Source organism: Ostrinia furnacalis, unplaced genomic scaffold, assembly GCF_004193835.3.
Source record: "Ostrinia furnacalis isolate ACB-3 unplaced genomic scaffold, ASM419383v2 OfSCF0802, whole genome shotgun sequence".
NCBI lineage: Eukaryota > Metazoa > Arthropoda > Insecta > Lepidoptera > Crambidae > Ostrinia > Ostrinia furnacalis.
In genome coordinates, this window is record NW_021131041.1 from 626,643 (window position 1) to 698,731 (window position 72,089).

The 72,089-nt window shown below is 37.9% G+C and overlaps 1 protein-coding gene across 1 annotated transcript; it reads right to left on the reverse strand.

The window, feature by feature from the left end:
* Positions 1-23,093: 23,093 nt before the first annotated feature.
* Positions 23,094-54,646, reverse strand: LOC114350173 (ryanodine receptor-like). Its single transcript, XM_028300850.1, has 23 exons — positions 54,523-54,646; positions 53,879-54,027; positions 53,100-53,262; positions 52,516-52,708; positions 52,207-52,284; positions 51,487-51,610; positions 50,856-50,949; positions 50,251-50,388; positions 49,088-49,105; positions 47,973-48,129; positions 46,624-46,949; positions 44,977-45,131; positions 44,316-44,493; positions 43,267-43,402; positions 35,272-35,396; positions 34,805-34,925; positions 34,086-34,275; positions 30,101-30,350; positions 28,853-28,997; positions 28,012-28,124; positions 27,293-27,364; positions 25,855-26,013; positions 23,094-23,132 (listed from the first exon to the last, which is right to left on the reverse strand). Exons 1-23 carry the CDS (start codon positions 54,532-54,534, stop codon positions 23,094-23,096), a joined length of 3,135 nt encoding a protein of 1,044 aa, XP_028156651.1. The 5' UTR covers positions 54,535-54,646.
* Positions 54,647-72,089: the final 17,443 nt, after the last annotated feature.

A 72,089-nucleotide genomic window follows, 5' to 3' on the forward strand; every position in this document is an offset into this window, starting at 1 on the left:
AAGGAACCCGATCGCGTGGCAGGTCACCAATGCGCTGGACCGACCAAGTGAAAGCAGCAGTGGGAGACGGCTTATGTGACTGCACCAGACAGTCTGCCAATAGAGAGAGATGGAGGGAGATCGTGCGGAGAGTTGTATCCGCCTCTACAGCCATGTGTACAACGCCTCAACGTGACCACGACCGCTCTGCCAAGAGCGTAACGAATAAGAAGCAGAGCATAATCTGAATCATGTCTCGCTGACGTTACACCCTCCCGTCTTGACTTGACTTGACTTAAGGTCCTATGTCCCCTAGATGGGGCAGAGGGCGTCCACAACAGTCCTCCATCGCGTTCGGTCTTGAGCTTCGCGTTTGATCTCGCTCCAGGTCTTGCCGATTTTCTTCGCCTCGTCTGCTACAGTGCGTCGCCAAGTTTGCTTGGGGCGACCACGTTTGCGTTTTCCTTCCTCCAATCCAGAGCTTGCTTGGGGATGTGATCGAGGTCCCTTCGGAGAGTGTGGCCGATCCAGTTCCACTTGCGGCGCTTGATCTGCTGGTCGATCGGAATTCATCACCCTCCCGTGCCGCTCCAATACCGCAGGCAATTACTCAGTTATACCAGGCCTGTTCATCTCCGCGAGTTTACATCGAAAACAAAACACGCACGATTGCCCCCTACAAGAGTACTATTCGACATGGCCTCACATACGAGCGAACATTGACTCACGCACGCGTATTCTTGTGTATGATGGAAAAAAAATAAAGAAAATGGTGTACTAAATACTGTGCAGTATTTAACTGCCTAAATAATAATAAAAACACAGAATGTACTTTTTTAAGTTGCCTGAAGACACTGAGAGGTAAATAAGTAGTTAATATTATTCATGATAATTCATGCTAAATCATGTATTTCCTCCGCCCATTTTCTGCAGATTGGCACCTCACGTCACATCATTTTACCGAAGTCAGCCCTATAGCTTCGGCGCAGTACCGATCACTGACGTTTGTCAACAAAACTTCTGACAAACTTGCTTGACTCTTGAGACAAGCTAAATTACACCATATTGTTAATAATGACATTGAGCATACATTTTTTTAAATACCTTCGCGAAGTAAAACTTCTGTACGTAGTACTTATTATTATTCTGTGGTTATACGCTAGACTTATATTAAATGATGCTTTACTATCTCGCCAAGAACTAAAAATTTATTTATTTCTATTAGCACAGACAGGAGTAAGGTGTCAAACATAGAAACGTCACCCGCTGTCAGCAATTTGATAACAGGCGTCCTTTGTTCGCAAGACGCTTGAATTTCAAACGTCAAAGGTCGAAGCCTGAACACAGCTCAAATACATCAGCCAACACAAAAATCACGGCGAGAGAGTGAAAGTACTAGTAAAAACACACTGTCGCTATAGACGTGCACGTTTTCTTCACGTGAGTCGATGTTACCAGGTAGGTTAATATATTCTGTTTGATGTGAACAAGATATCTGTCAAATCGCTCGTTTATTTACAAAAGATCGCTGCATCCTTATCAAGAACAGTTCCTTCATTCATTGGTTTCAGCCAAATGACGTCCACTGCTGGACTAATGCCTTCTTTGTACTACGACTGGTCCTGCGCTGACCGCATCTAGGTGCTTTTGAGAGAAGTTAAGAGGCATGCCCACTCTACGCCTTCTTATCCGTTGCCGCCACTCGAGAACTCTGCTCTCTCTGTACACTCTGGCTGACCTTGCTACCCAGTGCCTTCAGACAAAAATGTCCCAAACTGTCTAAATACTTGCCCGAGTTAAGCTTTATTATTGGCCAAAAATAATCACTAGTTTTTTTCCTCTGTACTGGCTGACCTTATCACCCTGTGCCTTCAGACAACCGTCTCCAAATTGTCAGCATACTTGCTGCCCGGACTATGCAGCCGGAATGTGCTCTGTGGGCGACAACCAGTTTGCTATGATTTTCTGTCATAGCAAAGGCTCTCTCGGTATTAGTTTGGATAGAGGGACGCTAATTTTGGAAGGACGGCTATTTTTAGAAGGAACTTGGCTGACAGAAATGCTTGTGATATTTTATGCGTGGCTCAACCAAAATTGAGGCGAATACAGAACACAAACAACAGATTACAAAATGTTTCTGCTTAACCCGTAGGTAAACTGGTCGAGAATGCGTTATGGCGTTAAGTTCGTCCTATGTTCCAAATTATTTAGCACTAGCTTTCCGCACGCGGCTTCGCCCGCGTGGAATTTTGTCTGTCACAGAAAAACTATACCGCGCGCGTCCTTGTTTCAAAAACCGGGATAAAAACTATTCTATGTCCTTTCCCTGGACTCAAACTATCTCTGTGCCAAATTTAATTAAAATCGGTTCCCTGGTTTAGGCGTGAAAGCAAGACAGACTTGCATTTATAATATTAGTATAGATTTTATCTAAAAGATTTTTAAAGATTAAATTCAAAAAGCTCAGTTTAAAAGTAGCAAAAAAACTAAGCCAAGTTGTCGTAAAATCTTTTTAGAAACACACAAAGTGCATTTGCAGTGCATCCAGTGTAATTATTCTGGGTCATAAACCATACATTACACCTGAAGTGTAAGCTTCTCGTTGAGATGGATATTTTAAAACATGAGCCTCCAAAATTATATTTAAAAGGGTTTCATTGTTTGTATAAATTGTATGAAAAATATTTTTTTATAGCTTTTACACAAAACTGATTTTGGCCCGCGGTTTTGCCCGCAATTTAGGTCTGTCATAGACTGAAAATAAGGCGCACGTGTCCCTCTTAAAAAAAATATACCTATGTTTTTCCCTGGGTCTCTAAGTATACATACTTCATCGAAATCGATTCATTGGTTTAAACGTGAAAGCGTACATTCATCGATCTATCTTCACAAACATGTATAAAATATACATTTTGAATATTTAGTAGGGTAGGAGATCGGGCATCAGGAAGAGTTCTATTTTTGTAGAAATGATTTGAAAAAAGCCTGTTTTAATACAGTTTTACATGGAATTTCCAATGCCTGCCAACAAAGTCCACCCACACTGCAGTGTTTCATTAAAATTGAATCTCTGTACATTCATAAGTAAGGCCCCTGCAGCCATGTTGTTTCCTATTGCCTCAACTGACAGAATGGCCGAGTGCAGCAAAAAGTAGGACTAGACGAACTTTCAAAGAAACGAAATGGATCTACAGGTACTGGATATGACGTTATTTATTGAATTTTGACCACTGGTGGCACTTATTAACGTCAAATACAGTAAAAGAAAAGGTAGCCCTTAAGGGGCACTTTACATGTCTCCTTATCTTTTGGGCCCTATCAGCGCTTCGAAACAAACATAATATGGCAAGTGCTGAGAATAAGCGCCGGAACAGAGTCAGTCACCTAGTGGTGTAAAGTGTAAAGTGTACCTACGGCTAAGTATCATTTAAATACAAAATTCAAATGATACGTCTTAGCCGTAGGTACATTTATAAATATAATAGGTGATCTTATTATATTCTGTATGACCTTGTGAAATCTACACTGTGAAATGCAATAAAGAATTGAGTATTGTTGAGTAAATGATACTGACATAATTTAAAACTTAAAGAAAACTTATTGTCATTTACTAAGGGACTTATGAAAAGGTGCACACGCGTTGAACAGTAGATTAAGAAATTGATGTAACCGTATTAAACGCCCATACCAACGCCACCGTATCAAACCACCTTGTGGGTGGACGTCCTGTTCAAAAAGACATTAGAAATAAATTATTAGCTTGGATAACAGACTTTAGTGTCTATGAGTTAAGATAGGTTATAATGTAGAGTATGAATCTAGTTAAACTCACTGTAATATGTAAAAATCTCACATAACATACTAGAGCAAAATCTCGTGAGTATTCTAATGTAGGATGTCACACAGTATTTACCGTGATATGCCTGACTGACTGACATAGTGATCTATCAACGCACAGCCCAAACGACTGGACGAATCGGGTTGAAATTTGGCATGCAGGTAGATGTTATGACGTAGGCATCCGCTAAGAAAGGATTTTACGAAACACACCCCTAAGGGGGTAAAACGGGATCCACGCGTACGAAGTCGCGGGCGGCCGCTAGTCTGTACATAAAGGTATGAGTTTCAATTATTCCAAGTAATGTCACTTCCATAAACTCTACATCCGCAAACATCTCTTTTTCAGTCGCGTAAATAAAGTCTATATTAACTTGTCACTGTGTTTAGCCTGTCCAATATGGCGGTAGTTGCAGCCTTTTTGGCATATTCCACTCGGACTGTGCCTCTTATGAGTTAGAACAGTAGGTACGCTCTTTTTTCAATAATTATGGATCCGCGCAGCTTGCACATAGCCAGTGCCAAGTGAGTTTTTGTTAGATCAATTAAATTGATTCAATTTGCAAGTTTGATAAAGTAGTGAGGTAATGGATGATATAAGATGATAATATCCCCCCGCTTCTTGACTTTTAGTAAAAATGCACCTTTCTGAGGTCCGGTTTCCACCAAAGTGGAGCAGGGCCACGGTAATATTTACTACGTGGCGGAACGGAGAAATGTTTTGAATAATCAATCAGATTTCATTCTGTCAATTTCATCAAATCTGAATGACGTTGTACAAAATGCTCTGTTCCACTCCGCCTTGGAGAAAACCGGGTCTAACACCGCACGCGGACTTCTATGAAGTTACCTATTTCGAAGTGATGTTGCATTTTGTTTCTTTGCTCACTCATGAACATTCACGAACATTTAAGAAATGGTGAATTCCATTATTAGGTGCATCAAATTGTCAAACACAAAAGGAAATAAAACATAACTGGAAATCCTGTCTTGTCCGCAGCCAACCGTTAAAACAATTTTGCGATATGAATCAATCCGTAGTTTACGCCAAATTCAAAGTTCAGTGGCTTAGAAAACGTCACCTTTTCAATATTCTTCTCTATAATATACGGACCTTCTGTATGTCACTCTGTTTTGCCTGCATCTCTCCTGCCGTTGGTTAAAGCAGAATTGCTTGCTCTTTCCCGGCTGCCTTTGACTAATTGACCTCTCACGGTTCTGTCTGCCAGAGTTAGATCGTTTGAAGTTTTTAGTTTGCGTTTTGTATACAATACAGTTCTTAGTTTTGCGCATTACTTTTTCATTTGTCGCTGTACGCTTTCTCGATTTCAGGAAGGAAGTCTTTGTTTAGTTTTGTGCTTTAATTGTTTTGGTTGTTTTATAATGTTCTGGTTTTCACAAAGTTGAACTTGGTGTTTTTAGGGTCAGATTTAAAGACAAGGAAGGTCTACTCTATACAGTCGACAATATATCAGATGAAGACTTTTGCTTCGGGCTGGAAGACGTAGCGTGGGCAGGCCTCCTACTAGGTGAACCGACGATCTGGTAAAGGTCGCAGGAAGAACCTGGATGCGGGGAGCGCAGGACCGTACATTGTGGAAAACCTTGGAGGAGGCCTTTGTCCAGCAGTGGACGTCATTCGGCTGAAACGAACGAAGACTTTTGCTGCAAAATATTAACTTATGACTTACTTATGGTGGTTACCTTGAAGATACGTCCTCCGAAACTGCCTCTTTAGACTGCATCTACACTCTACAGCATTGGTTCCCAAAGTGGGGGGCGCAAAGAACTTTAAAGGGGGGCGAGGATCATCTGTGTACTTAAGAATAAAAACCTGCGACCGCTGAGAGAATGCATTCCAGACTGCTCGATACGACCAATAAATAATCTTGACTGGAGGAGGGGGAGCGTGGAATTTTTTATATGACCGAAAGGGGGCGCGTCTCAAATAAGTTTGGGAACCAATGCTCTACAGAGTCCAAGCTATCCAAGTATGTATAAGTCACCTTTAACGACATCCAAAGGAAGTGAAGAAGATGCAGGGAGTGACCTATTCTCTGCTGGAACCACACCTTTATAGTGTCTACCTTTATTATAATTGGAAAGTATTTCCATCATCATCATCATCATCATCATTTCAGCCATAGGACGTCCACTGCTGAACATAGGCCTCCCCTAATGCTTTCCACGTTGATCGATTGGTAGCGGCCTGCGTCCAGCGCCTCCCTGCTACTTTTACGATGTCGTTGGTCCACCTTGTAGGTGCACGTCCCACGCTGCGTTTTCCGGTACGCGGCCTCCACTCCAGAACCTTGCTGCCTCATCGGCCGTCAGTTCTGCGTACTATGTGCCCTGCCCATTGCCACTTCAGCTTGCTAATCCATCTGACTATGTCAGCGACTTTAGTTCGTTTACGGATTTCCTGATTTCTGATTCGATCTCGCAAATTCATTCCAAGTATTTCCAAATATCTCTAAAATTCATTCTTTTCAGCACTAACCGATATGTTTTCCCGAAGTAGTGGTAGGCCATAATGGGCAAGCTATATTTAGAACGTGTTTATAGTGCCCTGAACAAAGCTTACGTACTAATAAAAATTTGAATTTAACGCCCGTGTTCACAAATATTACTATGAGAACTCACAGTGCGCGTGGACGTACAAGGTGATACACGAATCAATCACAGAGCTCTATTAAACGCTGTACGTTTGATTTGCTGCTTAAGCAAGCATCGTTTGTGAATACGGGTGATAGTCGCTTACTTAAATACTTTAAGCGCAAAACTAGATAATAGCGGCTGAAAGAATATCGAAAAAAAAAACTCTAAACCAAACATTCACTCATAAAATCTATTAATGTAACTCTGCCTGTGGAACCCTAAAACCAAAGCTCATAGTTCATTAGGGCCGAATCTTATCTCGTACGTTCACCTCGGCATAAACAATGTCACGTTATCTCCACAGTTTAATGCCCTCGTCTATTAAAAACGCGTGCGCATGTTCTTTGACTATTTTGATTGGGATATAGTGGGAAGGTAAGTTTTTAACCTTTAAAGGGTTAAGTACCTACATTCAGTTTCACAATTTAAACAAATAAAATAAAAAATAAAATAAAATAAATATCCAGGGTGGCAACGAAAGGTCGTGAGTTTTATCCCCGTGTGTTACAAATAAGTATTTGTCTGTTTTCTGTTAGTTACTATGTGTATTTTTTTCTTAATAGTATACCTACTTAGTTACTAAATTTTAATAAAAGTTTGCAGAGATTGTACAATTTATATTCTTAATCAATCTGACGCGTCAACATCGTTTGCTCTAATTTTAATTTTTATTAATCTTTCGCGCTACGAAACTGTGTCACAATTATTGATGATAGGTAGTTAATTAGTTATTGAATAAAATTTATGAGTAACTTTTGCCCGTGGCTTCGCCCGCGTTAATTTCATACATAAATATTCGACTAACTAAAATAGACTTTTAGAAATCTGTCCATAACAACAATGTCAACAGCATTGTTGTGTTCCTCTCTGTGAGGATTCTTGATGAATCTCCCTTCCATCTCCGGCCTGATCATCATTTTCCATCAGGTGAGATGCAAGCATAAAACTCCTCATTGTGGATAAAAAAACATGACGCTTCAATTTCCCGCCAAGAACTAAATAATATTCCTTTCGCAGAAAAAGGCAAGGGCATACGCCATACAGCCAGAACTACAGATTATTAACTTTCCACGATTGTGTTTTATTTAACTTATTTGGCGCTAATGTTTTAGGCCAGTGATGAAATGTCTATGGTAATCTATTTTGAACGTGGTACTGCAAGCTCAGTAAAGACAATTTAATGGTTTCCACAGTCTCATTTGCATATTTCCCTTGCTAGTTTTCAGCGAGTTTTGATGACATTATCACATAATTACGTTTACCTACTTAGCTTGAAACATGTAGAGTTTTTGCTATAACAATTTATCAGGTTTTGCATCGTTTTAGACCTACGCTATTTAAAACAATAAAGTATCTATCTAGGTATATGGCACTGATATTGAAGAATATTGTTATTATTCTGCTTTAAAGTAAGTGTAATAACGAGTTCTCAACTAAATTAACAGTTTATAAAAACGAATACTTAAGTAGGTATTGGGATACGCAGCGCTATCTAGGCCCAAACTAAGTAAAGGTTGCATTAATGGGTGCCACAATTTATTGCAACTTTTTACACGCTAGAAAGAACATAAATACTCCTATAAGCACGAATGATTGTGAGGAATGAGGATGAATGGCTCTTTCATGCAAAAAGGATTTATTTTTCTAAAACTTTACTATGCAGAATAGACTTTCAATTTGCATGGCTATCTTTTTTGAGACCTTTCAGACTTTTAATTTTAACAACGATTCGATTCAAGGGTTGTTTGAAGGTTTTTCTTAAGCTAGGAGCTTTCTGCTTCCTAGCTTTAAGCTTCCAAGCTAGGTTCCTTCCAACTTCTACCTTCTGTGTTGTATCTAGTAGGAACCTATTATGTTTGTACTTAATTGAAAAACTCAACGCCAAAAAACGCTCTGCAAACGATGTCTTTACCTGTACAGACGACGGCATAACTTGAACACTGTCATATCTTATACAGTGGCAATAAGGTGTGATTTTGCGACAAAAGTGTATTGTTTGGTGTACTGTACTACATAACTAGAGTCCTCAATCCAGCCGCCAAAGGCCGTCCCGACTCTCTCATACCTCCCCCAACCGACGGGAAGGGCAGACGCGACGCGCGGGAAACGCAACGCGCGATCGTAAATTCAAATTCGAAAGAACGGATTTATTTTTAAATTGTGCTGTGTTTTGTGGCGGGAAAATAATGTAAGTTTTTTTTAATTTAGGTTTTGAAACTTTTTGGTGATTAAGAAATAAGTTTTTAATGTGTTGCTTTTTAAATTAAGGTTGTGTTAATTGATTGTGTTGCAAAATGCATCGATTTTAAAAATATGTAGAGAGTATAAACTGAATGAAATATATTTTTAAATTCGGTGAATAAATACATTATTAATTTAATGCCTCATAAATTGAAATTGGTACTTTAGGCGAACTTATTGACATAATGTGGCATTCTCTGCCATTTAACATGCGGATTAATCAAAAAAATTGTTTTTTTTTTATTTTGCAACAATTTGCAATTGCAACAATAAATTAAAAAGTAATAAACTGTACGAAACAAATTTTAAAAATATTAAATAAGCACCGAATAAAATAAAAACCCAATTAAAAATGCACACTAAATGAATGCTGAACAATAAAACACTTCACTTTCATGCGTTACACTTAAACTAAAAACGGCGCGTTGCAAAAGCCGGTAAGTGAAAAACTCAACACTTTTTCCTTAACCTTTAATTTCTTAAGTTCTTTGAATCGTATGTAGATTTCTGCAGAATTTAGCGTACATTTTCCGCTGAACAGGCCACGGGAAAAGGCCTTTTGCTGTCAAAGGCCGATTCCCGCTTGTTACCGTGTTTAGTGAGCTGTCAAGTTTCCAACCAATTATTTGCGAGTCTAAACTCCACGGTTTAGGTCCATGGCCTTTGTGTGCCAAAGGGTTGGGACAAATGACGCGTGATTTTGGACAAATGATTTTATTGGGTAGTGAATACGAGTAGGTAGTTAGGTACCTATAACATTTTAAATGATATTTCAAGTCACGAATTCTGTGCTTGTGATAAGAATTCACTTAGTACCTTAAGATTTCACAAAATGAGAATTCGAATTCGAATTTTTGGACTTGAGAACTTTACTTAAGAAAACGAAAATATGACAGACAGATGAAATCTGCCAGATTTACAGATATAGGTAAATGTCATAAGAAAGTAAGATGTTTAAGAAAGCTCCATAATATAACGATTTTTTAAGTTACTGTTTTTTTCCACTGGCTTCGCTAGTTATAAATTTCGGTCTATCACAGAAATATAGCTTACAGAATAATTCAGCTTTCTACAAGTTTTAAAACTTACTACGAATTTAAAAAAATATATAAGGTAGTTTACCTTTAAAGAATTGACCACATGAGACATTGTAAACCTTTCTGCACGAAAATATTTTGTCTTACGATCCCAAGATTTTGAGATACAAATCACACCCACTTATTCTTCCAAAGATTTCCCCGCGAAATTCGATGCTTTTCGCACTCAAAGAGCACTTTGCGCTTGTTACAGTGCTTATTGGACTGACGAGACTCGGCCAATTACTGTGCACTCTAAATTCTGTTTATAGCTCTATGGATGCTTTTGTGCGGTTTACGCGGTTTAGCCAAATGATGCGTACCTACTCTGTGGAAACGTTTTTGAATTTAGAATTGAATGATTTGAATAAAATTCCATTTTTTATTTTTTAAGTTGGCACGATTACACGACGAATCCAAACAGGATTGCAATTGGATGCCTTTTGTTTTGAAAATTCAAATTATTCTAAATTGAAAAAAGTTTAATTGTCAAACACAGTTCAGTAATAAGTAATAAGTAACAAAAAAAAAAACATTCTCCGGCCTGGTTTAAATATAGAAGAAAAAAAATTTTGTAACTCAACTTTAAGGACTAAAGACCGTTCAGCCCCCCTAGACAAAACGCACTTTTTGATCGAATCGAAAATCGAATCTGTCAAAACTCCATACAAAAAAGGGGCTTTTCGACCACTTTTCGACTGGTTTGCGATTATAATTTGCACTTTGTATAGACCCACAGGTTCAGATGAGCTTATCACAATAAAGATTTTCTTGATTGCATAGACACTGAATATTGCTAGTTTTTAATAATGTACAAAAAAGTTGTGCATATTTTAAATCAAAAAACACTAATCAATAAAAAGTGATATTAGCGAGATTATCGACATAGTAATAATGTACTCAGCCGTAAAATGAAATATTAAAAAACTGCTTTCACAATTCATTATTTGAAAGTTATCATAAAATGAAAATAAACCGCCGCTCACTTGACAAATTGGCCCAATAACTTTTCGTCAATTTCCGCACATTTTCCATAAACATAATCTGTCTATAGCACGTATATTTCCGCGATTTTCCCGCGGAATTGAACGGTCCTTCAGCTTTCAAAGGGCGGTTTTCGCTTGTTACCGTGCTTAGTGAACTGACAAGATTCCAATTACCGTAACGAGTCTAAACTCCTCGCTTAAGTAGCTCTATGGAGCCCTCTGTGATGAAAATGGGTTTTATGCAGTGAAAAGAGCCTACAATTTTACTAAAATAATTAATATTCATAGGATTTAGTAGGTTATGTAACATTTTCATGCTCTATTCTCATACATAACATTAAAATTACACATTTTAGTGCTATAATAAATATTACATGACTTATCACAGGTTATTTTCAAGAGTTTGAATTTTGACTTAAACTTTACATGGGTAAACTGAACACATTTTGATAAGACTTTTTTCATATGGAGAGTGTTGAAAGATTGTGCAGATTAAAGCAAGCCTTCATTAATTTAATTTTATGGTAGACTGTTGGTTAGATAAGCTAGAAATTCTAATTCTTTATAAACACATCATTATGTTACCATACAAAAAGCTATTACATTAAAGCTCTATTTTTCAACTTAACACCTCAAACACCAAACAATAATTTCAAATAGCCCAAACTAAAAGCTTCCCGCTTTCAACACAAAACAAATTAAAGCAAACAAACAAATAAAAACACAATACATTGGGTCTTAAAGTCATCGTGACAAACGGGTTTTTTGTTTCGGGCAATGATTTGAATACCCAGGTAACCCAAAGATGCTAGTCACCATTCAACTCGTTTGGTTGATTGGTAATCAATGGACGTAGGTATGCAAAGGCGTGAGGTGTATACAGCCAAGGCAGTGCCTAGCTGATTAACGAAGTTTTATTGATTGAAAAGACTGGTTTGAAATATTAAATTTACTTTTTTGCAAAACTTCAAAGTCTAGTAAGTTACTACAATAATTACTTATCTTCGTTTTAGCACGGCCTATTATAATTTAAATTACCTTTAAATATTCATAGAAGTTTTATACTGACTTTCTCTAAGCAATTTTAAATAGCCAATTGCATAAAACTCTTTTGTATAACAAATAAAAGTGACAAATATTGCGTCCGAATACGAAAAGACTAAATAATATTATGTTCAAACTTCACTTGCTTGCTTTTAGCTACATTACTTACTACACATCGGTCTTATCTTCGTTTGCTGCCTAATATATTGTTACAAATCTTTCACGGAATCACGTTTTGACCGCTTAAAAAGTGTGTCAACTGATTAGTATTGCCAACTACCGTATGTTCAAAGATCTTCAAAACATTACTTCTCAATCAAAACATATTCCTTATGTTATGCCTATCAGTTTAGTTCGTCGACCGCCCTCTGATAGCTCGGATTCTTTCTCTGTCGTATTTATTATCAAAATAACGTGTTCTATCTTGCTTTATTTATGGTTGTTGACCCGTGAGCGATGGCTTCCCTTCCTCGTTCCATATTTGGGATGTAGGCATAATAGTGCATAAATACGGCGCTTTTTAATCTATGACATTATTTTAAATGTGTTCTGAATTTTTTAAATTGGAGTTTCTTTTTTCGAATAATTTTCTTAGTGCACATGCATCGCTCGTCTAGGTGAAGAGTAGTACAACTGAAAATACTTTTTTTACAGGAACTGCACTTACTTAGTTTTTAACGCAAATACTGATAACCGCAATTTTGGATCATTTTGAGTACTTGAGTAGCTCTTTTCCAGGTGTGTGGAAATGTTATTTGAGCTATTCAACATCATCATTATCATTTCAGCCATAGGACGTCCACTGCTGAACATAGGCCCACGCAAATGATTTCCTTATATAATGACCCGTTGGTAGCTATTCAATAAATTGCAACTCTACAAATCTGAATGTTTTAGTATCCTGTGTCAAGAAAAAAGGGTATTATCCTACCGATCAAACAACATTTCTATATCCGCAACCGAGGTTTCACTTTCGTAGACATATTTTCAATCATTTCATTTTCTTTATGTTTACACAGCGTTATTACGGTATGGGGAATATGCTCGCGTTTTCCCATTATGTTCGTGAAAAAATAAAGGCAATGTTTCCTTACCACTCAGCTCAGACTTGAGACCCAATTTGTACTTAGGTGATAAATGATACTCTTGGGTCTAGTGACAGTTTAACTTTCATCCAGGACAAACCTTCACTGGTTAGGTTTTTACGCAGCTAAGCTGTAGATCCTGGCGCCACAAGAGTTGCATACCGGCTTCCAAGTTCTAACGTGTCATCACTATTTCAGCTACAGGACGTCCACTGCTGAACGTAGGCCTTCCCCAATAATTTCCAGATTGACCAGTTGGTAGTGGCCTGCATCCGTTGCCTTCCTGCTTAGTGTATGCGACATTTATTTATTTGTTTAAAACTTTAGGTAGTACCATATAAGGCGAACTTAATGCTATACGCATTCTCTGCCAGTTAACTTTCGGAACATTGTGGGCGGAAGTCCTGTCGCGCTGATACGTTACGTAATCTTTAAACAAAAATATACTGAAGTGTTCCTAATGGTCACCCATCCGCTTGTGAACACGGCAATGGCTTATCAGCACAATACTACTCCATTTTTACTAAAGCTCGTTAATCTTAGTAGCTACAGTCCCTCGCAGGAAGGAGCAGTAATGATTTATGTCCACGAATAATATACGGATGTGGTTTTGACATTCTTTCCTTTTGCGGAAAAGTTAAGACTTGCGGGTTAAAGGTGTATTCACAAAAGTCTTTGCCCGCGGCTTCGCCTGCGTAAAATTCAATTAATTACAGTTATATCCTTATCGCGCGCGTGTCTCAATTATTTTTATTTCAACTGATGGTAACGCACAAGCCGTGCAAAGTTTATAACCGAATTTCATCTAAGTAAATCGGTTAGTGGTTTAAGCGTGAAAGAGTAAAAAACATCCATTCATCCTTTCGTTCAATCCATCCTCACAAACTTTCGCGTTTAAAATATTAATTTTCTAAGCTAATCCGCTGAAAGTGGAACGGAGATCGCAAAAAAAGAAGTTAAAAAAAAAGAAAAAGAGCGAGAGTTAAGATTTTCGAAGTTAACTAAGCTGGGATAAGCTAATTTTTCTTTTTCAGCAGATAGCAGCTTTTGGAAGTGAAATATCATGTTATAGAAAAGTATATTAAACTCTAGCTGACCTGATTTCGTCTCACCTACATTATGGCAAAATTAAATTATTTTTTATAATATTCTTCGCAATTTTTCATAGTTTCTCTCTGTTTAAACCTTCCCTGGACTAAAGAAAACATTTCAAAACAAAATTAGCTAAATTATTAAAAACTAGCTGACCTGGCGAACTTCATTTGTTGTCCATCAGAAATAATGTAGGAATCTAATGGTGAAAGATTTTTTTAACCATTTCCTTCACGGAGCCTATTAAATACAATAGATTACTAACATACCGCCCGCGGCTTCGCCCGCGTGGAATTTTGTCTGTCACAGAAAAACTTTATCGCGCGCGTCCCTGTTTCAAAAACCGGGATAAAAACTATCCTATGTTCTTTCCTGGGACTCAAACTATCTCTATGCCAAATTTCATCAAAATCGGTTGCGAGGTTTAAGCGGGAAAGCGTAACAGACAGACAGACAGACAGACAGAGTTACTTTCGCATTTATAATATTAGTTGGGATATAGTAGAGATAACGATATACTCGTAATAACCATGTAACAGGTCAAACTAAACCTTTTATTCAATTTATTTCACAATACTTAATCTTAGGTCAGCTGCCCCTACCGGGAAGCGAAGTGATTTATGCGCGGGAAATATGCACGTTTCTTTCACTGCGCCAACCACCATTATTTACGATAAACCATTTTGGCGGGAAGTGGTTTAAAAACTGTCAAAAGTGAGTTGAGCTTGCGTGCAGAGTTCTATACATTTTTATTGCATTTTATTTTATAGGTGGTATTGTAAAGGTTAGTAAATATCAAGATTATTCGTCATCATCATTTCAGCCAAAGGACATCCACTGCTAAACATAGGCCTCCCCCAATGATTTCCACATCGCCCGGTTGGTAGCGGCCTGCATCCAGCGCCTTCTTGTTACCTTTATGAGGTCGTCGGCCCACTTTGTATGTGGGTGGACGTCATACGCTGCTTTTCCGGTACGTGGCCTCCACTCCAGAACTGTGCTGCCCCATCGGCCGTCAGTTCTGCGTACTAATACAAAGATTTAAAAAAAAATCCTTTTTAAAATATTCATTTTTTTAAGTATTAAATAAGTAATAACTTTCAAAAGAAATTATTTAAATTAGACAAAATTTCACAACGACCTTTGTCACAGATAATAATTCTTTTTCTTTTGTTCAACAAAAAAGTTTTCATAATACCAGTAAAACATTATTTTTATTAAAACCTTCGTTCATTTGGGATTTAAACTGTACCAACATTTCCACAATGCATTATCCTACTCAAATGAGGGATAAAATCGTTTTTCTGTAATGCAAACACTTTTAGCTGATAATGGCGACTCCCCCAAACACATTATTGGTAATCCAGTGCAAATATAAGGCAGAGTTCACACTATAAATAGGATAAAATGTGTTTGCCAGCAAAATAGCCCGAAAACTTGACAAAGGTCTAAAAGGACACAAAGTTTTTATAACGTTTCGATTTAAAGAATATTTTATCATTGTTAGGTATTACTTATCAAAAATATTTTCATAGCCTCTATGTTTTCCCTCTGTTTACATACCCCCTGTTTTCCCTTATTTCCCTTCTTCAAATAGGTAGGTATTTTGATCACCCAAGTGATTTTTCTTTTACTGAATTAAATCAGAAATGTTTAGATCGGATCATTTTTAGTGATACAGCAGCACTCAATAAAACAAAATATATTTTGTAGGATCTACTAAATGTAAGAACTGGACAAGTTCTCTTGTACGCATCTCTCTATGCTGTTGCAACATCCTATAGATTTTTACAAAGCAATGTAGATGATGTCATCTAGATGACAAATTGACAACTAAGTAAGTACCATGCTTTTGCAGCGCAAAAATTACTTTAAAATTCCTGTGAGTTGGCGTTAATTAAGTAGAACTTACTTCTCAAGTGCGCTGTTATTATTTCCCGAGACGTAATTTTTGTGCTGACCCGATATCTAAGTACCTATTTGGTATTGCTGATCGAAAACTCCATAAGATAGGAGAGACCTAGGAGAGTTGTGACAATTTTTACTTTAGTGGCCATATCTCGCTCAAAAAACATTCCACAGCTATGAATCATACAAATTAATGTAGCGTCGTACCTTCTGTTTTGAAAACAATCACCAAAGTTAACTAAAGTATTAAGGTTTCTAAGAAAATTACCAAAATCTTAGACCACTCCCTCTGTCACAACTCTCCTAACACCGAGGTAAGTTGTGTTGTGACAGGTACCGAGGTGAGTTGTGACAGCATTGTATTTCATCTATTAGATATACAAAATACCATAATACTCAATCAAATATGTTTTTTTTAGCAAAAAAAGCACTTTTATCGTCCTATAGTACCAATTAAATCAAATAGTTATATGATATTATCGTTACACAGATTGAGCCACATTTCTCCAGCTTTCATTTTTCTCCCACGACACTAGATTTTTTTTAAATATATTTTTAGCTAATATTCTAGATATATTTTCTTCCTCTTCTGTAAAAATAAAATAGTCGCGGTGGTAAAATCCATAGATGGAGCTTCGCCTTCTGGGTTTACTTGATAAGCCTCTTTCTTTTTAAATCTTGACAAGTATAGATTGTAAGAGATCACAGCATATCTTAATTAACTCTGCAGTACACGCGCCCCTTATTTTACACCAATACACGCGCGGCCTACTCTGGTAAGCCAATTTAAAATCACTGTAAATCAGTTTGTAAACAATTTATGAATAAAATTATTATGTAAATGATAAAAGTGTTCATTACAGTTCTTTTATAATGAAAGTTTCTTTGTATAACTATTTGGGATAAAACATTATAAAAAGATTAAAATGTTGTAAATTTTTTGGACCAAAATTGCACTCTGAGATCCATGTTAGCAAAAAGAAAAATACTGAAATAATATGATATGTTTTTTATCTGTCATAGTATTCAAGACTTTCTACTGCCTGGTACATGGGGTAAATCCATTTTTTGCAAGTCTTCCATAATTTTTTTCGTGATTGATTTCGGGCTTTTGAGTAGACCCGCAGTTTTGACGGCCAGTTTTAGAAAAGTGCGTAGACGCCTAGTGACCCAAGCTATACTGGCTTATTGACAATTTAATCAACGAGGCTTTCCTGGAATGCCAGCTCTCTGGCGCAAGTTCTTAAAAAGTTATAGCGTAAAATGTTACCCTGGTCTACTCTAGTAGGCCACGCGTGTACTCTAGTGTTAAACTTTAACCCTTTAACCTAATCACTTAATCACCAAGCCAGGTCCTAGATTTCGACACTACTCTAGCAAACAGTTCCTCTATTTATGGCTTTCATGTATAGGTAGTTATAAGGCATTCTGAATCAAAAAAGTAGCAGCATGCAATTATACAAATTATGAACCTACTAACACACGAAAAAACATCTAAAAACATCGTGGAAATAGCCCAGCAGAAAAATTCAGCAAGCTAGGAGAGTTGTGACAGACTGTCACAACTCTATATCTATAGTATTTATGGCTTTCATGTATAGGTAGTTATAAGGCATTCTGAATCAAAAAAGTAGCAGCATGCAATTATACAAATTATGAACCTACTAACACACGAAAAAACATCTAAAAACATCGTGGAAATAGCCCAGCAGAAAAATTCAGCAAGCTAGGAGAGTTGTGACAGTCTGTCACAACTCTCCTAGGTGTTTAAAATGACGACTTGGTACGAATAATATTTTTTATTTTCTAAACACGATGCGCACACACAAGATCAGTGCTACATTTTGAGACCTGAATAACCATGCAAAAATAACACAACAGTGCACATATACTAAAACATGATATAGATTGAAATAAAATTTTGAAGAAAAACTTGCTTTTAGCATTTTTTTGTACACAGACGTCATATTTACGTAACCGTGTCTCTTGCGCCGCCCGCAGGTATTTATCCAGAAGAGCGTCTTAAAAGCGACAAACAAGCGTTGTTACCAGCTTCCTAACTATATTCAGTAAGGAGAAATCGCCCTTGTCACAACTCACCTCTGTCACAACTCTCCTAGGTCTCAGTGTTTAGCTTGTCTGCACTATGCTTTATAAAGACAGTGGGCTCGCGGGTATTAAAAGGAAGCACACGAAAACCCTTACAAATCCCTTCTTCTTATGCTGCTAAATGCGGGACATAATAAGACGATTTCAAAATTCCCACTCCCATTGTAAATGTTGCTTTTGACTAATATTTTAAGTAATTTTTTTTTATGTTGCAAAATCGTACTTTTTTTTTATCTTAACACTAATTATTATAAAGCTGAAGAGTTTGAACATGCTAATCGCAGGAACTGTACCGATTTGAAAAAATATTTTTTGTTGGATAGCTCATTTTTATTTTTGTCTTGGATAGCCCATTCATCGAGGAAGGCTTTAGGCTATTTAACATCACCTTACAGTCCATAGGAGCGGAGCAGTAAAGAAAAATGTTGCAAAAACATGAAATATTATTCAAACTATTTTTACGCGTACGAAGTCGCGGGCACAGCTATAACAAATGTAATAAATAAGGTGCAGTATTTACCTTGATGTTTTATTCTTACTTACCAGAGAATTACAAATTCAGCCACTTTACCAAAATAATTTCGATGTTCTAAATTATTATAAAGTCCATTGTAAATTTAAGCCAACACCAATGTATTCTAAAGGAGATTATTTGTGTTCAAATCCAAAGTACGAGTAATTCTCCTTTGAATAATAATTAAAAATTAAAAATGTCTGTATGTTTGTTCTTAGTAAGTTAAGTAAAGGTAAATTACAGTTTCGATGCTATAGCTTTTGACCTGAATTTCAGACTGTCACAGACTTATCGCACGAATTTATAACTTTAACTTTATGTTTGGGAAATTGGTCAACAACTTTTTATATTAGGTATGCTATAATTATTCTTGACTTACTTGACTTAAGGTCCTATGTCCCCTAGATGGGGCAGAGGGCGTCCTCCATCGCAGTTGGTCTTGAGCTTCGCGTTTGATCTCGCTCCAGGTCTTGGCTAATTCTGCAATGTAAAAAACTAATGATTAGAAAAGGCTTTTAAAAAATGCTTCCACATTATATTTTAGGCAGAATTGCAGAACGGGACTATTCCCACCTCGCGTTTTCATCACTGCAACTCCTGTGTTACTAGCCAGGATCTACAGTTTGACCGCCAACAAAAAACCCAAGCAGTAGGTCGAATTTGGCCGAATAATAAAATAATGAATTTTCGACACGGACAAAGTCGCGGGAAAAGCTGGGCTTAATCAACCGAGGATTTCTGTTTTGGCCGAAATGGCAATATTTTATGATAATGTGTTTTGGGTCGTTTAAATCGAGTTTATGTTGTAATCGAGTTATTTTGGCGGGATAGCGACTCATTATGCGTAGTGATGCGCCACATCGATACCGGCAAATATCGATGAAACATTAATTCACTAGCCGTTTTGTGAAAGAACTACCTGAGAAATATAAGAATCCACTTGCTTGGATTTTTTTGGTAATTATCTGTGACAAAAAACATTTCATTACATAAGTAATTAAAAGGAGTTTAAATACTCGTGCCTGGCTAAACTTGGCTTCTCCTAGCGGAGATGTTTACGGTAAGAGTGGCAGTTCGATGCTCAAACCGCCGTTACCGCGTCGCGTTGGGCTTTTCTTGTAAAATCCATGTGCTTTTTTTTATCGTAATAACTGAGACTAAGATAGTTCAATCGGACCCACCTTGACTTGTCCTCCGAAAAACTGATTTCCTTTTTAAACATCTAAGTGTGTGTGTGTGTAGAAGTGCTTTTTAAAAGCCTATTTGCAAAAATAAATGAGTTTTACGAGGGCGGGGGTCGAACTCAACCATTGGACCTACTTATTTCCATTGAAGTTATCGATAACCATTTTATCGATAAATAGGCGCCCCTTCAACTGTATTGACTTTGGAATAAAGGGCTGACCGCGTTTTATAATCACTGGTTTATTGGATTTTTGGGGTAGTTTCGAATAACGTCCGGCTTAATTTAACTGAATCGTGGAACAAGGCTTAAGATATTGATTTTAACGGCGCACTGATTACATTTACTTGATATTGTCAATTTTCCGTTTAATAAATTGCTATCAGCCTTTTTTTTGGTTAACGATGTTCGCCCCAAAGATTTCAATTCAAAAAATCTTGATTGGATTTGTTGAAGTCACTTACAGGGCTGTAGATTTCATTTCACTTAACATCATGTACATAAGCTCAAGTATCAGCTCATAAGTGAGTATATTAAAAGATTTTAAACTTTCGCATTCCATTTCAACTAAAATAGTAAGACACGGGTCTTAACGCGACTTCTATTAATGAGTTACATTATGTACTCACGGCTTGACGTTTTGGCTGCGATGCTGCAGCCGTGGTCACAAGCAGACTGGCGGCTCGCGGCGTCGTCCGGTCTTCATAAGTGAGTACTACTCAACTATCACCTTCATGTAGGTAGCCTAACATCCTGGGGTGGGCAGTAGACCATTCTTCTAGATGAGCATGATCTTGACTGATAACTATGATTTTCAAGACTGTTCTTAAATGCTTCAATCATCTCAAAATAAACAATCACAGTTCTATCGGTAAAATAATACTGTAAGTACACATTTTCCGTATATACATACTAGCTTTCCGCCCGCGGCTTCGCCCGCGTGGAATTTTGTCTGTCACAGAAAAACTTTATCGCGCGCGTCCCTGTTTCAAAAATCGGGATAAAAACTATCCTATGTTCTTTCCCGGGACTCAAACTATCTCTGTGCCAAATTTCATCAAAATCGGTTGCGAGGTTTAAGCGGGAAAGCGTAACAGACAGACAGACAGACAGACAGACAGAGTTACTTTCGCATTTATAATATTAGTTTGGATTAGTTGGGATGTCAACGTGAAATTGTGAACTCTGTCAGTTTTTAATATAACGCGTTAAACTAACAGTGGGTTAGGTTAGGTTGTAATTTAACTACGTCAGATTATAATCTGACGGAATTCACAATTTTACGGTGACATATACAAGCCAACTTAAAAGAAATTCAACGAAAACCGGTTACCAATTTTCCAACCGGTATTTCACAATTAACTCTGAAACTACGTTCAGGATTACGCTAAACTAATTGCTGCCTTACCGGTTTTACCCAGTTTTACCGGTAAAAACTGCAGTTTTAGAAGAAAATCTTTGAGAAAAGGTGCCGTAAATGAAATGGCGTTTTTGGTAGCTTTCCTTTTTGATTTAGCACAAAATGGTGACGAAACTTTTTGCTTAAATCTTTAACTATTTGTTGTATATCTTGACTGATTTTTACGGGATTCAGGAATAAAATTAAAACTCGTAGACCAGTTACAATCAGTACGTGTGTAATANGGAGTGTTAGGATTATATTATCTTTGGAAGTGTATTAAATATTAAAAAGTTAACTGTTTCCGGTAGAACGTTCTTCCCTCTTCCGGCTATGTACGAATAAGATGTGTCTGTGTAAGAACCCGAATAATAAATGCTTATCTCGCTAACTATCGGTCTTTTCATTAAAGAAACACAAGTTCTGATAGGGTGTTTCTTTAATGAATTCTATCAGTTTTTGAGTTGCTTCAAATTTGTTTCTCAGTAAGTAAGTTTGAGTAAAATGAGAGTAGTCGTCAACAATTACTTGAAAATATCTGTAGCCTTCTTTTGTAGGCACTCTGGCTGGTCCAGATATATCAGTGTGTATCAAGTCACCCACTTTGCTTGATCTTGTTCTATCTAGGGTTTTGAAAGGTAATCTTGTGGCTTTATTTTTCATACAAGTTTCACATGTTTCTTTGCTGTATGGTAATCTCAATATTGCTAGATTTTTCCTGCACATATGTCCCATTCTCTTGTGCCATAAATTGTCATCTTTCTCTTGTACTAGGTTAGCACAATTGTTCTCTGGTAATTGCAATATAAATGTATACAGTAGACCTGTCTTGTTGCCTTCATAAACTTTTCTGTTGTTTGCTATGATCAGTACCTTCTTGTTTCTGAATATTACTTCCTTTCTATTTTCAATGAGTTTACCGACTGACAGTAGGTACGTCGGGGTCACCAATGTACGTTATTTTTATATACCCGATGTACGTAATTATATTGATATACGTTATGTTCAGGTATATTACTGTTGAGTCCACAAAACGTACGTCAGAAGGTTGGAACAGTAAAACATGTGATTTCTTTAAAGGTGTAATTGCGACTAAAATAAAACTGGCGGGCTCAGCCGCCGACACATACAAGGAACAGTATAACTATTGTTTCCTATTGTTAATTGTATTGGGCAATGATGTGGGAACGCAGGACGCTACTCAATACGCTCTGTTCATTCATGGAGTTAATTTATTACTCTGATTAATGTGTACCTACAATTTTTTAGCAATTAGGCTTTTAAAAAGTGCTTTTACATGTATTTTAGGCCCAACTGCAGAACGGAACTATTCGCACCTCTCGTTCCCACCACTGCAACTCCTGTGTAGCCAGGATCTACAGCTCGACCACCAACCAAATATCTACCCAAATAGTAGGTACCCAAGGTTAAATTTTGCCGAATTGCAGAAGTAACTTAATTAATAAAAATAAATTTTCGACACGGACAAAGTCGCGGGAAAAGCTAGGCTTAGTCAACCAAGGATTTCTGTTTTGGCCGAAATGGCAATATTTTATGATAATGTGTTTTGGGTCGTTTAAATCGAGTTTATGTTGTAATCGAGTTATTTTGGCGGGATAGCGGCGACTCATTATGCGTAGTGATGCGCCACATCGATACCGGAAAATATCGATAAAACGTCAATTCACTAGCCGATTTGTGAATGAACTTCCTGAAAAATTAGAAAGAATAGAAATAAACATTTATTACGATGAACATCACTTAGTTAAGGACAAAGAAGGTATACGGAAAAAAAGACAGAAATAACACATACAATAAACATAATATTAAAAGGAAATAAAAAGTGAACTGAGTAGTGCTATCCTGTCGCAACAGTGATGCCCATGTCAATGGGATTCCACTCAGCATATGCCGTGGCCCACGGTAGGGAAGGCCATGACGCTAGTTTTCAGTGTGCCCCATCCATGCCGAATTAAGAATCGTTACGCTGGTTTTACTTGTTTGGATTTTCCGATATTTATCTGTGACAACAAACATTTAATTACGTTTGTAATAAAAAGGATTTTTTAAAATGCTCGTGGATTTTTTAAAAAGGGCGGGGGTCGAACTCAAGCATTGGACCAATTTCCATTGGAGTTATCGATAACCATTTTATCGATAAATAGGCGTCCCTTCAACTGTATTGACTTTGGAATAAAGGGCTGACCGCGTTTTATAATCACTGGTTTATTGGATTTTTGGGGTAGTTTCGAATAACGTCCGGCTTAATTTAACTGAATCGTGGAACGAAGCTTAAGTTATTGATTTTAACGGCGCACTGATTACATTTACTTGATATTGTCAATTTTCCGTTTAATAAATTGCTATGAGCATTTTTTGGTTAACGATGTTCGCGCCAAAGATTTCAATTCAAAAAATCTTGATTGGATTTGTTGAAGTCACTTACAGGGCCGTAAATTCATCAAACAAAAAATGACATTAAATGTATGACGGATTGAACAGCGTTCAAAAACTAAAATTTTCATACATTTCTCAGCCCACAGCAGGTGTGATTGCAGGCAAATAGCAGCGGGTATCAGCTCATAAGTGAGTACTAGTCCTACTCAACTTGTGAATGTATTTTCTGTTTTGAGAAATATCATCTTCGTATCAGTAGCCTAACATCCTGAGTGAGCAGTAGACCATTCTTCTAGACAATTAAATAGGTACGAGCATGATCTTGACTGATAACTATGATTTTCAAGACTGTTCGAATTAAATGCTTCAATCATCTCAAAATAAACAATCACATCTCTAAGTATCGGTAAAACAATAAGTACCTACTGTACACATTTTCCGTATACAGGGTGTTAGGTAAATGACTATATGAGCCGACACTAGCCCATGTTAACATGGTCATATAAATGGTATGGTGAAGTCAGGATATCATCATTTATTTTTTTTTAATTTTCATACAAAATTAATTTTATAAAATCCGATTTGTATGAAAAATAAAATAATTAAAATGAAGATATCAATTTTCTGACTTCACCATACCATTTATATGACCATGTTAACATGGGCTAGTGTCGGCTCATATACTCATTTACCTAACACCCTGTATACAAGCCAACTTCAATGAAATTCAACGAAAACCGGTTATCGATTTTCCAACCGGTATTTCACAATTAACTCTGAAACTACGTTCAGGATTACGCTAAACTAATTGCTGCCTTACCGGTTTTACCCAGTTTTACCGGTAAAAACTGCAGGTTTAGAGGAAAATCTTTGAGAAAAGGTGCCGTAAATGAAATGGCGTTTTTGGTAGCTTTCCTTTTTGATTTAGCACAAAATGGTGACGTAACTTTTTGCTTAAATCTTTAACTATTGAATGAAAATGGACACAATAGAAAATGTATTATTTAATGGTCGCTGGTGACATAGGACGTGTTTTGTGAGACGTTTAAGCGCAGTGATTGAAAACTTAGTTGTGTATAGGTTCGAGGCATTTCTCGAAGCGCACTCATTTTGAGGCGCACTAATAAAGCGCACCTAAACTATTCCTCCAATCGTTTTGAGGCGCACCTAAAATGAATAGTTTAAAGCGCATAAACTTTACATATTATACATTTTTATAGCAGCATCTATTTACTTACCACAACGTGTAGCTTATGTGGTCGACTGTGGCTAAATTATCCGATTGAAGTCCCAGATATTCCTAGAATGCCTTCAAATTAGTTAATTGCCCTCAGGAATCCTGTGTTGTCTACTGTTACAGCCTAATCAAATAAGTAAATAGAACAAACAACCTATGAAAAATCTCTGAACTTAAGGTTAGACCAGACCAACGCGTGCAGCCGGCGTGCACGATGACGATGGCGATGGCGACCAGACAGCGTGTATGAATTTGTAGCGATGTATCATTGAGTTATAATGTACTACGTACTAGAGAAGACATGTCAACTAGNTATAGTGAACAGGATTCTCAATCTTTACAAAAAAATATTTTGTGCAGCAGACCCTTTCATTGGAAGTAAGGAACACTTCAAAAAACAAATAAAAATTCAAATTATCAATAACGAAACACCGTAAAAAGGTATTATTTCCTCTGTTTATTAATGTCTTAATAATTAACTAACGATCCGCCCGTGTTTCGCACAAGTGCAATATGTTATACTTACTTACATAAAAACCTTCCTCTTGAATATCTTAATCTAATAACTAATTAAAAAAACCGCATCAAGATCCGTTGCGTAGTTTTGAAGATATAAGCATACATATGATAGGGATAGACAGCGGAAAGCGACTTTGTTTTATACTATGTAAAGATGACTATGCAACACCATCAATTTCATGTCGCAGAAACCGTTGCTCAACCTTGTCTGTGTGATAAGGTTGATGACAGCGCTTAACCTCGCTCTTTGCTGTGCTTCCCTCCATTTGGCGTTCGAGTAAATGGTTAATAACAATGTGGAATGTAATTATAGTATAATTTAATAGGTTATGAGCACTGTTTTTTTTTGCAAATATTTTACAAGTTTAATTGTAAAATGTTTGTAATAAGACTAATAAAATTATGTGACTTATCTCAGCTTCTCTTCACAAATGTTTGTTTGTACACAGACAAAATTTAAACTAAGTTACTGCGTGGATATCTGTTATTGGCTTTCCTTAGTGTTAAGTGTCTAATGTTACATTGAAATCTGTAAGCTGTTGATGTCCCTAATTAATAAATAAATAAATAAATGCGTATTCTATTCTTACCTTCAAGAAGCGGTCCTTGCAGTGCTGCACCAACTCCTGCTCCCTGCCAGCGAAGAGATTCAGTCCGACTGGCAGCAGTCTCTTCAGACACGCCACCATGAGAGACGCTTGCACTTCCTTGTCCTTGTCCCTCTTCTTGTCACGATGTTTCTTCTTCTTCTGCAAGTTACAGAAGTTGCATTAGTTTGAGTATTGAATTAGAACTCCATCCTTTTCACACTCATGTACTTTATATCTGCATTCCGCTCAAATTTTGAGCTGTAGCAGGAAATTCCGTCAATTGATTTATTTTGGTCCCCAAAGATTTCCAGAGTGAAAATACCTCATTTCTCCCTCTTTATTTGAAATTGTTTCACAATTTACTGTGTTATAAAAAGAAGAAAAAAACACTAAGAATTTGTTCGTCATAATTATGTATGTATTCAAAAACGAAGTAGGTAGGTATATAACATGCATAAGTTTGAAAAATAGAACCGAAAAACATACTTTAGCAATATTATATCATTGATATTATATCGTAAGATATACAAAATATAAATATAGTTGATATATTATTGGAAAATTAACTATCTATTAGCAAATTAGTTTTAAAAGGTTAAGTATTGTAAAAAGTATTTAGTAATATTAAAGAAGTAAGTATTTAAGGCCATTCCGTAAAAGCGTATTCAAGATAAGCATAATTACTATTTAGTACTTTTAGCGTTAATTAAAATTATTGTGTGTATAAAAAATCGGTCCTAAGAGTTTAGAATAATATTAAAGTTAAATTACGATCATTCAGTTTAAAAAAACTGGGAAGTCGTATCGCAAAGAGTAAAATGTGTTAGAAAAGTTTGCACAAACATGTGTGTACATAGTTTGACACACGTCTGTCAAGCGTAAGCTTGAATATAAATTAAAGCCTGTCATTAATATTGATTGCAATATTTAAGTTCTCAGACCAATCATTGGCTACATTCTTTTTATTCTATTTTTCATTTTTAAATTGATTTTTATATCAAAAGACCTATGTTTAAAACTACGTATGTAGTCTTATTTCTCGTGTGCCGAAGGCTTGGCTGAAATTATGCGAAAATGACAATGCACATTTCTATGAGTAAACATGAGCGTCCAATGTCATGATCCTGTAAGAAAATTAGACTGAGTTACATCACCTTAACTTTAACCGTAACTATAACTTTAACCGGTATGGAGTTTGACAGACTTTTGACGTTCCCGAGACAATCTTGGCCTTCACTCGTTGGGTTTTTATTGGCGGTCAAGCTGTAGATCCTGGCTACACAGGAGTTGCAGCGGTGGGAACGAGAGGTGGGAATAGTCCCGTAAACTTTTGAGTTTTGTTATAGTTAGACTAAGATGGTGCAACCCAGGGTTAGTGTATTACAAAATCCAAGACCAAAAAGCGTGGGCAAATCTGTAGACATTTTGTCCAACTTACTTTACCGCCACCTTGCGGCGCGCCCTCTACAACTGTTGTCACCCGTCTAGTCGCTGTGGGCATAATCAGCACCTACGAACGCAAAGTAAATGAAAACGAAACAAATGAACACAAATAAATGAAGGTTGATTCATATTGTACAGGTGGTAGTGTCGTATTAATTTGTTCTGAGATGTGATGTTAAGTATGACACTGAGATAATTTGACAAGTGGGTGGAATATAGGGTGTATTTAAAAGTGCGTAGATGATGTGAAAATAAGTATTGAATTTAAATAATGGTATTCTTTTTAGGCAGCATATAAGTTCGATTGCCATATTTGTCACCATTTGTAAAGTTGTCCAGCACTGGACAGTCCTAGCTATGACATTGTTAGGAGGGAGCTACTTTCAATTGAATTATTAGTTTCGATTTTGACGTTTGACAGAATCGTTTGAATATAGAAGTTGGATTTGACTTTTCATACCCACTAAGAAAAGTGCACTCTATTTATTTGAAGTAAAGGCTTAACTTCTTTTTGAACTGAAAGAACATTAAAATATGAACTAATAAATGGGCGAAAATTGTAGATGAACAATATGAATCAATTCTATGGGTACAGAAAATATGAATCAATTCTATGTGGACAAATATAATGGCCGTGAAAAATATTAATACGTGTGATGTACAATATTAATACATATTATGCCAGTTGCTATAAGACCTAGTTTTGTGTCTCACCATGTTGTCGATTTCGTTGGCAGAAATGAAGTTCTGCTCCTCCTTGAGGAAGTATTGCGATTTCGACCAGATGTTAAATATTTCTGCTACGTGGTTGTATAATTCTTCAGCCTCTGTAAGAGAAAAGAAGATATTAATAAAATTACTAAATGATGATGCTTTACTTCCTCTTGGTCTAAGATGTGTTTGCAGTAATAATTGGAAACCCTAAAAAGGCTGACATTAATGACTGAGTTTCTGTGCTTCTTCAGAGCACTGGCCTATACAGGGTGAAATTTTGTAATGCCACCTGGAGGGAAAGTAGGACTCTTTATAGGTACTATAGATAGAAAAAAAATCCAAAGAAAACATTCCTTTATTTTTGAAAAGAAATAGAACTGCATTCAAAGATTTCCAAAAATTTGCTAGCCTCACCCGGGAATCGAACCAAATAAAATCTGTTAAAAACACCCTGTATTTTTATTACATCGATCGTTAGGGTTAAGTATAAGGATGAAATCCCTCTAACAAACTTGATAAATCAAATGAAAGGAAAACCATGAAATCTTAAATTATTTTAATTATGTACAGAAAATTCTTTTTAAAAATAAAGGAATGTTTTCTTTCAGTAAAATTTTCTATCTACAGTATTAAGAGTACTTTCCCTCCAGGTAGCATTACAAAATTCCACCCTGTATTGTTTTCCCGAAACAATGAAAGGGTTGGGTTGGGATGTAGGACGTGTAAAAGTGTTCTATGCGCCCTTTTCCACAGAAAAACTGGACTGTCGTGTAATCACACAAGATTTGATTGATGATTTGAGATGACTTTTTTTTTGCACCGGGTAAGATTTTTTGCTTACCTGGAACGTTATTCCTCAGCCAATGGTTTCTCTGCAGGTCAACGTACTTGATGAGCAGAGGGTAGAAGGAGTAGATATCGCGGACCAACAGCTGCCAGTCTTCCTGGATTTGGGACTCCACTTGGGATGTGTCGTCGGTTGAAGACTGTAATATATAAACAGTGTTAATACATGAGAATAGCTATTTTCTTCGGAATCCACTTATTATGACTTTTATGTAGAACAAGGCAAGTGTTTGACCGCACTCGCAATCTATGACGTTACAGTACTATCTACATGAGGGTTTCTTAACTTTTTATGTATTCACATACCTCGTCTTACGATACTTTTTTAAAGTTGAAAATTGAGTTTGCATTTGACTTAATCACATCTGTCAAACTTCTAATATTTCAAGAATCACATAGTTCCAAAGTTACTATTGGAACAAATCCTTGCCTTTTTTACCAAGACAAAGAAGTAATTTTTACCAAGACGTTGCCTGTCGACCCAGAGTACTGTCATATGCCAGTCAATTATTATATCGACTGACGGTCTATGTACAGAACTTTCTATTATTCTATCAATACGGCCCGACGATCTGGCGAATATCGGAGGAAGCACTTTGATGCGGGCAGCGCAGGACCAATCGCTATGGAAATCCTTGAGAAAGACCATTGTCCAGTAGTGGATATCTTAGATTTAAACTAACGAACCTTGATGAACCCTCGCAAGCTCTCCTCCTTATGGAACATAGTATCGGTCCTCTTCCTGACTCTTTCAGCGAGAGGCAGGAAGGAATCCCTCAGCAGCTCCTCAGAACTGTTGATGATGATCTGCTACCGTGATAAAGCCTGCATCTCACCTGATGGAAAGTGATGATCAGGCCGAAGGTGGAAGCGAGCTTCATCCGGAATACTCAAAGTAGGAAACTGGCTATTTTACCTTGTAACTGCCGGAACACAACAATGCTGTTAACATTATTGTTGTGGCGACAGACTAAGGCTGCGTTGCTTCACCTTTTGACCGTAACTATAATGATAACCGGAGTTTTTTATATGGAGTTTGACAGATTTTTGACGTTTGTTAAAGTAAGATGGTGCAACCCAGCCTTAGATAAGATGGCGGCAGCCTGGCAACTAACCAGGCGAGAACAAGCCCTACCGCCTACCAAACCGAACAGAAATTTTGCCCCTGTTAGGAATCAAACCCGGGACCTCTGGGTGTGAGAGAGGTGGTCTTACTACTAGACCATAGAGGCAGTCTTCTTACCTTGATGAACCCTCGCAAGCTCTCCTCCTTATGGAACATAGTATCGGTCCTCTTCCTGACTCTTTCAGCGAGAGGCAGGAAGGAATCCCTCAACAACTCCTCAGAACTGTTGATGATGATCTGCTGGGTATACGTCGCGATGCGAGTCATCCATGGCGCGCTCTCGTTGCCGATGTTCTTCTTGATGAGTTTCAGAACGTTCTTGAGCAGTTGGTTCATATGTTCTGCTGTCACCATTGTGACGTGGTTTCTGAAATAACGTAAAAAAGTATAAAGACTAGCTTTTGCCAGTGTCTTAGCCCGCGTGAATATAAATATCGTTCTGTCACAGAAATATACCTCTTTCTATTTGTGAAAACTACGTGAATGTAGTCAGTTGGTTTTAAGTTTATCGCAAACAGATACCTAGACCTACTTAATGCCTCTTTTTTGAATCTATCTATCTATAACAGCCTTTAGGGGGTTCGTATTTGAACATAGGCCTCCTCTTCAACCCTCCACCAACTTCTGTCCCTTGCTACATGCATCCAGTTCACTCCAAGCTGCTTTTTGCCTTTTGTTGTAAAATGTCACAGAGACAAATGCTAACATAATTACTCTAAAATCCGTTTGGCTAGGGCATGGAGAGTTAAACCAAATTCTCCATTTGCTTCTACTCAATTAGATCCCATCAAAAACAATACTTGTCAAAAAAAACCAAGTCTCGCAACTCAGTTGTTCTACGGTAAAAAGTTGTGAGATCCATGTAATACCAAGAAAAAGCTACTTTAACGGTTTCATTATATAACAGTAAATATATATATTTAAATGTTCCTGTATCGCTAGTAATAAATTAAATATCGTTTTCAGATCGAAATGAGTATCGTTTTGAAGACTGGGTTTGTGAGTGTTACAATATCATTCCAACCACAAACCGTATTTAAAGGAAAGTTGTTGCTATTGGCTGGACATGTCCGAGATGTAGAAGAATTAAGAAGAAAACAAGGGCAGAGTTCAATAATTCACGCTCTCATCATAAGGCAAACATCTGTGCACAACAACTACTGTGACTCATTTTTGTACTACCACGTTGTATAGTCTAGTTATTTCCAAATTGTAAACGGCTATTAAACCAGCCCTATCGAAATACAGTCCACTCTTTTATTTAAGTTCCCAGTAGGACCCTATTCATGCGATTAATTAATGATATTAAAACGTATTACGTAGAATCGCTTTGCCATTGACAGGTACATCTGATGACAGAGCTTACATTATTTCTACTTTTGACCACCATGAGCGCTGCGATAGATTATGTTACCCCCACCTAGTACTTCGCACCCAGCGAATATTCTCGAAAACAGTGATAGGGTTGGGATTTAGGACGTGTAAAAGTGTTCTATGCGCCCTTTTCCACAGAAAAACTGGACTGTGATTACACAAGATTTGGTTGATGATTTGAGATGATTTTTTTTGCACTGAGTAAGATTTTTTGCTTACCTGGAACGTTATTCCTCAGCCAATGGTTTCTCTGCAGGTCGACGTACTTGATGAGCAGAGGGTAGAAGGAGTAGATATCACGGACCAACAGCTGCCAGTCTTCCTGGATTTGGGACTCCACTTGGGATGTGTCGTCGGTCGAGGACTGGAAGGTAATAAACAATGTACAGGAAGGCATAAAATTACATTGCAATATAGCACTTATTGTGACTGCTTAAGATAGTATTTAGCTACTTGATTTGCCGATGATACTCTACCATCTATGTTAGGGAGTCAAATTTAAACTAAGTTCGCACTTTTAAAATTTCAACAATCACACAGTTTCAAAGTTACTATTGGAACAAAGCCTTGCCTTTTTTTACCAAGACAAAGTAGTAATTTTTACCAAGACGTTGCCTGTCGACCCAGAGTACTGTCATATGCCAGTCAATTATTATATCGACTGACGGTCTATGTACAGAACTTTCTATTATTCTATCAATACGGCCCGACGATCAGGCGAATATCGGAGGAAGCACTTTGATGCGGGCAGCGCAGGACCAATCGCTATGGAAATCCTTGAGAAAGACCATTGTCCAGCAGTGGATATCTTAGATTTTAAGTAACGAACCTTGATGAACCCTCGCAAGCTCTCCTCCTTATGGAACATAGTATCGGTCCTCTTCCTGACTCTTTCAGCGAGAGGTAGGAAGGAATCCCTCAACAACTCCTCAGAACTGTTGATGATGATCTGCTACCGTGATAAAGCCTGCATCTCACCTGATGGAAAGTGATGATCAGGCCGAAGGTGGAAGCGAGCTTCATCCGGAATACTCAAAGTAGAAAACTGGCTATCTTACCTTGTAACTGCCGGAACACAACAATGCTGTTAACATTATTGTTGTGGCGACAGACTAAGGCTGCGTTGCTTCACCTTTTGACCGTAACTATAATGATAACCGGAGTTTTTTATATGGAGTTTGACAGATTTTTGACGTTTGTTAAAGTAAGATGGTGCAACCCAGCCTTAGATAAGATGGCGGCAGCCTGGCAACTCACCAGGCGAGAACAAGCCCTACCGCCTACCAAACCGAACAGAAATTAGGCCCCTGTTAGGAATCAAACCCGGGACCTCTGGGTGTGAGAGAGGTGGTCTTACTACTAGACCATAGAGGCAGTCTTCTTACCTTGATGAACCCTCGCAAGCTCTCCTCCTTATGGAACATAGTATCGGTCCTCTTCCGGACTCTTTCAGCGAGAGGCAGGAAGGAATCCCTCAGCAGCTCCTCAGAACTGTTGATGATGATCTGCTACCGTGATAAAGCCTGCATCTCACCTGATGGAAAGTGATGATCAGGCCGAAGGTGGAAGCGAGCTTCACCCGGAATCCTCAACCACAGAGGAACTGGCTATCTTACCTCTAACTGCCGGAACACAACAATGCTGTTAACATTATTGTTGTGGCGACAGACTTAGATAAGATGGTGACAGCCTGGCAACAACCCAGGCGAACTTTTGGACCCACTGGGAATCAAACCCGGGACCTCTGGGTGTGAGACAGGTGATCTTACTACTAGACCATAACGGCAGTCTAAAGTAGTCAATGCAATCTTCTTACCTTGATGAACCCTCGCAAGCTCTCCTCCTTATGGAACATAGTATCGGTCCTCTTCCTGACTCTTTCAGCTAAAGGCAGGAAGGAATCCCTTAGCAGCTCCTCAGAACTGTTGATGATGATCTGCTACCGTGATAAAGTCTGCATCTCACCTGATGGAAAGTGATGATCAGGCCGAAGGTGGAAGCGAGCTTCATCCGGAATACTCAAAGTAGGAAACTGGCTATTTTACCTTGTAACTGCCGGAACACAACAATGCTGTTAACATTATTGTTGTGGCGACAGACTAAGGCTGCGTTGCTTCACCTTTTGACCGTAACTATAATGATAACCGGAGTTTTTTATATGGAGTTTGACAGATTTTTGACGTTTGTTAAAGTAAGATGGTGCAACCCAGCCTTAGATAAGATGGCGGCAGCCTGGCAACTCACCAGGCGAGAACAAGCCCTACCGCCTACCAAACCGAACAGAAATTAGTCAGTCAGTGAGTGACAAAATTAAGTAACTTTGACCCGTTATAATTCCTAAACTACTGGTTCAAATTGAATGAAATTTTAAATATACCGTGTCTTTACAATGCCTGCATAGCTAATGAAAATTCAGCCTTCTAGTTTTATCCACAACGAAGTTACAGGCGGTCGAAAATGGCCTGAATTGCTTCGAGAAAAGGATGGTACGGCCGTGCCGCTTTTTTGCTCGACTTGGTGGGGGCACTGCCGTGCCCCCAGATTATTAGATTAGAGCCTTGATCTTGGATTAAACGACCTGTAGGATAGGATGTACGACGCGATAAGCTATTTATCACACCATTTTATCGATTTCACGCGCGTTTGCGCCTAAAATCGTCGATAAGATTTTATCACAGCGCACATCCTTTCCAGGCATATCATGAAAAATAATCTTATTTAAACTTACCCGCCAGTAGGGGTGACGTTGTCCGGTCCCTGCGCCCACCAAAATGGTAGATACGAGCACAGTAATGGCAACACCACGTCTATAATGTGGGGAGCCTCGTTGTAGGTCTTGTCTGACTCCACGAACTGGTCCACCTCGCTTAGGATTGTCTCTAATGTGGGCATGGATTGCTCCATTTTGGCCATGATGTCTGTAAAGATGAAATGTTTGTTTAGCCGTTATGACCGTAGGGAAAGAGTTATTTATTTAACAACGTTATCTAAATTATGTTTCGTTTTGATGAAATAAATTATCTTAAATCTTTTATTTAATGCCCGATAATTGGATATTTTTATTTTTGAGCTTCAGAGAACAATAACTTTAGTGTAGCAATGTAATCAGATCATCCAGTGATTTACAATGATAAAAAAGCTCGCTTCCACCTTGGGCCTGATCATCACTTACCATCAGGTGAGATACAGGCCAAGAGCTTCCTCGTTGTGGATAAAAAAAAGTATTTAATTTTATTTAAAGTTTATTTTGAACGGCTTTTAAATTGATGCGCTCTGCATAGGGCACCCGCTGAAAGTCAGGTCGGGATACGCGTGTGTTCCAATTTATACTGTGCGCCTTTTATGATACGAAAGTATGTACATTACCCACTTATTTGTTGTCTGTCTACGTTTATTGACTTTTGTATTTTACTATTTCATTTCTTGTTCCTGTCGTTTGTATTTTACCTTGAGCTTCCAGCGAATGGTCAGCGATGCGGTTGAGCAGTGAGAACTGATTGTGCTTGTTGAGATGCGGCTCCAAGAATGCGACGGGGAACGTCGAGCTGAACGCTCCTAAGCAGGAGCCCTGTGGTGGACAACCAACAACAATTAAACACTGTAGACACAACTTCTTTGGAAGAACTGGATTAGGTTTTTATGTTTATGGGTACATAAGGCTGATTTACACGTATTATAAAAGTAGTTAAATAGGCAACTACATTAACTTAGGTGGGCGGAGTTTGTCACATGACACGTCACACATCCTGCAAAAATGTTCTTGCAAAAAACGGGATGTCTCTGTGCGATAGAACCCTTATTCTTTGCCCTCGCCCATTAGAGTTTGGCTCTACTTATTTTGCTATACCTAATCGTCGTCTTAACTATCCTATAGAAAAGTGTGTATGGACCCTAAAGAGAACAAAACAACATACCAGAGCAGGCTTGTTCCTCTCGATTTCAGTCTTGAGGTACTTGCGGTCGTGGGTGAGAGTAGCATCAGTTCCCAGGGCATATAACGATCCCAGCATCTTGTACGAGGCCACTTGAATCTCGTCCACTGGAACAAGATGAGGGAATAAATAAATATGACGTAAATTGGCTATCCAATTTACGTTGTTACGTTGTCAATTTAAGTTACGTTGCTCAACTATTTGAGCAATAATTCCAAAATACAAATTCCATTAAAACAACACGGAACTTTTGCCCTGAAAACACAATTATTATTTTTATTGCAAATAATATTTTTTTATTCGAGGTTTTCTGATGATTTTTTAATTAGTTAAATAAATAGATACTAATATTTTATTTATTTACAGTTAAATCTCGTCTTCAACTAAATCTTTAACCCCATTATTAATAAAACTAGCGGCCCGCAACGGCTTTGCACGGTTGCAATAGAATTTTCTCTTCGATAATATGCATGTTTTATACCTATAAACATTCCTCTTGAATCATTCCATCTATTGAAAATCAGCGATAAACCTCCCTCTTGAATCACTGTATCTATTAAAAAAACCGCAATAAAATCCGTTAAGTTGTTCTAAAGATCTAAAAGTACATAGGGAAAGCGACTTTGTTTTATATTATGTAGTGAGAGTTACACCTAGGATGAACCATGGATTAAAATGACATTTCTATACTAAATGACAATTTAAGCCAGAGTTCTACTTTTATTAATAAGGGTTAAGAGATATAAAAAGTTTATCTCTATAAAGTTTTTTCCGAGCGAGCATGATGATAGGACATTAAAGTGACGTCATAGTTTGTTTTGTATTTCATTAAATTTGGTTTACCTTTGGATGTGGTAAGCTGCAGCCATAAAAAAAGGAAATCAATTTGTTTTATCGGTAAGTTTACAAATGGTACGCGCTAGTTGAAATGTTGTTTGGGACGTGTTATTACCAGGTCGTCTTGCTGCTAGCGCATATTGGTTTGGTAAATTATTCAGTATTATGTATAATATTTATAAGCTCATAAATAGTTGTCACTTCAACCTAATCCGTCCACTGCTGGACAAAGACCTCCTCTACAGAATTTTACAACGACCGGTCCTGCACTGCTTGCATCCAGCAGGACAGCAAGTGCTTCCAGTGACCTTCAACAAATCGTCTATCCACCGAGTGAAAAAAATAGCCAATGATTGTTACACGTTGTATATGGTCACTGGAGATGTCATATTTAGTACTTAAGCAATATGCAATAATATTTTGAACTAATGAAAAATATTTTCTCTAAACACTGGTAACGGTTAGAAGCTTAGGAGCATTCTTGCCGATGAGTATAAGATAGTACATTAAATTATCTTTTTGCAGGTCGTCAACAACAAAACTAGCATTCAAAATGACAAACACAAAACAGAAGAAGGCGTCATATTCGCAGAAGTCATCAAAAACATCACCAGAGTCAACAACGTGTTGCAAGAGCTGATAAAAAACTATGAAAAACTCCAAAAAATGTCCAAAGGGAACAGTTTGGAAACTGACTATTCGACAGATAGCGAAATTGATGAGGTATTTAAAAATAATAATTATAAAGATAGCAAAAGAAGACCGAGAAGTAAAAATGAACGTATAGAAGTAACTTATCCACCCACAAAAAGAAATTTCCCTGGCACAGAAATGTTAATGTCAGAAGAAGAACCTGAGATATCTACTGAAGAACCTAATTATAATGAAGTAATTAGTAATAGAACACCACCTATACAAAGTTTGCAGGCTGCTCAACCAGTAAAAACAAAAGATGAACAAGACACTGACTCAGATAATGATTTTAAAGGTAAAGATGGTGATCATATTGATCATAAACATAGTGATGAAGTTAAAGTACCAGATAAGGTTTTTTCCGACAATGTACACCTTAATACCACTACAGAAAAGGCGAAGTCTAATCGTAGTAAGAGTAACAATAGACATAAACATAAAAGAAATGATGGAGGTAAAACGTATTTAACAACAAAAGAAAACGTTCAAGGCAATGCGAGAAATGTTCAAAAAGTTGTGTACTCAGAAAGTTTTCAGCAAGGAAAAATCTGGGATGAAATTGTTAATAAGAAACCTATACAACTTAGGGCACATAAGTACATGCCGGTTGAAACGAAACGTGATATGAGGGGACAAGATGGCTTATTAAGTGCTGCAAGACCAAAGAAAACTGCCATAGTGATTGTATCGAAAAATAAAGTAAGTTAATTGTTTATCAAAACCAAAATCAAAAATATTTTATTCAATTTAAACCAGTATTTTGGCACTTATGAACGTTAAACTATTTTACTGTCAGTTAATAATTAACCATAGAAATTATCTTTATTTAGCCAGTATCTGAAGAATCGTCATTCTCTTTGACAGAAGAAGAAAAAGAAATCAATAAAGAAGAGTTTAAAAGCAGAATTTTGAGGATGGCATATGGTGATGCGTGCCTAAAAGTTGTGGTGAAGAAATGTTACAAGGTCAGTTTGGCTCATCATCATCATCATTTCAGCCATTGGACGTCCATTCTGCTGAAGATAGGCTTCCCCCAATGATTTCCATATTGACCAGGTTGGTAGCGGCTTACATCCAGCGCCTAACTGCTACCTTTATAAGGTCTTCGGTTCACCTTGTGGGTGAACGTTCTACCCTGCGCTTTCCGATACGTGGCCGGTTTGTTTAACCTCTGTAATGACTGTAGCATGAAAGATAGGTTTATTTACCGTCCACTTTTGAAACTGTCACTATGTTCAGCTGAAACTATACATTTTTGTTGCAAAATATCACCTATTATAAGTATTAAAGAGGACGCAGTGTATAGCTTGATGTGCTGTCTTCCTTTATGATGATTTAAAAAAAAGTATAATACCTCTAATGTCACAAATTCACAATTAAGATCAGTAAAGACCAAACATTTTTCTTTCTAACATTCATGTCAGTACCTATGCATGTGTACAACGTTAATTTTTTAACCCACTTATTATAGTAACTATTTTTACATTTTAGGCTTTGAAATTGGTGGGCAAGCAAGTGTGTAGAAATATCAAGTGTAAGAGCGATTTCAAAGAAAAGTACAACCAGCTTACAAGGCTGGGGTGTATAGGCCAGTTCCGTGTGAACGCCACTACGACCACAACCAACGAGCCTGAAGGGAACTACGAAAATAACGAAAACTACGATTATAACCAAGACTTTAGTAAGTTAACTTTGTTTCTGGCACGTTATTAGTTATAGGTCTGGCGCATAACTCAGCCTCAGCACAAAATATAACAGAAGGTAAGCTCAATACTAAGCGCGCTCGAGCTACGCACACATAGACACCGCTCACGTACGCGTTATCTGGGACTGTCTCGGACGAATGCGAGCGCGACTGACGTTCGCTTGAGTCACGCGTCGTTCCCGCGTTTGTGAAATTATTTTGTTTGTGTGAAAATGAGTGAACAACCTCAGGCAGGCATGGGAGCGGCACGGGAATGATGGTTTTGACGTCAGCTCTGTCACGTCATAATATGTTAAAAAATACCCCTCCCGTCCCGCAACCCTGACTGACTAAGTTAAGCACTAGATCTATAGTAATTTATATTGCACAAATCTAATAGTCTCGTTAGCCCCTCGTCAATCAGCCAAAAAGTACAAAGTAGGTAAAAAGTTCGCAACGCGTCTTTGTTACTCTTGGAATAAGGATGTGTTGTCAACTTTTTGGCCACCTTTGGTGTTACGAACTGACTGTAGCTGTTGTGGCGTCATTTATTCTCAAATCATTTATCATTTTAGCAATAGATCCAACAAGATCTGGATTGGAAGCTTGCTACCCACTGATGGAAACAAAAGTAAGTTTATTTTAAAAGAGTATTGCAAATGTTTCCTTTTATCATATTTCTCCCTGGACTACTCAACCTTCACTGGTTGGGTTTTTTCAAAGAGTGGTGGGATTAGCCACCTTAAAATTATAAATTCGTATCTAACTTTGCCTGTAGGTGTGTCATGTTACCATCAAAACTAAAGCTTTGACTTGGTATAGAGACAAATACTTCCATTTATTACAGGAGTTTATTTAATATAGTATCTATATATATAAAAGAAAGTCGTGTTAGTTACTCCACTTATAACTCAAGAACGGCTGAACCGATTTAGCTGAAAATTGTCAGGGAGGTAGTTTAGAGCCAGGAGAAGGACATAGGATACTTTTTATCCCGTTCGAAATAAAAAAAAAGTGCTTATTTATTACCATTAAGGCGGAACAAAGTTCGCCGGGTCAGCTAGTATTTTATGAAAATATCATGTTTCCTTCATTATTTACAGCATGTAACACTCCGTAATGAGACCCCGCACCAAACTTTGGACTTACGAGTGGACATTTTGCGCGATCGCTTCGAACGCGCGTGCCAGCAAGCGTCGCAAGCGAAATGCAACGACGCTTGCAAGTTCGCTTACCAAGGCGCTTGCGACGAGTACGAGTGTACCAAAGCGAAGAAAAAAGCCTTCGCTAAACGCTGCAAAGCACAATGCAAGGCTGCGTATATTATAAAGAAGGAAAAAGAGAAAGACAGCAGCGATTCTTCTAGCGATAGCGACAGCGAATCCGACAGTTCCGATAGCGATAGTGATGATTGGAAAGTATAATAACCACCAATGAGCGAGGCTTAGCGAAAACTTGCAGAAGTTGACTTCCGCAAGCTGTCACCACACCACTATGTAAATCCTGCAGAAGTTGGCTTGCCACAGCTATTTATAGTGGTGCAGCTTGCGGAAGTCAACTTCTGCAAGTTTTATTGCTAGTCTAAACCTCGCATTAGGCGTAAACATCATTGGAAATACGAAATAATTTAATAGTTTACTTTTGAAACAGCTGTTTTGTATGGAGTGTTTTAAGAAAAAAGTTAAAATATTTTTGCATTTTTTTGATATTAGACCGGCATTTAAAATGGACCACCATAATATTTCGTATAAATGATAAACAATTAGTTACGTATCTGAGTATTAACATTGCAGCAATAAAGAATACTATACAAAGTATGGTAGTGCAATTTAGCTGCCGTCAAATATACCATACTTTCCCCAATTAGGGGAGACCGAGGAGTGTTGTGACATTGTCGATTTTTGATAATCTATTTATCAGCTCGCTTGCAACAGCGCGCTCTGTCACAACTCTCCTCGGTCTCCCCCTTTTTTTTAAGTCGTGGTCGATGGGGACGGCAAGTGGGTTATGTGGGACTCTCCCCGCCTACCCACTAAAGGCGGGGCGTACCCACTAAAACCCGACGGTTTCCACCAGAGCCCAAAGAAACGGAGCCGCGAGTTATTGTCCTGGTTGGACATTCGTCCGCAGCTTCGCCTCAGGCTAGAGTCTCGCTCACGAGCGAGCGAGCTCGAGCTCTTCGAGGAAATCCTCGGTCTAACCTATCCTAGCCTGCATACTTATTTGAGTACTTACAAAGCAGATCAGCTCCATACTCGCAGTTGGCGAGATGGTCGAACTTGGCCGTCAAGATGGGAAGGACCACGCCGTTGATGTAGCCAAGTGAGGTTGAAGTCTTCAAGTGAGTGCCTCTGAGATGGGCGTATTTCCCCTGAAAATTCATTCATATTATGGTCATCAGGTCATTTAGTTTCCACTGCAGGACTGCGAACTTTTTAGATTTACCAGTATACCCTCAGATCATAGAAAGAGAATAGATATGAAGTCGCGCGTAACTACAACNGTTTAAGTTTCTGACACGTTATTAGTTATAGGTCTGGTGCATAACTCAGCCTCAGGCAGACATGGGAGCGGCACGGGGAGGATGGTCAGATAACTTTTAATATTAACTGAAGAATAAAACTTGTCATTTTGATATTTCCCATACTGAAACTGTCAAGTGCCAAACTTATTCTCCAGTTAAGTTATCCGACGATGGTAAAATCAGACCTAGTGGAAAATTTGGTGGTGAATGACAACACAACCTTATTACAATACGCGTTGCGAACTTTTTGGCTGCTTTGGGTATCACGAACTATTTGACACTGACTGTACCTTGATGTTTTCAATTTAATAATAATAACCTTGGACATTTTACATGGCGCCATCTCAAATCATTTATCATTTTAGCAATAGATCCAACAAGATCTGGATTGGAAGCCTGCTACCCACTGATGGAGACAAAAGTAAGTTTATTTTAAAAGAATATTCCCTTTTGGAACTACTCAACCCTAACTGGTTGGGTTTTATTGGAGGCCAATTTGTAGATCCTGGTTCTACATGAGTTGCAGTGGTAGAAAAGAGTGGTGGGATTAGCCACCTTAAAATTATAAATTCGTATCTAACTTTGCCTGTAGGTGTGTCATGTTACCATCAAAACTAAAGCTTTGACTTGGTATAGAGACAAATACTTCCATTTATTACAGGAGTTTATTTAATATAGTATCTATATATATAAAAGAAAGTCGTGTTAGTTACTCCACTTATAACTCAAGAACGGCTGAACCGATTTAGCTGAAAATTGTCAGGGAGGTAGTTTAGAGCCAGGAGAAGGACATAGGATACTTTTTATCCCGTTCGAAATAAAAAAAAAAAGTGCTTATTTATTACCATTAAGGCGGAACAAAGTTCGCCGGGTCAGCTAGTATTTTATGAAAATATCATGTTTCCTTCATCATTTACAGCATGTAACACTCCGTAACGAGACCCCGCACCAAACTTTGGACTTACGAGTGGACATTTTGCGCGATCGCTTCGAACGCGCGTGCCAGCAAGCTTCGCGAGCGAAATGCAATGACGCTTGCAAGTTCGCTTACCAAGGCGCTTGCGACGAGTACGAGTGTACCAAAGCGAAGAAGAAAGCCTTCGCTAAACGCTGCAAAGCACAATGCAAGGCTGCGTATATTATAAAGAAGGAAAAAGAGAAAGACAGCAGCGAATCTTCTAGCGATAGCGACAGCGAATCCGACAGTTCCGATAGCGATAGTGATGATTGGAAAGTATAATAACCACCATTGAGCGAGGCTTAGCGAAAACTTGCAGAAGTTGACTTCCGCAAGCTGTCATCACACCACTATGTAAATCTTGCAGAAGCTGGCTTGCCACAGCTATTTATAGTGGTGCAGCTTGCGGAAGTCAACTTCTGCAAGTTTTATTGCTAGTCTAAACCTCGCATTAGGCCAGCGGTTCCCAAACTTATTTTGTCTACTGCCCATTTTGAGAATAAATTCGTTTTTAGCGCCCCCATTTTTGTAGTCAAGAGTCGAGTGCTCAGTCGGTGTCTAAGAGTCCTCCTAGTAGATGATATTATAAATCGCCTCCCAAGCCTCTATACAATGCCCCGATTTTTTCCGGGGTCTCTTACAGCCCCCTTTTAAGCCTGCAGCGCCCACAAGGGGGCGTTATTGCCCACTTTGGGAAACGCATTAGGCGTTAAACATTATTGGAAATACGAAATTTCATAGTTTAGTTTTGAAACTGCTGTTTTGTATGGAGTGTTTTAAGAAAAAAGTTCAAATATGTGTGCCTTTTTTGTTATCAAATCGAACCAACATTTTCTGTGTAGATTGAGACGATAGTACATAGTCCATGAATGAAAAAAGAGTTGTTTGCAGATTGATTCTTCTGCATTCTGTTCTTCACGGAAATGACCAATGTTATTTAAGACGAACTGTTTTATTATTTAGATTGCAAACTGGGGTAAGATAAAATCCTATAGTAGTAGGTATTATTATATCGATCTACACAGTAATATTTATCATCTCAAATCGATAAAGTTTCTCGATAAATGAAGACATGTATGGATGAAGGGGATTTATGTCGCATTTTGGATTTTTCGCTGTTCTATGATTAAGGATTAGTATTTTGAGGTTTAAAACAGCTTGTATCCATATAACACCTTTATCGAAGCATAGAATAGCGAAAAATCCGAAATGCGACATATCACCTTAATCCATTCATGTCTTCAATTATATCCTACCTTGCAGACGTATTAGAGTACTTACAAAGCAGATCAGCTCCATACTCGCAGTTGGCCAGATGGTCGAACTTGGCCGTGAGGATGGGCAGGACCACGCCGTTGATGTAGCCAAGTGAGGTTGAAGTCTTCAGGTGAGTGCCTCTAAGATGGGCGTATTTCCCCTGTAAATTCACAAATAGGTTGGCGGGTTACATTTAAAGGGTTTCAGTGCAATGGGACGTATTAAAAACAGACGAGATGTTTTGTGAGAAACTCCAAATTTTGCGGACACTTTTGTCTAAAACTAGACCGAAAAACGAATTGACCAAAGTGGATTTAAGAAACTATCGATTCACTAGACATATTTTACTTTGCGTCAAAGATCGTAAAACAAGAATAAAAAAGACATATTAATTACTAGCTTTCCGCCCGCGGCTTCGCCCGCGTGGAATTTTGTCTGTCACAGAAAAACTTTATCGCGCGCGTCCCTGTTTCAAAAACCGGGATAAAAACTATCCTATGTTCTTTCCCGGGACTCAAACTATCTCTATGCCAAATTTCATCAAAATCGGTTGCGAGGTTTAAGCGGGAAAGCGTAACAGACAGACAGACAGAGTTACTTTCGCATTTATAATATTAGTTGGGATGGGATGTCTTTTAGAAGTAAGAGTAAGAGTGTTTTTCTATTGAGATTTTAGAGCCAAAGCAGCATACGAGTGGTGCGGTGGCGCCGCGTCGCGCGATACGGCGAAATCTTTGCGGTGCGGCACCGCAACGCATTTTATTTCTTTGGCTTTTACGTATACGCTTTCAAAATTATATAAATCCTAGCTTTCCGCCCGCGGCTTCGCCCGCGTGGAATTTTGTCTGTCACAGAAAAACTTTATCGCGCGCGTCCCTGTTTCAAAAACCGGGATAAAAACTATCCTATGTCCTTTCCCGGGACTCAAACTATCTCTATGCCAAATTTCATCAAAATCGGTTCAGTGGTTTAGACGTGAAAGCGAGACAGACAGAGTTACTTTCGAATTTATAATATTAGTATAGATGAGTACAGATGGCAAGTACTGAGTATACTCAGTCATCAGAACCTACCTCCTGCAAGTTGAGTATGGTATGCCCCAAATCATCAGCGACATTGTTGAAGAACGTCAACATGGATGTCCGGATAAACTCCGGACAGTTCTTCACCAGAGACTTGGCGTCGATGCCCTTCACTAGCACTTGGAGACAGCGGACGGTGATCCGGACGTCCGGCCCGAAGGCTGCCAATCTGAGGGGAAATATTAATCAATAAATTCATCATCATAATTATTTTTTTTAACATTAACTATAAACTTGTATAATCTGGGACTATGGCTCATAAGACTAGACATCATCATCATCATCATTTCAGGCACAGGACGTCCATAGGCCTCCCTCAATGATTTCCATATCACCCGGTTGGTAGCGGCCTGCAGCTATCTGCTACCTTTATGGGAAGTCCACCTTGTGGGTTGGGTGGACGTCCCACGCTGCGTTTTCCGGTAAATGGCCTCTACTCCAGAACCTTGCTGCCCCATCGGCCGTCAGTTCAGCGTACTATGTACCCGGCCTATTGCCACTTCAGCTTGCTAATCCGTCGGGCAATGTCAGTGACTTTAGTTCGTTTACGGATCTCCTTATTTCTGATTTGATCTCGTAAAGAAACAATAAACAATAGAGTTCTAACTTCAGTTGTTAAAAAAATAACTAACTAAAACTTGAAGGCATTTACCTCGACCTCAGCAAGCTAGCCAGCTTGCAGAAGAGAGCTGCAACCATTTCTTTCTCTTTCAAACTTGCCGCACCGACGTTGTTGGTCGCCGTCGCCACCGCTATGAAGTAGTTGCGGTGTGTCGAGAAATATTTCTCCATTAGGGGCAAGACCACCTGGATAGAAGAAGGAAGTTTAATACTTTTGGTTCAGTAGATTAAATGCCAAAATCAAGCTTATAGCTGCATATGTATAGGAGGAATTTTAGCGTGTGCTGTAGACTTTTCAGTGATGACACTTTTCGTTTCTATAATAATATGTGTAGAGAAGTATTTGGCAAGACACACAATGAAGAAGGAACTATAATCCTTATGATTCAGTAGACCACACGCCAAAATCAATGTTTATGATTGTAACTGGTGATGTTAAGTGATGATTTTGTTTCTAAATGGGCAGCATGGCAGTACTTAGATTAGTGTTTTATACAACAGTAAATCTGAAATTAGGCTTACAATGCTAGATTAAATCGGATGAAAATAAAGCTCTATTTGAGGTGATACTTATTTTGTTTATCCTTAAACTATTATCTTACGATTCAACGCAACGATCGATATGAACCTAAGTAATTTCACTATTTTTGAGCTGATAGTCTTTTTCTTTCTTCAGCAAATGGAAATGTTTTTTATGTACTTATTTTAATGTTAGTGAGAGATATTCTTACTACTTACAATCTAATGTCAATGTTTAAGTAAGCATCTCATTATGAAGTATAATGTTTTATGTTCTTATGATATAATAGATAATTATGTAGTACATCTAAAATGTACGCATGAATATTATGAAAGTACAACTAATCATGACAATCAGGCACCAAGTACCTTTTTGACATATTTTAGCTCAGCCTTGCATTGCTTGTAATTTAAAAAGAAACACATATAATACACAAAATACGCATAAAAGAAATGTTAAAATAAATTAAGGGTTTAGGTTTGTTCCATTAGCATTCGAAACACTACAACCCGGTCGAATTAAATGGCGGCCGTGACGTCACATTGACGCTCTTGTACGGATGGGGCGAACGCGGGTGAGTGCGAGGGAGAGTCGTATTCCAGCAAAGTGCGCAGTTAGCTCGCTTGGGTTGTAATTGTGTTTTGAAACCTTTCCTTAAAGATACTGCGACTATAATTTTAGTAAGAGAAATTATGAAATAAATATACCTATTCATAATTAACTTTAAAAAAAAATAAAACCGACTTGAAATGCGTGAACACAAAAAAAAAACTAAAAATTAAAAAAAATTGCGTATAAAAAAGTTCATCCCCAATTTTCCACCCTTGGGGGTGAAATATTTTCTTCAAATTCGCATGAAACCACCCTTTTGATAATACCTATTCAACAAAAAAATAATCGTTCAAATTGATTTATAATCGGCGGAGATATTGCGTATAAAAAAGTTCATCCCCAATTTTCCACCCTTGGGGGTTGTTTTTTCTATTATTAAATTTAAATGGGACCACCCTTGAGGTATTAACTATACGCCGAAAAAAGATTTGTTCAAATCGGTTCATAATTGGCGGAGTTATCGCGTAACAAACATAGAAAAAAAAAACATACGGGTCGAATTGAGAACCTCCTCCTTTTTTGAAGTCGGTTGAAAAAGGAACTTACCTTTGAAAAGAACTTAATATCCCTCGTGCTAGTCTTAAAACTGCTTCTTCTACTAAACGTAGTGGACGGTTTCAACAGCTTCATATTGATCGTAGCTCTGTCTATATACTGAATCAATTTCTCCAGCAACGAGTAAGCGAATCTGAGCTCTATTGCCACCCCAGTAGTGGTCTGTTCTGTGTCGCTGGGCGACGATTTGCTGGGCCTGTGAAGCTTGTAGCCCTGGTATTGTAGGTACTTGAGGAACTCTTGGGAACGTTCTCGGTCCTTTTTCTTTTCTTTGTCGGTTAGAAGGTCGTATGGGACTAGTTGAGGGTGGATGCCACCTGGTGGGATAAATAGAAACGATATTATAATGAAAAATTAAGGCTGTCGTTTTTATACTTAACAGTTGGCACCACTGGCGAGTGATAGCACCTTACTCTACAGTGGCGCCATCCTGATTATGCAAATGCAACAGTACTCCTACAGTTCAGTACTCTCTAGTTTACGCTACTGTCATACATAACCAAGCGAATGACGGGACCTTATTCTACAGTGGTGCCCTCTGGCTATCGTATTTGCCCTCACCAGTTATAATGAGCTAAAGACATGGTAGTCTCACCAGTCTATAAATGAATCTTAGAGATGTGGCAACAATTAGGTTAGCCTAAAACCCGATTCTCCTGTAAATTTTTTTAGTAATCTATTATTGATTTGAACTAAAAGATTTGAACTAAAACTATAACTAAACAGTTGATTGAAAACTAATTAATATTTCAAGCCTAAAATGAAGTATTGGCCAGCGTGGGAAGTGTAGGCCAACTCCTCCATTTGCCTTTGCTAAATTGGAGATCAGTCGTGTTCCTGAAAGATCTCACACCTCAGCTACATTACTCGCTTCGATGAAATACTGAAGATAGCCAAGTGTGTAGTCAGACACTTCGTGTACAAACTTCGGAACGCTTTGACTTGGGCTACAATCGAAAATCGTACGAGGCAAGGTGAGGTTGCTCGAAGTAAAGTACTTCGGCAAACTTCGCGAGTACTGTAGCTGAGGTATTACTCGGCCGTTTGGTGTAGTGGTTCGAAACGGACTACTATTCCGGAGGTAGCGGGTTCGATTCCCGCACAGTACAAACATTTGTGTGCATGAACATATTTGTTTGTATTGGACTGGGTGTTTTCTATGTATAATAAGTATGTATTTACAAAAAAAAAAAGTATTTAAGTATGTTTATATCCGTTGTCTAGTACCCATAGTACAAGCTTTGCTTAGTTTGGGACTAGAAGCGCAGTGTAAAATGTCTAAGGATATTTATTATTATTATTATTTATTATTATTACGTGACAATGAAATAGTTTCTTACCACCATTGGTGACCAGTTCTTCCTTTTTCTTCTTCGCCCAGATGTCGTGAGCGTTCTCGGCCAGTCGTTCAGCCATGTTCTGCATCTCTCTTGACAGCGTCAGATTGGTCATATCGACCGGGTGAGGGTTGTAGTTGAACGGAGTTGCTGAGTCCGTCTGTTTTGAGGAACAAAATGAGGTTTTGAAAGTCATACATTACAGCAATTAAGCAGTCTTAGAAATATATTTTTTGTTGCAATTCGGCCTCTTTAAGGTTCTTTTATATGCCTTAGTATGATTTTAACTATGTCACTTCATAATAACGATGGATATTATTACTAAGAAGCACCTTAAGAAACTCGGTCAGTCGATTTTTTCAGTCTTATTTTCTAGGGAAGCACTTATTGTAAGTTAAATAAGTCATTTATTTGTTGCAATCAAGCTTTTTAAAAGCGCTTTTATGACCCAGATTCATTTTAACTCAGTCACTTCACAATAAGGTAGGCCATTGCTAAGAAGCTGCGCAAGAAACTGTCAGCTTTTTCTTAATATAGTCATTTATACAATACTAGCGGCCGCCCGCGACTTCGTACGCGTGAATCCCGTTTTTCCCGCTAATTCCCGTTCCCGTGGGAATTTCGGAAATTCCTTTCTTAGTGCACCTCTACGGTACCTAAGCTACGTCCCTTCCAAATTTCAAGTGCCTACGTTTAGCCGTTTAGGCTGTGCGTTGATCTGTCAGTCAGTCAGTCAGTTTCTCCTTTTATATATTTAGATGCATTGTGTAAAATTTGGATTTAGAGTTAGTAAAATTCTATCTAACATTTATTTTATTAAAATACCTCATGGTCATAATATCACAACGATTGTACAGATTTTATTCTACTTCTACTAAACAAACCAGAAAACTATTTTTCAAAGAACATTTTTTCGTTAATTGAAATAGTACAAGAAAAATCTAAATACAGATAAAAGGCAGCATCATACAAAAATGATACAACTCAAAAATTCACCAAAATTGCGAAATGTGTCAAAAAAAGGAAGGCTAATTAGTCACAAAGATAAAATAAGTGCAGATAGGTAATATAAGCAGTGTTGTGCATAGATAATACCAAATTGGTATTATTGAACTTACCACTATGTCTGGCGGGCGCTGTAGGGATGCGGGGATATGGAAACAACATACATCATTAGGGTTACACCACATTCGTGAGCTACATATACAAACATACGTGAACATTATTTTATCTAGGACAATTTCATAACATTCATAACGAAGTGTATAGTTACGTGCAAAAATGTGTATACATTTTCATGAATTTTAAACCTTATTACAGGCTACAGAGGAATTAATTCAATTCTGTATACATGTTTTTGCTCGTGACTGTACAAGGCTAAAGCTACATAACAGTTGATCATTTAGACATCACGTGACCGCTACCAAACCAATAAATAAGATAATGTAATTTGTAAAAACCATAAATTATGATTATAAAAAACAATTACTTGTGGTGGACTTCGTCCATTCTGGTACGATCTTTGCTATATGTACATTGTACATATATTTTTTGAGTTTAGTGTAACGTTAGCCTTACTTTGAGAAAAAATAACATTTAAGGAAAAATCTAGTTATATGCTTTTTATCATGCACCATTAAGCTAGGAAGTGACATCGATGTGAAAGAGAGAAGATTGGTGGCCAGATTAACAAGGTATCATGATTATTACGATACGACTATAAAAAGTCGAAATATTTGAGTTGATACCCTGTTCATCCAAAACAACGAAAAGTACGTATGAAAACATTATTGACAAATATAAAAGGTCATTCATAGAAACATCGATAAATCTAATTAATTAAAAAGAATTAAGGGCAAAACAGTGAGTTATTTAAATGGTAGAAAAGTTTAAAGTTACCTTTTCCACTTCGTCCTGATAGCCAAAGTTTATAGCAAAATAAATTACAAATCGATATCTTGCATCAAAACTAACATAAATTATTAGAGATCTCTATTGTTAGTGAAATAAGAATTGTTTTAAAATATGTACTTATATTTTTAATTAAACAACCTTTTGGCCTGCAAACCATAATACCTAACAGGTTTCAAAATGAGTTTCGACTTCTTGGTATTTACTTTATGAGAATGGTCATGTCTTGAACACAACATTGCAAACATTTCTTTAACATTTGACGCACAATAAATGTACTTTATGTACACGAAAATACGTATCTTTATTCATTGAAGTCAATTTTTTTTACCTACACAGTAACAACTGAACCGGGACAAACTATACTCACGCCTCCAGACTTTGACTGCCTCCTCATAGAACTGCGGTTGGTGCTAGGAATGTCCACTTCTGAATGTTCCACCGACCAGCCGATGGCTAGCAGAGCCTTGAGGGACTCACGCACTGGTTCTTTGTAGCGCTCCTTCTCCTGTTATAATGATCAATTTGTTAATATTACGTTACTACTTGTAAAGATATTAGGCTTAACACAGAGGCGTCTTCATCATCATCATTTCAGCCACAGGACGTCTACTGCCGAACATAAGCTTCAAAGAACAAGTTGTATCCGTATTTTGGCCTCTCGACCGTTTCGTACCCAGCAAAGTTTGGCTACGAAATGGTCCTAAGGCGTATTTTGGGAAAGACATGAAAGGGAAAAAGAGAGAGAAGAGAAAGACAAAGAAAGAAGAGAGAGAGGGGAAGAAGAGAGACTCCCATCACTGCAAATCCTGTATAGCCAGGATCTACAGCTTGGCCTCCAATGAAACCCACAACCAGTGTAGGTTGACTTGGTCAGTTACTAGTTCTGGACTCCCGGAGATAGTTAACTAACAGAGAAAGAGGGAAAAAAGAGAGAGAGAGAGAGAGATAATGCATTGGGAAGTGTATACTTACATAGTCATTTAGCATGTTGTACGGCTTCAAGCGAGGATGCGCCTTTTGACTGTCGGACCACGACTCGCCGTACACCCAACCGTTTTCGATTTTCCTATAAATAACCAATAGTCAATAGGTATTTTTGCAAGTTTTTGATAAGTATTTACATTGCCAGAAGCCTTGCCAAAGACACGGGTTTGATTGTGAGTGGAAGTTGCATTGTAATTTAAATGGCTCTCATGCTGCACGCACGGATAATATTGAAATATATTTTTTAAAAACACTAAAGATTAATCAAAACAAAAATTACTTATATCACCTTATTTTTGAGCCTCAAAAAACCACAAATCTGCAAATATATCATAATAATATTTCTTTCAAGACGACGTTAGGAACCGGTCGTTAATCGTGCGTTTGCAAGTGATTTTTATTCCAACGAAGTTCTCATCCAATTTTTGGGGTCCGATCCGTATGTTTGGTACACGACTAACATCCGTCTCAAAACGTAATTATACAGCAAATGGAGCTCTATTTATTTAGTTTTAAGACCTATATGTTTACCCAAAATTGTGCAAATAAATATTTGAATTTGAACGTCTAATTTCAAACTTTACGCTTTTCTATTTAAAGCGTTCTTCTATAAACCTACCTGGAAGCCCAAGCGTCGTGGTAGTGTTCCGAGAACTTCTGGACGATGGTGTTGAGATCATTGTTGAGAGCCACCGATGACGTGTTGATGGGCTGAGGGTCGTATTGGGGGTTGTCGGGACCACCTGGAATATACACATGCTTTGAATCTATCTAAAGCCTGGTCCGTGAGCACGTAGAATCCCGTCCAATGACCCCAAGCTACCCATCCTTATCGCTCGCGCGTAATTATATTGCTGTCGCGACTGTGCGACGCGCGCCCGCAGTGAGTGTGCGAGCGCGACAGCAACATAATTACGTGCGAGCGACAAGGATGGGCAGCTTGGGGTCATTGGACGGGATTCTACGTGCTCACAGCTTACACAGCACAAGCTTTAGTTGTAATGCAGTCAAGATGTTTGTACAAAGTTTGGAAGTTACTTAGTATTTTTCGCAAATGCAACTTCGTTACAAATATTGAAAATGTTATTTGAACAGTTATTGCAAAGATAGCGCATATAATGGACGACAGTTTCATTGATAACTCATGTGTAGCAACAGAAAGTTGAACGACTTTTCAGACAGTTAAAATATTTGCACAAATATGTACGATAACATTGTCTTGTGCATTTTCACAAACATCTTGACACGTGACTGTGATCGGCATTTTATAATAATTTAGTGAATTTGACATTAAACAAAAAATTAAGTAGCGAAATGAATATTTTTTTATTTCACTTACCAGTGGCCTGTGTTTCTTTTCCATAGAACTCATCGTCGTAGTTTTTAGATAGTGAGTAGTCAGGTGGCAACGCACATCCTGTAAAAAAAGGAAGAATTAATATTTAATTTATATTTTAGTAGTTTTCATTACATTAAATAATACATAGTCAGTCATCCTTGTTCTTTCATTTACCCACAAGACGTCCATTGCTGAATATAGGCCTCCCCCAATGATTTCCACATCACCCGGTTGGTAGCGGCCTGCATCCAGCGCCTTCCTGCTACCTTTATGAGGTCGTCGGTCCACCTTGTGGGTCTTCAAACTCACCAATAGCAATGAGACACGGCAGAGCCTTCCCAAACAGCTCCGGTTCGTAGTCCATCTTGCTGAGCGAGTCGAAGATGTTTGAGAACAGCATCATGGTCAGCCGCTTCTCTTCGTCTGAAGAGGCGCCGTAGATTCCCTGTCCTCCTGTGCTGCCGTAGTATTTGGCGCAACGTTCGTAGTGGAGGGTTAGCAGCTGAAATCAAGATAAAACTGTCTTTACTCTTATTTATTTTTTGAATTAGTATTTACAGGTCAGATTTTGTTCTTAAAGAGCTTTTACACATTTCAATTTACTTTCTTCTTTTGGTAAATGCGCAGAAGAAAATGTTTAGTTCTGTAATTCGACCAAGAGATGGCGCTGTCTCGTTTTGTTCTACTTCCCAGTATCGTACGAATTTTTCGTTTTTGCAAAGTTTGCCAGCTGAAGTTAACGGAATCCTAAAAATACAAGTAATACACTAATAAATCTAGAAAACGATCGTAACCTATTCATTGTATGAAACTTATCCGCACCGTAACGTAAACGCCTCGCCTCGCGATTGATACCTTTTCAAGTTGATAAATCTGCTATGAGCGTTACTTACCCTTAAAGCTACAGTGGTATACTCGGACAGCCGGGAGACATCCACAGTGAGTTTCCTCAGCAGTTTCAACAGCATAGACGGCTGCATCGCTGACGTCAGCGCCACTAAGAAGTCCGACACCGCCTCACGCTGGCCTTTGGTTAGCATACGGTTTTTGGATAGCCTGGAGAAAGAATAGTTTCGATTAAAAAACGATGAAAAAACTTAACCCACTTCTCGCTCCCTTGAAATTCGACTAGTGATTGGGTTTGTTCCAAAAATTCAATTTATATTTCGGTATCAATTCCGGTGTATAAACAATTAAACCCCTATGGGTTTTGTTGAGGCTTAATTTTATTTTGTTCCAATAGAAAACAAATTAAGTTTTAGTAATGACCAGAAATGGAAATCAATCCCACAATCGTTTCCATTACTATTCATGTGTAATCAGGATTAATCACTTGATTGTCGAGATAATATCAAACCAGTGAAAGCCAAGTTCATCCCAGAGGAAAATTAAGCTGTCATTGGACTCACTACGAAAATAATCATAAGACAATAGGTGAAGTTTAAATAATTATGTACGAGTCTCGACTTTCCTCTAGTGAAAATGTACTTTGTACCTATGATAATGACGAATAAATTTCATTTTAATTTAAAAAAAAGGGGATGAAAGATGACTAAAAAGGTAGCTATTCTTTCTCATAGTGGTGCTCATTTACCACACGATAAAATATTCTTCATTTTAGAGCTGCCAAAAGCTAACGATACTATTCAATCGATTAACAATCGATACTTACCGATATACAGTGTGTAACGTAGCGTCCAACAGACTGGCGTAGTTCTCGGCTTCGTTGTAGAAGTTGGCGTGCTTGATCAGCAGCGGCAGGATCGAGTTGCCGATGTAACGATTCATCGATAAAGCCATATCCGATTCGCAGCCGTCGTTCTGCAGAACAAAGTAAGTAGTATAAACAGTAAGAAAAGTAGGCTTATTTTCTTTTATTTGCTTTAAAATTAATAATTAGGTATTCCATCTGACTTTGAAAAGCAGGACCTACAAGTTACGACATACATGGGTATTATTTTTATACAAAAGGGATATGGAGACCTGATGTCCACATATTTATCCATTAGTCATCACGGTTTTTATACTTGATCAAATAATAGGATTGATTTATTGCTTGAATACAACATTTTTTCCCAAGAGACAGCATAACTTTCTTATAGGGATTTTTATATTGGTCTTGTAAAAAAATTCCATATGCGATTAGCTGTAAATGACTAAGTAGATATAATTTAAGTTTTCATTATTTGTATTGGTTGCCGATAGTAGGTAGGTATTCCGAAAAAAATAATAGTAGTAGAATCCTTTTTGTTTGATCAACTATAATAAAACATCCTGTATGTATAGTTGTACAAAAAGGAGAAGTAACAACGTTACCCTGTCCAGCATAGTGGCTGCCCTCAGGTCAGGCAGGAAAGCTTCTTCTAGCAGTCGATAGAAGAGTTCTTGCGTCTCTATCCCGTAGACTCGCTCTAAGAATAGACCCACGCTCTGCTTGTGACCGGGGATCAGGCCTGAAGGCATGTCTGTAGGGAGAAACAAGAATAATAATAATAACAACAAATACACTATAACGTCACCACGAAAGACAAAGTCAAGACAAGTCCAATTATGGACATAAACCGACCGACATACAGCCCGCTTTTTCACCCAGCCACTGCCTAGTCTTCAGCCGAGCTAGAATGCGCGCCATGATAAAATATTATTCCAATGTAATCGTGCGAGATCGATAAAATGCTTTGATGGAAGTTTATCGCGGCGTGCATCCTTACCTTGCCGTAACACAGTCTTGTACTAGTACGGAAGGTAAAGGATTGTGTTTCTGTACCTACCTACATTTTCCTAATAAAATTATATTGCTTTAAAATTAGTTTTAAGTTAAATAAGAGATACAGTTAGTTATTTAACTATTTTTCGGTTTGTACAAATTGTAACATTATGCACAATAAACTTATTTGTATCCTAGGCCTATAGGTAGTTGATCTAATGAATTTATAGATATATTGAAGTTGTGGTCTCTGGATAGGTTTACGATGCGTTATTAAAAGAAACCTACTAAGGAGAAAGATGTTTTTCTGTGAAAGACAAAATTTCACGCGGGCGAAGTCGTGGGCGGAAAGCTAGTATACAATATATCAAACACGTAAAATATTAAGCTTAATTGCACTATCACCTTAAGGTATACACAGCTTGCAAGAAATGTAAGTTGCTACTTAGTGACACTAAATGGTATGATAAAAGTTACTTTAGTAGTTAGTTTTTTTTTTCTAATTACCTGATTTAGGTCTCTCTTCTCCGGCAGCCGGGTTGTTCAGCGTGAAGCGGAGACTGAGCACGCCTTGCAGGTCTTCCAGCGGCACCAGAGAGCGCAAGATGGCTCGCGCTCGGAGGGATTCGTTCTTGCCCTGTTATTAATAGACAAGTTGGTTAGACAAACCAAAAATAGTTAAACAAAAAAGTTAAACGCGCTTTAAACTCGTTTACTCGTTTGGATGCGTTCTTGACCGCAGAACGCATGCACTCAAAGTGATTAAAGTGAACGCAGCCCGCATTAAGTATGACAATATTTATTTATTCTTTCATGTCATATTCTGTNTGGTATCGTGGGGGCCGCGCGGCCCCCACGCATGACGTTTTCTTTGATTTCTAAGAAGCTACGCATCGTGGTCAGCCAAAATTTTTGGTATTCTCATTTCGGCGCTACTCGCGTCTGGTGCAGGCGTTTCAGCACTGTATCATTCACCAGGACGAAGACATGCACGTGTTGGGGTCCGCGCGGCCCCCACAATACCAGTTACGTTAGTTTTTTTTTCATGGCAATTTTTATTTGTTTTTTTTTTTTTGCAGTATTGATGGCTTATTAGTGATAAAACAATAGAAGATACCTAGAACGAAGTTTTTTATTCCAAATTATTGATTAGTAGCATGTCAGAAGAATGATATAGTGATAATAAAATTATAGGTCATTGTGACGACCCAATAACCAATATTCGGTCAATAATGAGAATACTGCTTCTGATTTTCTAGTTTTTTCTTCAGAGAGTGAAAATGAAGATGTTGTAGGACCTAGTTAATCCAGCTACTATGAAAAAATAAGTACAAGTGGTCTGAAAATCCACCAGCAACTGCTAATGTTTGTCAACATAATATTTATGTTTTGATTTTTATAAAATGCTTATTATTTTTATTAAACATTACATTAAAACGTTATTTATTGTTAAGTTCACATTATTATGGATTAATAAAAATAATAATATTTTTGATTATAACTTTCTAAACGTAAGTTTCATAGATATTTGTAACGTTACAAAAATATTACGTAAAAAGTTGTTACTATTATGTAATGTCTTGAAGTATATAAGTAAGAAGATTTAATACAATAAAAACTTAATGATTACATAGAAAAAGCCTGACATATATCATTTATGAGCATTTATTCAAGTATATAGGTAAAACATGCTTGCTAGAAGCAAACATAGTATAGGGGCCGCGCGGCCCCCACGATACCAGTTACGTATGTCCAATTTACGATACCAGTTAAGGGTTAAAACCCGTATCAAAAACCGTTTTATTTATGACCAAAATTACTAAGAAGTTATTATAATATGTGCTGTTTCTCAAAAATCTTTGAAAGCATAATCTACAAATACATTAATCTACACCTAAAACCTATAATAAATCACAGACAATATGGTTTTNTTACGAAAAAACTACATGCTATATTTCCCAAACTGGCACACTGCCTAATTATATCTAACATTACCTTTCACCTAAAAAATATTTCACCAAGTTATCTCTAATAGCGACGAAGCAGGATTTTTTTTAACTTCAAATGCGATTTCCCAAAAATCACCATTTTCGACTTAACTCCGTTTTCACTGGGGGTACAGAATTAACCTTTAATTACTGATAAAAACATATTTTAATAAAATTAATAGTAATAAAACAAGCGATTTTTTTTCACAATTTCTGTTTAAAAAAATACCTTTCGATAGGGTATGTTATTTTGATGAATAAATATCATTAAACGTTTTTCTCTAAAACCAATAGTTTGGCTGGAAAAAAATATTTTCCATTTTTGTTGTATGGAATGAAACATAAAGTGGTCGATTTCGACTAAGCCTTGACAGATTTTGCTTTGAAACTACTTGAGCCTTGTTTAATGGCTTGTTGACTATAATCCTACACTATCAGCACGCGCCCAAATTTGCCCGTTCAGAAGTTATGAGGTTCCAAAAAAAAAAAAGTAAGTAAAAGTGTCTTTTTTTGGGTATATCTTTAAAGATTCAACTAAAACATGAAAATTCTATACTTTAGTAACGTAATTAACCTTTCTCTTGTCGTCTTGTCTTAAGAAAAGTCAATTTTACTTACTTTAATTTTCATTTTTCGGAACCTCATAACTTCTGAACGGGCAACTTTGGGCGCACGCTGTTAGTGTAGGATTATATTTAACAAGCCATAAAACAAGGCTCAAGTAGTTTCAAAGCAAAATCTACCAAGGGTTAGTCGAAATCGACCACTTTATGTTTTATTCCATACAACAAAAAAGGAAAATATTTTTTTCCAGCCAAACTATTGGTTTTAGAGAAAAACGTTTAATAATATTTATTCATCAGAATAACGTAACCCATCGATAGGGTATTTTTTTTAAACAGAAATTGTGAAAAAAAATCGCTTGTTTTATTACTATTAATTTTATTAAAATGTGTTTTTATCAGTAATTTAAGGTTAATTTACATTACTAACGTATAGAATCTTTATATTTTCGTTAAATCTTTAAAGATATTCCAAAAAAAAGTCACTTTTACTTACTTTTTTTTAATTTTTCAGAACCTCATAACTTGTGAACGGGCAACTTTGGGCGCGCGCTGATAGTGTAGGATTATAGTCAACAAGCCATAAAACAAGGCTCAAGTAGTTTCAAAGCAAGATCTGTCAAGGCTTAGTAGAAATCGACCACTTTATGTTTCATTCCATACAATGAAAATGGAAAATATTTTTTTCCAGCCAAACTATTGGTTTTAGAGAAAAACTTGTGCAGCATTTATTCATCAGAATAACGTAACCTATCGATAGATATTTTTTTCAAATAGAAATTGTGAAAAAATCACTATGTCCATAAATCTCAATTTCGATCCATAGTGTGGCGCAAGTACGTACCTATACTATACGGAAAGTTGTCCAAGTCGAAGTGCTAGCCCGCACCGCACACTGACGCGGCGACGTATGGGTATGGGCGACTTATGGGTGGCGGAAGAAGAGTGTAACCGAGATGGCGTTCACACTATTAAGTCTTGGCAGATTTCACACATAGTGTACTTGCGCCAAATTATTCAACCGTAAGTAAGTGACTGTTATAATTTTGCGAAGTAAACGCTGGGTTGCGATGCGAATTACGGGGCTGACTGATTACATTAGATTTTCCATGTCCAAGAGTGACTTTAACTGAAGGGACGTTTTCACTAATGTTGTTTTTTGGTGCTGCACTCAGGTTGCATCAGCAGAATAGCAATGATTTTGTATATTGCGAGGGTACATAACATTATTAATCTCCCTATTTGTCAGAAACAATATAATTTTTGTTACTGGCAATATTATAAATGTTACCCAGTTAAGATAAATCTACCATTTTGGGAGTTTTAGTACAATGTCTAATAATGTTAAAAAATGTGTGGCTAAAAAATTTAGAAAATTAAATTATGTTGATTTTCAAATTGATCTATAACAATAAATTTACAAGTAGGTACCTACCTACTTGTATATTACATTAGAGGTTAGGCATGATTGTTTTGTAGTTTTAATTTTGTGCCATCTAATACAGAATAATAAATACTTAAGTTACTTAAATTCTATTATTATCCCTGACTATACATAAATTCTCGTTATCTTTATATAAATTTAATAAATTATTAACTTTTGATAAAGTTAGACTTACTTATACAGGATGCCCCGAAAAATAGTGTCAAGTCAGAGGTAAAGCATCTCTAGGGCTACTTACCCCAATCACCGCGACTTTTGATAGTTTCGAGTTGTGTTTTTTACAACATTCGTGTTATGGATGTAAATACTTCTGAATCAGCTAGGTCTAGTATCATCTAATAATAATAGAAAAATGAGGCATGTACCTACTCGCGCCATAGTGACCAAAAAACTGCCTAAGCATAGAAATAAAAATAAAAAACATAACTCAAAAAAACTATCAAAAATTGCGGAACATAGTACATGGGGGTGATTCGGGTAGCCCTACTTCTGGGCTTCGGCCACTACTTTTTGGGACACTGTATAAAACATCTCTAAGTACAAAATACGTACTAATTAGTCACCAATTATTGTTAGCGATGGTCATCATAACATTCTAGCTAACTAGATAATCACAGAGGCTTCATAAAGTAGGTCCTACTTCTTAATTATTATTACTGACGGGATTGCTTAAGTTAAATCTGATTTTGACTGTACCTACTACCTACCTACTTGTGCCCATTTCTCTACATTTTCATGAAGTAAGTCGGTCATAATCATCAAAGGATTTCTTTTAAGTATATACCTACTCCTGAAAAATACATGAAACTTTTTGAATTCAACAAATCAAGACAAGTCTTAGACGAGACATCAAAAGACGGTCATAACTAGTCGCTGGAGGCTCTGGGGGTGTCAGGGGGTATTCAGCAGGGGTGGGGGGTGCGGCTCGTTAGCTATGCAAATACCGTGACTGCGGGCGCCGGCAGAGAAGTGATCGGCGCCCCGCCCTGCATTGATTAGCAACTTATGTCTGTGGGCTTCTGCCAATTCCTATGTGTTAAATTACATTGGTTGCGAGCCCCTGGCAGGTTTCGGGATCATAGGTATATCCTCGTTTTATAAGGCCGAAAATAGGAAAAGCGGTATTTATTTTTGGGATGCCTTCATAAAACCTTATTATTTACCACATCACATGCAAGCAAAGTACTTAGTACGTAGGTATTTCTGATGAAAGAAGTAGTAGCTTGTACTTACCTAGCAGATGAACAGGGAAAATACTTAGATAACTACCTATTGGTTTTCTTGTTCAGTAAAAGTAAAGGAAGATAGATGTCCTTGCTTGAGTCACGACCATAATAATAAATCATACAGCGGCGCAGACCTCGGATTCCACCAAAGCCAAGAGAACTATTTTCTATTATTGATCGCGAGTAAATATTTACTTGTACTCATGTACTCTATTCGAGTACTCGCCAGACGTCCGAGCCTACCTTTGATCCGCACGATTACCGAAATCAAAATTGACAGACATCGATACTCCAAAGTTGTTTTGTTAAAACGTACATAGAACACAACCAGGCATACCTTCAAACAAAACTGTATCGTAATGCAAGGCTGCAGCGCAGGGAATGCTACGGCGGAGGAAGACAAGGCGGAGTGACTTGCAAAGGCGCGGTGGTCCTCACAGCAATCGTCGACCACTTGGTACCGCACGGGACACAGAGCAATGCGGCGTGAAGAGAAAACAGAAGAGTTGCGGCAGTAACTTTCCTGAAATGTTTAAGAGAAGTTTGAACAGTATACTTACCTAAGAGTTACCAAAACACCATGACTATTTTATTAAAGTTGTGCTACGAGTAGGTACCTATTTACAATCAAGTTGGTTAGTTAGACAATAAGTTGAAGTCGTTTTCAGATCTTGGTTGCTTTGCTTGACTAAATAAACAACTAATTTTAAGCCTAGGAAGTGCAATCGCAAACATATTCTTATACATTAACCCAAATGTAAGAACCTAGGTAGATAAACAAGGCTAAATGTCGATTGTCGGTGCCTACTTATTTCGCCATAGAGTGTCCTCTGCCCGTAGATGCTCTGTACCGGCCCGGCTGAAGGCTGAGTGTCGAATGATATATGGAGAGGCTGTGACGCGCTGTGATGCGTCACTATCAGTTACGGGGTCGAGTGGACATCGCCGACCTAACCTTGCTAGATGCGATGAGGAATATGATTTTTCTAGTTTCTACCTTCTCGGCCTGATCATCTTTTCCTATCAGTGAGACCCAAAACAGGGGCTTCCCCGTTCTGGATATAAAATATGTGGAACTTCTCGTGACTCTACTTAAAGGCTAGCAGAGGAGCATGTAAAAAGTATGTAATATAATATGTATAATCGTGAAAGTCTGCGTAAAAGTTCGGTATAAAAGCAAACAATTGCTAAGGTATGGCACTATGGCGACTTGTGGTGGTAGAGTCACTTCTAGTGTTGTAATAATATTATGCTCGTTATTCTTCGAGGCGGGCGCGGGCCAGAGGTCGCGGATCGAGGCTTACTACGCAAAACAACCACGTTATACCACTATAAGTATATCTATCTGTCTTACTCATATATGAGGATGCTGGCGTACACGAGAGAGACGGTTTGAGCCAATATGTCGAGTAGATCTCTGAACTTGCAGCTTGCGTTGTGCTTTGTGTCCGAACGAGCTAGTCTGCTTCAATTTATCATTTCATTTATTCTCCGTATCAGTGTATTGTGGGCTTATGAGAACGCATAATTTCTATGTATTTGACATTATTTCTTAATATATCTTATAAAAAGTTACTTATATTTATGATTCATTTTAAAAAAAATAGGCCTCACTTAAACATACTTATCTGTGTAATATAACTTGAAGTTTAATAAAATGTAAAACCTGGTAACGAATATTAGCAGTAGAGTGGGGTTCATATGAATTAGAATAGGTACTAAATCATGTTATGTGTTGCTGGGCAAGCGGTGATTTATCAGATAGCAATTTGACGTCATTGATTGCTGGGAATATGCAAGCAATAATTACGTGGTCTACTCAGGCCCTCATTGTTCGGGCCCACAGCGCGTGCGTCGAAAGGAAACGTATAATTTGTTGTCGTCAAACGTCGCTCTGTTTCGCCGGCGCATTCGACACCAGTGAGGCGTGCGGATTCGCGAGGGTTAAGCGGAGCGCGGGCTACAGTTCCAGTGTTAAAGTGCGAGATCAAAGCTACTCGTAAGCTTAGAAATTATGGAGAAAGGTGTATGAGGAGGGTATCCACAACACCTTGGTCCTATAGTGTAAACTACGAGGGGCGGCTGAAAAATTCTGAGACTAAGTATCTTCAAGTGTTACTATTGACTCGCACTAAATTTAATTAATTTGCCAATAACCTCCTTATTATACGTACAAAGTTTCATTTCATTAGCGTCATCACGCTCTTAATAATTAATCCGTAAACATCACCATGTCTCAGTCATCCGCGCAATGTACGAAATTGAAGTACACAGTTGTCATAAAATCAAAAAGAGAAATAAAACACTGATGGTAACATTTGAAGAGATGTCGACAGTTTATGGGGAGTCTGGGCCTTCATTTGCCACCATGAAAGATTGGATCCGATAATTCAAGCATGGCAGGGAGTCGCTAAAAGATGACCGTAAGTCAGGGTGGCCAGATTTCGCCATTAACGAATAAAATAATGAAAATTTAAAGAATCTTGCTTTAGAGATCAGCGAATTAAGCTGTGAGCTGTGACAGATAGCTAAAGCCATAGGCATTAGCAAGGAACGTATCGGCGATATTTTTCATACTCATTTGCAATAAAAATGGGGTGTGAGCGATGGGCGCCAAAAATGCTCACGCCGTTCGACAACCAGCGTCGAGTCACAACTTCGCAGGAGTTTTAGGACATCTTTGGCCATAATCCTATTTTTTTTCTCAAATTGTCACTGTTGATAAATAATAGATCCGGCAGTACGACCTAGAGTCAAAATAAGAGTCAATACAATGGATTCAAAAGAGAAAACGCCGCCGCGGAAATTCAAAGTGGATCGATCGATACCCAAGCTCATAGCCACTATTTTTGGGATTTTGGAGAAATTTTATTCATTGACTACTAACTTAAAAAAACTACAATAAACGGCGATTATTATGCTGTACTGTTGATAAGAGTGTGTCAAGTGGTTGTTGAAATATTAAGAGGCAAACTGGCGAAAGGAAAATTGTTATTGCAAGACAATTCGCCCGCGCACACCGCGCATGTTGCATGGCTTGCCCCGGGTAAAACTGGATTTCAAGAAATTAATCACCCACCACACAGTTTAGTCCGAATCCCAAGCAATTTTTTGTAATTCTCAAATTGGAGAAAAGACCTCAGAAAACAAAGATTCTTGAGTGACAAAGAAATGAAGGCGGCCATAAAGGCTCATTTCGAAGGCAAAGATTGCGAATTTTTTTTTCAGTGGGTTAAAAGCTCTTTTACGAAAATGTAAGAAGTCCGTTGTAGTAGAGGGAGATTAAATAGCCAAATATATTTTTTATACTTTTATATCGGCATTTTTAATACCCTAGGCTCAAAACTTTTCAGCCGCCCCTCGTACCTATATGTCTAGCGTTATAAGCTCTTAGCATGCACAATTGCACATTATAAGTTATCTTCCTCCTTTATGACAAAAATCACTAATTTTGTTCCTCACGACATACTCCTTATTATAATATGCTCACGACATACTATGTTATGGTATGACACAAGATCCTATTGATCGTGTGCCGTGTAGATATCACATACATTTCCACTTTTAGCACACTTTTAGTGGAATCACAACCTAAAGCGGAGCGTGCGGACAATAAAAGCGTAAGCTGATTACGTATCAATAATACCTACATACGGCGCGACTCGGCGCCACGCGTCGCATCACGCTTCTGCAATTGGAGACAAAGGAGAGCCCCTCATGAAGTGGCAGACGATTTCCGTACCGTATATTTAGTACGTCTTTTTAACATTACAATTTACCTTTTTGATTAATCGAATTAGCGGAGCTTTCAAATTCAATGAACTGAACTTATACATTTTGTCAGTGTGCCTTCAAAGGCAGCAGAGGTTTTTGTGGCCCTAATAACTAACTATACATAAAAATCCTAGAGCTAGAAAGCTCGTAGGTCACCCTCTAGCCAAGTAGAATGACGACTTTTTAAAGATGCTGGTAGCTGTTACAATCCGAAGACGGACGGACGGACGAATGTCACGTTTTTAAGGGAAGCCTATGAATATCAGTTGACTTCTATAGGATCATTAATGATGATGATAGTTATTTGGTTAAGATAAAGAGTTTCTGTGACGATAACGCAGTCAAAGTTACGGGCAGATGCTGATAGGGAAATAAAATAAATAACAAGATTAAAGTAAGAACGGATTTTGCAATACTAAAAACGAATAACATGTCATTGAACTGCCAGTAGTAACATCAAAGCTCCCTCGAAAATCGTACAAAAAGGATTTAGTACTTTTTATTCGTGGCCCTTCCCTTGCCCGCATGTCAGTGTTTGCAGTCACAAATATTGTTACTCGCGAGGGGAGGGAGGGCGGCCACCCTCCCCGGGAATTATCTTCCCGGAGGATCATGCTGAATGACGTCATTAGTGACGCAGGCGACAAATTGTATGTTTACAGACCTCAGTGTCATATTAGATAGAGATAACGATCAGAAAATATAGCGTCAGTGGACCAATTAACTTGATGATATGCCGTTGATTTGATCAGGGTGATTAAATTAGAAAATCACGAAAGGTTTCCTCAAGGTATTTAAGTTATAGTATTTACCATGAATGGGGCAAAGACCTAAATCACTAATGAATATTTTTCTGAATTCATCTGGAGGAAAACTCAATTCCAAGAAAAGAGTGGAGTTTTCCTAGAGCTACTCAGAGTATATAAATTATGTGACAATACTAGGGTTCAAATAGATCACGTTTATGGTTTTGTTTTGAATCGAAGTCTTGAAGCGATTCCTTGCCTCAAAAATTTAGAATATTGTACATCAGCTCTATAATCTTCAAATTATTACAAGGGTCTATTATACGTTGTCTGCTTCATAATTACAGGAGCTTTTCTTTCCGATAGCACTTTTGAGCTTAGACCTTCCTACGCCGCCTATTACTCGCCGCGTCACTTCATACGATCAGCCCTACAAGTGTACGCTGACTTCGCCCTCTTGGTCTTGCGATTAAAAACACAGTATTTTTGGCACATTCTCGCTCTATTCTGGGAGCTGTGATGTAGAGATACGCAATCGTATTCATTTCCTTTATGTTACAACCGTATTGTTGTGTCCTTGTTTTGTAAAATTAAAAGAGAACTTAAAAGTGTGAGATAATTATTGGGGAATAATTGGCCTATTAACGCAACTATTTCTCATGAATACTGAAACTTGAAATAATACTGAAGTTACTTTCTTTCTACGCGAGTTCACTCATGGGCAAAGTAAAAAAAAAGATACGACCAAAATATTTTGATTCTTCAAGTATCAAGGGCGGTTAAACCACTCAAGAGGACAATTGCAGCGATGAGCGGTGATTACACATCCCTAATTCGATAAATAGGGCCTCCTCCCCAGCCAGCCGCCTTTAACTTGTCGGCCAGCCTAACCGAATTTGCCGGTTGATTGCGCTCTTGTGCTGTACAGCAGGTTTTCCGTGTTTTGATTTTGGAAAGTTTCTGCTGACGCGTGGGCAGGAGGGGACCGCGTGTCCTGTGGTTTTATGCAATTTGAAAAATTGTTGCCCTCGCGCTCTTGATCCGGGGGGTCCGCTTGTGTAGTTTCTAAACGAGCGGACTACGACACTACTACGAACTACGACATTACAATGCACTACGATACTGCTACGCACACACTACTACGCATTACGACTACGACTACTACGCAAATTACGTACGTATTTGCCTACTAATGATTTTTTGAAATATTATGTTAATCTTAGAAAATATGTAATGAATAGTTACATCATGTTGAATCTACTAAACTGCTTACTATAGTTACTGTTACAAATATTTGTTTCTTTAATTACAGCGTTAGAACTTACTTAGTTAATACGAGTAATAGAAAAATAAAACAGCTGTATGCTTCTATAAAATGCAACGGAGTGATTTATTATACATCACACGCGCTCTACAATTTTAGTGACAATAATTATGCAACGCTTCAAGACTTCCAACTGCTACTAAAGCTATGAAGTTGGTGAAATGTGTCCAGTATAGTGCTATTACTGTCACGTAAGCGGCCCTACTGCAGCCGAAGCTCGTAAAGCGGCGGTAAAACTGATCATTCTGCCTGTTGATGGCACATTGTGAGTAAGAAGAGGGTCATTGCTTACAGGTGGTAGCTTGCTAGGTGGGCATGATAATGTTTCATACAAAAAAGTGCCTATTGTATTATTATTAAAGTTTAAAGGGCTTGCTCTTGATCACAATCTCCTCTGAATGATGTAAAATGAGAATAGTGGAGTATTAGTCTACTAGAGGCTCCTTCAATCGCATCTTTAAAGTCTTGGGGTTGTAATAGCTAATAAAAAATGAGAAAATAATTAAACTAATTTAAGCAGCTATATTATTTTTAGTTATAAAATACCGTTACCGATATTATGTATAAAGGTAGTTGGTGAACTAGTTATCATCTAGTTACCTGTAATCCAAATATAATATTCCATCGAAATCGCCGTAAGCTTCAACAAAGCTGTATATCAGGCACTTATACCACCGTGTCGGAGTGCTCTTATTCAAGGCTTACGAGTGGGCAGTGACAGTCCCCTTCTCCCCCTTACCCCTGGATTGATGTACCGATTCAGGGCCGATTCTGATCGCTCGAGAATTCAAGATTGCAAGTTACGATCATTCAAACCGGACACTTTTGAATACTCGTAATCCTAGGATCTCAAAACAAAATTAATAAACTTGTTAATAATGCCATCGTGGTCACAGAATAGATAATAGTACACGGTCTACTGTTCAGTTGCTTCTCAGTGAAAAGAGCTAGAGACCCGGTTTTTGACTTGATATTTTCAGCTTAAGCGTGCTCTATTTCACTTAAGTATGATTTTTTCAGGGCTACTACCTATATAGCATGTACTTCAATAATAATACAGAATAGGTGTAGAAGGTGTGAGACAGTTGATTTTTATTGAATTAGCGTATAGAAGAGTTATAGTCCTTATAGTATTAAAGTCGAGCGGTTTTGTGTTCGAGCCGCGACGCACGCGCTGCCACGCTTCGTTACCAATAAGCGTGATTTAGCTCGGCCGACGACGGCCCTCCCCACCCCCGCAGCCAGGGCTGGCCTCTATTGATGACAAAATGATTTCTAGGGAAAATGGAAAAACAAGGGGATACCTACATTATATTTGTACCTTCTTGTAAAACTCGCAGTTATTATGTCAAGTTATCCTGCTAATGTAAACAGTTTAAAAGAAAGAGGGAACAGTCAAGATGACAAGGTCCGGATAGAAGTTGGCTGATTGGTCCGGATGGAGTTTACTAAACTTGTATAATTTATGGCAGGCGAAATTAATAGACAGAAAACCTAATCTGCTTGATTTTCAGGTGATTTTAAGATGGCACTAAAAAGGGGTTATTACCTAAATACATAATGTTCGATAACGAACGATATATGAGGTGGTCTTTCGCAACGGAGGCACCCACTGAATACCAAGTCCACTAGTTCTTCTGTAGAGTGAGTTTGAATAACTGAGATCTCATCCTTCGGCCTGGTATCCGAAGGTGAAATTTGTGGATAGCATAATGATAGTCGTAGTAATACAAATACTGTAACAAGAAAGATCAAGTTGATTGATTTTCAAAAAGCAGCCCTTAAAATCTGTTCTAAGCTTCCATGATTTACTGAACGCGAAAGTGTTTCTTTCAATTACCTTACATTGTGACACTGCGCAGCCAAAAATAGCCGGAGCAGAACTAAAAGGATTTAATAACTCGCCGGTTGTAAATCAAAATTTGATTAAGAAGATATGGCAAAAAGACGCAGGTACGCCGTAACTCACTCTCCCGATGCGCTGGGCGGTGTTGATGAAAAAAATCTCTTTCATAAGTTAATTTATTCGTTGCACTACTACTAAATATCTAAGTATTACAATGAAGAGGTTTTAATGCCAGCCGCGAAAAAACTTCGCCCATTCAGAAACGGTTTGTGTCCGTGTAGAGTCAGAAAAAGAATCACTTTAATTTATTTAAACAACATCGTGGACTGTCTTTCCTTGTCAAAGACAATTACTTTTTAACTAACTTATCCTCGAACCTATTATGAACAATGAATACCTACACAATCATAATCTTCAACCAAATTGAGGCAATAATCGTATGAAACAGATAAATTAATCAACAAAATCCAGTAAACGACATTCGATTTCAACAAGGTTTAATAGGAAGTGACTAGAGTTACTGATATACTCGTAGTAACTTCCCAATCAAGAGGCATAGTAATTTTTGTTCATGCAAAAATATATCACGTTTTATTTTGGGTCCTTAAAACGTCGTACGGACTTGCAAAATCATTTACCTGCCCTTGATGTGCTATCGGTACCGTGAACAAATAGCAATAAATATGAGCCCACATATATCTGTCGGCGCCGGCGCAATTTACGGGCGCGGCGTAAATCGGCGCGTGTGTAAACACCAGCCTCCGGACCAGCCGCGATTTACTGGCCCCGTAGAGGCCTGTTAACGGCTAATAGAACCATGTACCATTATTTACCGAGTTTTTTGGGCATTTACTTGCTTTAGTGTAAACTAAGTATGTATCAATATTATTTATACCAGCCACAGCATCGACCTTACTTAAATCCCCTTATTAATAAAAAGTTACTCCTAGGATCAAACTCGGATTAAAATGTCATTTCCATACTAAATGATAATTTAAGCCAGAGTTAAACTAGGGTGTAACTTTTATTAATAAGGGGGTACGTTTTATTATATCAGTGTACGTACTTGTAGTGAAAATTTAGACGACTTTTGGTCCCCTTTAGAATGCTATTTTGCATATCAAAAATCGTTCTCTGGTCCAATTTTCAGTTAGTTTTTCTTTAACATATTGCTATTAAAGATAGCGAACCTCATTTGTAGCCTAATTTACAATAGCACTGGAGAAAACATATTGCTCGTTAACTTAGCCAACAATAAGTAGGTAGCAACAAAGCCTTGCTTAATGTTTGGCAGAGCGATAAAAAATCTCTACCCTTTTTACAAAATGGCTTTTTGCATTCTCGGGCGTAGACCGGGCATCATCCGACTTTGTGGGCCTGTAAACTATAGTTTTATACACACAGCTGGACGAAGGAGCACCCTCAGTCTCATTTTAGTCACATTACTAGTATGTTGGTTTTTAAATCGCACAATGAGAAAAGGAAACTTCTGAATTCCTCATCCAATGCTGACCCTCACGGTCACGCTATTGGCACACCGTGGCCGCTTTGTGAAAACTGCGACTTCGATCGATGAAATATTGACTTATATTCAGCGAGTGTAGTACAATACCACTCTTATTATGGCGAGAATGCCTATAATTTTATTTGCAATTTGAACAGCGTCTATTAAAAGGATTATTGTGTGCAACGACTGCCGTAATACTGACTCTCATGACGATTTGGAAATTACAGGAAAATAGGTAAGTAGGTATTCCTTTTATTTATTTATTGAAAGAAACGCGCAGCTGTTACATTTCATATAGAATTTTAGTTAAAGTATTGTAGAAAATTGTAGAAGAAAACATTGCGAAAGTGAAGCTTTTGCAATCAAGTCGCTATAACTACGAGTACCTGACAGCAATCACAATCAGTGCAAAAGTTTTAAAGCGATAATATTGTTTATCAAAATTTTAAAAGCAAGTAATTGCATAACTGATTTTATGTTCCCGGGACAAAATAGTCTCTATATCCATTTTCCACCATTTAATCCATATCATCATCATCATCTCAGCCATTAGGACGTCCACTGCTGAACATAGGCCTCTCCCAATGCTTTCCATGTTGCCCGGTTGGTAGCGGCCTACGTCCTACGTCGTACGTCGTACCTCCTTCCTGCTACCTTTATGATGTCGTCGATCCACCTTGTGGATGGACGTCCCACGCTGCGTTTTCCGGTACGTGGCCTCCACTCCAGAACCTTGCTGCCCCATCTGCCGTCAGTTCTTCGTATTGTGTGCCCTGCCCAATGCTACTTCAGCTTGCTAATCCGTCGGGCCATATAGGTATCAACCAGAAAAATTAAAATACCTAGGTATATCTTAAAGAAGGCAGGTAAAGTAGATATTATAAGGTAATCAAAACTCTATGACAGTCGGTAACAAGTATCTTCCCCGCCCCTGCGCCCGCTCATTTCGCCGCCTCGTATTCAAATGTATGCGCCGGACGAGCTACCGCCGTGTTACAATTTATTTATTGGTTGGCACTCGCCGGTCGCTGAGTGTAACCGTTTTGCCCAGACCTCGCCTGTCACTGTCGGAGGTTAGATAGCTTGGTTATGAATAATACCTAGCGTTTAGTTTCAGTTTAATCTATGAATTATAACCAAAATACGCTAAATGTGACATCAATTGCAGAACGGGTAGAGTCTGAGTAGTTTGTGCTTGTGACCGTGAATTTCAAGTCTTACAAGCACCCATTTTAGATATAAGGGTAGAAGAACGTTTATCAGATTGCTAAACTCGTACATAACTGATTCAGTTGTAAGTAAGCATTTGTTTTATCTATAATCTATTTTTAAAATATATTTAACCTGCAAAGTAATCTTCTTTATCTAGCGTTTTACTCGCTCACCAGTTGCTGCGAATCATAATCCTAGAACACGTTTTACTTCAACTCTCTTAATTATAGCGGATAGAACAATTAACTGTTTACTATACTTATTGAGAAATATAATAAGTATGCCAAGAATAATTAAAATCTATCTCAAGACAATCTCCGGCTCCTGGGCCAGTCCAGTCCTTAAATTAAGTACTAGAGCACGGAAGTTGAATAAATAATTATCATTATTATATCCCTTAGTTTAAGCACCGGTCGGGGCAAAGTATCTGTAATACATTTAAATATACAGGGTGGAAACGATAAGTGATCTCACTCGATTATTTCTAAACTACACAAGATATCCAAAAACTGATTACTGATCCTAAAAGTGCTTCACGAGCACAGCTCTATCCAACGGTACCAATAATAGGTTACAAAATAAACTGCATCTATCTGAAAATTCAATGTTTCCAGCCTCCATACATTTAGTAAAACCACATAATATTAAAAACTATACAAGATATCCAAAAACTGTTTACTGATCCTGAAAGTGCTTCACGAGCTCTATCCAACGGTACCAATAATAAGTTATAAAATAAGCTGGATCTATCTGAAAATTCAATGTTTCCAGCTTTCATACATTTAGTACTGCCACAGTCATGGCACGCATGTCTTGATAATATTTTAGCAAGTAAAGCCTAAAACCAATGTTTTCCATGAATAATTTTAAATAAGAATGCAATTTACGAGTTAATTTTAAGTGCTTATTATTCAAAATAAATAAAATTAACACTTCTAATATTGTGTGGCTGGCATAGTGGCATACATTTAGTATGGAGGCTGAAAACATTGAAATTTCGGATGGATCCAGTTAATTCTGTAAACTATTACTGATACCGTTTGAAAGAGCTTGTGAAGCACTTTCAGGATCAGTAAACAGTTTTTCGATATTTTGTATAGTTTAGAAATAATCGAGTGAGATCACTTATCGTTTCCACCCTGTATGCAATGGCTGTATTCGAACCTATAAGTAGGTACTACCGAATAGCTATTAGTTATATCAAAATTACGAGCACTATTTGAATGATAAAAACGTTTTCGTTCGTTAATAAACAATGAATATGAAATGGAAATATTATGGCGAGTGGTCGGTCCAATAAATAAAATGTAAACAGTGGTACATGACACGATCTTAATTAGTTTTCGCTACCGCGGCCGGTGGCGCGGGCGCACCTCGCCCATCGGAAACAGGCGTAGCTGGTTCCATTTTTATCTGCCAGGGTTCGTTTGCGTGCGGTCTAAATAACCTATTGGTCACCGGAATGAGCTACAATATTTATTACAAGCTTTCGTTTAGCTCCAACTGTCCCGGTTTGTACCCTAATCATATTACCCTAGCAATTGAA

Bases quoted from the DNA above. Each gene is read 5' to 3' on its own strand.
- LOC114350173 (XM_028300850.1), bottom strand. The intron at 52,285-52,515 runs GTGAGTTTGAAG...CTTTTTTTACAG, and splicing joins GCCGTGTCTCATTGCTATTG to GATGTGCGTTGCCACCTGAC. The intron at 26,014-27,292 runs GTAAGTTGGACA...TGTAACTTGCAG, and splicing joins CGCCGCAAGGTGGCGGTAAA to AAGAAGAAGAAACATCGTGA.